General features: G+C 37.8%; 1 protein-coding gene across 3 annotated transcripts; it reads left to right on the forward strand.

The window, feature by feature from the left end:
• Positions 1-12,861: 12,861 nt before the first annotated feature.
• Positions 12,862-57,778, forward strand: NDFIP2 (Nedd4 family interacting protein 2). Of its 3 annotated transcripts, none has more exons than XM_039714599.1 (9): positions 12,862-12,974; positions 30,694-30,850; positions 32,294-32,421; positions 36,134-36,193; positions 39,252-39,339; positions 47,754-47,878; positions 50,961-51,027; positions 54,260-54,365; positions 56,238-57,778. In XM_039714599.1, the coding sequence occupies exons 1-8, from the start codon at positions 12,939-12,941 to the stop codon at positions 54,361-54,363; spliced, it is 765 nt and encodes a 254-aa protein (XP_039570533.1). In that variant the 5' UTR covers positions 12,862-12,938; the 3' UTR covers positions 54,364-54,365; positions 56,238-57,778. The 3 variants fall into 3 exon arrangements, with proteins under 3 accessions (XP_039570533.1, XP_039570532.1, XP_039570534.1); XM_039714598.1 differs by lacking the exon at positions 12,862-12,974 and adding an exon at positions 14,293-14,427; XM_039714600.1 differs by lacking the exons at positions 12,862-12,974; positions 36,134-36,193 and adding an exon at positions 14,296-14,427.
• The last annotated feature ends 14,311 nt before the right edge of the window (positions 57,779-72,089 follow it).

A 72,089-nucleotide genomic window follows, 5' to 3' on the forward strand; every position in this document is an offset into this window, starting at 1 on the left:
GGGAAAACATAGTTTCCCTTACAGCTAGCTGCTAGAATAACCTTGCTTTTATCATTTTTCTTTTATAAGTAACCAGTTTTGTTCTCATTCAGGTGAATGAATGTTTTTGCAGGAAATCTGCTTTTGTTCCAAAGAAATTTACAGGAAGGAAGTGGTCCTTCAGGAAGACTTAATTCCTGTGCATTTATGAATTTTCTATAACAAGGTTTACAGCAACAGCAATTTCACTACATTTACCTGCAATTCAGAAATAACCTTAAACTCTCATTGCTGTCAACTATATGTGTTTATTTGTCTTTAAATCATGACAGACATTTAAGATCCTCCTGTCACCTTAGTAAACTACTTCTATGTGTTTTCCTAAACTTAAATTTATGTCTTTTTGTATCCATTGACACACTCTTGAGGGGTTAACTGGTGCAGAGGGGCTGCACATTAGATGCTTCTTCTATTTTGCTCTCATAATGGCAAATGAGTTAGTTTGTACCATTGACTATATGTTACTATGAAAGAAAATTAGATCTTGAACTTCGAAGTAAAAAGAAGAGGAAATTACAGCAGATTTTAGTGTCTACAAGAGATATTGAATCATAAACTATTCAAAAGTCACAAGCAATCATTATACTTTTTTTTGCATGCTTCATTTTGTGCAAACAGGGAGTTGTTTAAGATCTGCAGCTTTTCCTGATTTTTGTGGACATAAATACGTCACAGTCTGAAGGCAGGTACTCCAAATCTTGAACTCTGCATGACATTCAATACAAAGTCAACATACTGTTATTTATTTTTCTGAAGAACCAAGTTGGAACACTTGACTATGAATAGTCACCTGTGGTGTATATAGTGCAGTATTTAAGATATATTCTAGTTAGCAATGTCCATGGGGATTGTGCTTGTGTCCTAAGTATTGATATATTTCTGTACTGAAAATACAAAGAATGAAAGAAGCCTAATCACCACACAGTGGTTTGTTTTTTTCCCTACTCATGCTGTTGGGAAGTAAGCCAGTCACTAACTCCTGGGGCCATCTATGGACTGACTCATTGCCATTTTTGCCTTAGTCATTTGTTTCTGTAGAGACAGTATTTTTTTCCCTGATAGAAGTATTTAATCTAAATTTTTCAGATTTATGAGCTCTTATAGCCAGGCTGTGAGCTGATGATCACATAAGCCAATTCTAATGGGGTTTGCAAATAGAAACACTAAATATAATTATGTGCTTTTAGTGGCAACACTACTAGTAGTGAAATGAATTAGCAACTTGATCTATATGATATATTAATTTGCCAGCCAGATTTGAACAAATGAGCCTCTTTATTTTGAAAAATAGAAGATACTGGCACTGATTTCCTGAATTTTATCACTATTATTCTCTCTGATATATGAATCGCTATACTTTTCAGTAATATATGTCAAGTATAATGTTTAGAAATAGCAGAGTAACAAGTTACAGCGAAGATCCATACTGCTTTGTCATTTGTTAAATTCGAACTTTGTACCCTGGTGATAAGCAGCCTTCTCAGAACTAGAAGAGGTTTATTATGTGACTTATCCCTAAATTCCCATGAAAAAAATCCAATTTAAGCCATACCTTTCTTTCCAGAGGGGAAAAAAAAAAAAGCCTGAAAAGCTGTATTTTTTTCCCCTCTTAGCTCTGGTCTTATGAACATCTGGTTCAGATGGAATTAAGGGTCTTCTAGTTCATTCAGACATCTGGTACTAAAAATATTCATGACTTGATATGATTCCAATTTTTTTTTGTGTCCATTGGCTTCTTTTGCTAAAAAATATATGAGGAGTTTGTATGAGGGGAAGTTTCCTCCATGTGAGCTCTTGCTCAGAGTTATGACTGTATCTCTAAAACTGCTGAAGAAGGAAGAAAAGTGAAGTTGTATAAAAGCATTATAACTAGACTGAGTCAGACAAAAAAACCCTGCCACAAACATTTAGACCAACATCGTCTCCATGACACCAATCCACAATTACACATTCGACTGTGATTTTACATCAAGTTCCTCAGTGTTTCATTAATCCATGTCTAAAGTTACCAGAGAAGCCCTTCCTATAGGCAACCAAGAGAATTAATGTTTTACAGTTGAAACAGATTCTCCATCCTGGGAGATATTCAAAACTTGACTGGGTAAGGTCTGAGCAACCTGCCCTTACTGGGCCTGCTTTGTGCAGAATTATCCTAGCTGACCTTTGCATGTCCCGTATAAGCTACATGATTCTGTGACTGATTGTTGTATTTAGCCTCCATGAATTGACTGCTCTTCAGTTGTACAATGAGAATGTCAAAACACACATTCTGTATCTTTTTGATGGTACACAGGATATGGCTAGATGCCTATACACGAGCTTGACACCGCACCTCCCATTACAGTCTCTGGAAACCAGATCAATAAAGTTGGTAGCTACATCAAGTTTTAAGAATCTAGGCCCACAAACTGGGTCCTCCACAAAATTAGTACTGATTTGTAGCATTTAAATTACAGCTTAGGTCACCAATTTGGTGCAATACAACTTATGCCGTTTATGAGTCACTAACATTTTATACAGAACTGGGAATTTACTGGTAGTCTAATTCATGTCTTGATAGTCTAATCAAAGAATTTTTATTAGTCTGAACATAATGATACTATCAATTTTAATTCCAAACATTATGGTTCATCCCTATAATCATAGGGTGAAAATCAAAATACTTTTTAGTAATTGTCCCTTTCTCTGGTATTATGCTCACCCTTCCAGTGTTACTCTGGTGACACAGAGATCCTGTCCTAAAGTTGCTGGCTTCTGTCCTGGGGGGTTCTGGGTGTGTCATGCCAAGACGTTCATAGAAGAGATGTGATGTGAAGGGTTTCTTACTTCTTTTTACTGAAAATATAATGTTGGTATTGATGGTTTTCTCCTCCTCTTGGGTCTTCTTAGTATCATAATCATGTTACTTCCTAACACGATTTGCTTGCTCCTTACTCATTGGTTCACTATTCCCTATTACAGCAAAATTTACTATGTACAGCACGTTTTAACATATATCAGATACCTGTTTTTCCTCTTTTTGTCACCCCTAAACTGTTTACCCATCTGCCAAGGTAGTATTCTTTTGGCAGCCAGTAATTGTCTGCTCCCAAGTTGTTTACAACCAGAGGCCTCTGTTATCAACCTGTGTCTCCACTGTTAAGGCTGTAGTTATCATCCGATGCTTGTACATATCTACCCTGTATTTTTATTGTATCATCATCATAGATCACTAGAGAAAGAAAAATTATGTGCTGTATTTAATATTTATAAAAACATATTATAAAAATATATATTCTAATATGCCTTATACCATTCAACTGTACAAAGCTAAGCAAAGGCTGAAACAAATCAGGTAACTGTCAGCTGGTTATCAGACAACAGCTGTTACAGCTAAACAAGCAACCTTCAGGCAGTTCAAGGCAAGTCCAGATGAATCCTGATATGTCTTAATAATTGTGTTGTCAACTTAAAACACACAGAGCCTGCAACTCATATTGGTACTGGATGTGCTGGGCTGTAAGGCTGAAAAATCTGGAGAGATAACTCAGCTCACTCGGAGTAGATGCCTCATTTGAGGCACCCAGTCCTGCCTACAACGTCCTGAAAAAGTTTTGAATCCTGGTGACACGTTTCTTGATCTTCAAGGAGAGTGAATTATTAACATTTACTTTACCTAGTTCTGATAGTGCTCAGATAAACTAATGTTTCTAAAAGTCATCCTGAAAGGCACATGCTTAGCAAAACTGTTTCGATATGCAAATACCGTGGTCTTATCTCAGATACTTTACCTCAGCAAGAGCTCATACCTCAGAACAACTGGTACCTTCCACATTTGGAACCAAGTTTTCTATGGCTCATAAGTCTTATGTCCCAATAAACCAAACAAATGCCACGCTTCTGCCTGACTGGGATGTCTGTCACAGAGTGAAAGTAGTTGTGACCAGCATATCCTGCCAAGTGGACATTTGTGCACTGAGTAAACAACATTCTGTGTTACTTGTTGACACCCGAGTTGAAGTCCTGTTCCTGTAGCACTTCCTGAGTTCTAACTATAGCTGCTACATGTAGATTCACTTTTACTGAGATTCTGGCACAATTCCAGCTGGAAATACCAGAAAAAGATGCTGTAAAACACTATGGGTCCCATTCAGCTCACAAGTCCTGGCTTTGTTTCAATTGAAACATTGTATGTTAAATATCAAAGGCTAGGGAATTTGGTATAATACATGCCTGAGTATGTCCCTCAGATGGAGTTGGGCTATGGTAAAGGGAAACTGGACCTAGGAAAGCAGTCTTAGATCTCTAAGTATGGGGAGCAAAGGACTATTTCTTAGTTCTAGTCAAACTCTCTCAATGTATCAGCCAGCCTCTTAGACAGTATGGTTTCTCCCATTTGTTGGTTTCCAAGTTTCCAAAGGTTTTTGCAAATTATTTTTCACCTTTTTCTCTTTCTCTGGTGCCTACTTTTCTTTCTGAGACTCAATATTTCCTGCAGATTTTACAGAGGTTTCCATTTTCAGTTCCCACCATCTTAATAGCAATATTGTCAGCACATGACACAGCACTTCTGGAAGATCTCACTGAAGAGCTTTCCAAATTAATTGGACATAAGATCACTTAATTGTTACTCAGTGTACTTATAGATTTATGGCTGGAACATGCCATGGTCCTGATCTCCAGTCACTCATTCTCTTTTCTGAGATATGCACCTGATTTTTGTTTTGTTTTTTTAAATTTCTGCTTTGGCCACATTACAGAACTAGCATGGTGGTTGACACCCACAAGGTTCTCACCTCCACAAGAATATGGCTGGCATGTGAACACATTCCCAGAAGCACAGGAGATTTATCTGCTATTCAAATTCTTGAATATCCTTTCCCTCTTTCATCTTTCCTCCCTTATTTTGTGGTGAGAAAAATCAGCCCCTAAATGTCCTTTTCCTTGGCTGTCCAGGTAGAAAGGTCTAATCAAATGAGAGATACAAACACAATAAAAAATAAAATAAAATAAAATAAAATAAAATAAAATAAAATAAAATAGCTCCAACATTGAAATAAAGCACCTTCTGCTATTTTTTTTAAAAACATACCCTTATTAAAGACACATTCTGCACACCCTGTGGATCACCTGTCATTTCCCTCATCTCTTTTTTATATCTGAATTAATTTAGGAGCTCCTGGCTCATCCATGCAGGATTCCTGCTGCCTTTGTTTGATCTCTTACTTGTTGTGAAGGAGCTTTCTTAAGCTTGAAGGAGGTGATATTGGAATTTAAACCAGCTCTCCTGGAACCTTCTTCTATCTAAGGTCAAGGGTCATATCCTATGGGATTATTCCAATAAGTTCTCTGAAGAAGTTGTAGTCTGAGCTCCCAAAATGCAGGCTTATGGTCCTGACATTTGCCCTTCTTCCTCCTCTCTGGATATTCTTCCCCCTTTATCCTTCTGGATCCTGTCACTGCAGTGGTGATATGCCACTGCAGGCAAGGATGCTCCAACTTTCATATCCCTGACCAATTATTCCTTGTTTATAACTGTGAAGTCCAGAAAAGCACCTTTCATTCTCGGCTCCTTGAGGAGGCTGAGAGAGTTGGGGACGGAGAAGAAAGGCTGAGGGGAATCCCACCCATGTGTATAAATACCTGCAGGGAGGGAATGAAGAAAAGGTGGCCACATATTTTTCAGTGGTGCCCAGGGACAAGACTAGGAGTATGTATCTTAGAATGAGATTAATAGCATCATGAAAGTGCCTTTTTTTATTCCACTCACTGTAAAATACCCAGATATCTGGATCCAATGCAGATATCTGTGACAGAAACATTTAGATTTAGGTAAGCTAACTGCTCTGTAATAGAATAAATTGGGGCAACACAGCTGACAAATATTTCAATATAAGTGTTCCTTCTTTCAGTTAGCATGTGCAGGATCAGCCCCTAACTGAGCTGCTTGGTTTAGAGCCCTTCTGCATATTACCAGCAGCAGAATTTAAGACTTTCAAGCATAGCACTGCTTTCTTTGTCTCCAAACTGACAGGAATGCCGAAATATCATGCCTGAAGCTACCTACACATACCACACAATGGAACAAAAGCTAGCTTCAGTGGAAATCTCCACTGAAGATTATTTCTCAACATTTATTTTTCCTTTCTACCACTGCAAGCCTGGGTCCAATCAGATGTTGATGGACACTTCCACTCAGATTCACCGAAGGAGGCATTTTTTCCAGAGACCTACATATTTCTCAAAACAATACTCTGCAAAAGACCTGAGCAACTTTTAAGTGTTTGCATATTACTACTTCCTGAGCAGTGACTGAATAAAATTTAGACAAATGTATCTGAAATAGCAGAGTCCATTCTGACAATGGGACAAAATGTTGTTTGACTCTTAGCATGCTACAGTCAAAATGGAAACAAAAAGAACATTTTTCTCCACATTGAAGAAAGTATCTGTTGAGGTAAGTGGTCATACTCACACGCTACCTAAGCTCATGTGGTTAGCTAACAGGTAAAATCTATGTATATCAGAAATCCTCTGAAAGTCATTTGAAGAGTCATTTGAACCAAGAAACAGAATGCTTACTCAATAGGAAACTTGAGGCATGGGGCCTTAGCCAGAATTTAGGCTGAGTTAGCACAAGCTGGCTAGGCCTGGTTGATGATCTGGTGGTTAACAACATTTTTGTTATATTCTGCTGTTTCTGTTTGTATTCTGCCTTATGTTCAAAGGAGACTAAGCTGGCATTACAAGAAGCCATTTTAACAGCTCAACAGCTCTGAAAGCACTGTGTGGTTTTTAATGCAGTTGCATTACAAACACAGAATACAAGGGGGGAGTTCATAATAAAAGAGGGTTATAATTTATGCGGAGCTATATTTCTATATTTTATGCAGAAGAGAATCAATTTGGGCACAAAGCCTGCTCAAGAGCTGTATCTATGGGGAACATATACAATGATGAACAGACTGAAAGTTATTTAGAAAAACCCACTTACAGTACTGTGCAGGGCAGTGTCACACCACATCTGATTTGAATGATCTGCATAATTTGGATAACTGAAGAGATCATTTTCATCATATAGCTTTTTCTAATAGATTTTATATTGTGCTATAAGCGTTAGGAGAAATGCCAACACTTCAGACTTACTGATCTAGCAGTAAATTATTGTGAATATATATCAAGCTTTCTTCTGTTCCTTTAGGACAGAGACTATGCTTTGCAGTTAACACAGCAACATTGGCACTACAAGAGCATGGAGTTACTTGTGTATCTGTTGCTTAGTCTTTCCTTTTCTAGTTGCATAAGAAAATGCTTTTTCAGATAACATCAAGGCCTTAACTGATTAGATTTTGTTTTGCATACAGCCAATTTAGTATCAAAGTAGTTTTCAGATAACTGGATTAACAAATATTTGTATAATTTTTTTCCTAAGGAATGCATGCTAAAACTGTTTTCTACTTAATCATGCCTTATTAATATTACAAAAATGACAAGTATTTCCAAAATCAGAATAGAAATATCTTGTCCAAATAAGACTTCATAACAGCATTGGATTTCTTCTTGTAGCATGCATCTTTATTGACTTCTGATGCACTAAGCCTACAGACGTCTGTATTTTCTACCATTTCCTCAATTTTTTCCCCAACAGATTTCAAGGGTTTGGGGATTGCTTTGTTGTTCATTGTTTTCCAGATGGAGGTATTTTCTCACATATTTCCCTCATTCCTTCATAGTTTGGTATATGTTTACATTCTTTATTCTGTATTTCAAATTTACTGTCATCAGTTTTATCGACTCTGACTGACTTCTGCACATTCTGTTCAACCTCGCTTGTTAAATGAAAACTTCAAAGCTATAGGGGGATTTTTTTTTTGTTAAACATTGTGTATTTACATAATAGCACAGGTTGGGAACTGTCACTGTCAGGTTTTTAACATCAGATCTGTAGCTGAAAACACACTGAAAAGTTAGGCCATACCAATTTTAGAAAATTCTAGTTACTTCTCAGCTTTTGACATTTGTGGTGTGTTTAGGTAGTGTCCACCATCAGTGTTTATCACACAAATATTTCAATTATTATATTTTATTATAGCGGATTTAAAAAAAATAGTTATAAATTAATTTTAAAGAGAGAATCTAGTTTTAAAATGAACAACTTCAAACTGGCACACACTCATGTGTCTATGCCTATGATTCTCCTGCTTTAAACTGACTTCTGTCATGTATATGTGCCTCTCCAAAAAGGTGGGACTTGGCAGGTTCTTTTTTCTCATCGCTACACCCTCCTCTGTCACCTGTGTGAAACACCAGCAGCCTTTGCATTCATTCTTCATGCTCAATGTGTCACATTATGTGGAAATATGACTTTTAAGAAGAATCTACTCTGAGACAAGCACACATTGCCTCAGCCTTTATTTATGGATTCTGTACCATTTCCCCTAGACTCACAGCTTTCACTGCACAGAACTGGCTAAGCAATCATCTTGCAGTGGCAGCTCATTATGCCTTTTTTTTCTCCTTGCAAAACCATTGAGCTGTACTGAAGAAGCTGTACTGCTGCTAATGTGAGCACTGGCTCCCTGAACTTGTCTGAAGCCTTTTTAAAAGATGGTGTTCCTTCACTTCTGTGGTGTCCTGCTTTAACTGTGCTTGTAGTCAGCAAGGCAATTAATGTAGCCTGTAAGGGAGACAACAGAGATGTAGGAATCTAACCATGCTACCAGCTTAGACAAAGTAGAGCTGTGCAATGCACAGCTGTGTGGAGCTTGTCAGAATGCAGCTGAGCTAGTTCAGATCTGTCTCTGTGACTTAGCAGGAAATAGCTGCAGCAGTAAAGAGATCCATGCAGGCTGCAAAATCTGTCCTAGACCAAGGCAAATATTTGAGATATTTCCCAGCCTGAGCTCTATGTTGCAGTAATGACTTTTAAACCTGGTTCAGACACATCTGCATGGTATTTGGAATATCCAAAGGCCTGGTTTTCAGGTCTGTACACATGTATATACACACTGAACACAACTGATGACAAGGTAACTGAAAATCTACATTTGGCTACAAAATCTTACAAGTAGCCCAGTGTTCCTGCTAATGATGGCTCTGGCACTGCCTATGTTGTCTAAAAAAAGGAGAAGAAAACACAAAGAAAACCAAGCCAAAGTCCTGCTGTTTCTTTCTAAGAAATTCAGTCCCAGTGGTTTGTTTAAGCCAACTTCCTGCTTAAAGTAACTATCTAAGCCCATAGAAAGATTGCAAATTTTGTGCAGTTTACATAACCAGGAACATAGAACTAAAACCAAATAGCTTATAAAAGGAGTTTGAAAATACAGAGGAAAATAAATACAGACAATAAATTCACAGCCTGCTTTAGGATCAGTCCATGAGTAAATTAAGTACATTAATTTCATTAGATTTACATTTGGGAAAAAACTATTTATTTCTCACTGACATTATCTGTATTAGACATTTAAAAACACATGCTAAAAGTATAAAAACAAGCTATAAAACCTGAAATTTTACTTTGATTCCCAGGTTTTGAAAAGGTATGTACAGCTTTTATTTTTAAATTTTTAAATTATTTATACAGTACAACAAGTAAACTACTATAGTAACTTCTACATTTACTTAAAATAGTACAAAATTATGTACTATAAATGTAATATAAATATTTGTATTTTAACCAATATAAGTATTTGGTTTATATATCTTTGTTAAGATAAAATTAACTTAGTTCTGAAATCTACCTCCTCTGTAAGTTCCATAAGAAAGCTTAAAAATTTGAATGAAGAAATGAAGGCAAATTCTGAAGAAGAAGAAACTGGTGAAGAAATAGAAAGATAAATAGTGTGCTATTTTATTTGCTGGCCATTGATTGAATAATGAATGAAAAACAAGATTAAAATTTCTAACAGTCCTTGCCTTTGTGCAATTAAGTTCAGACTTGTCTGAATTCAGATGCCATCCTTCAAGACAACTTTTCACAGAACTGGGCTTGCAAGAGCTGTTGTTGCCAAGCAGAATCTTTTCTTGGCTCATTTTCATGGTGGAACAAAGTTTAAACTGTTGTAAGTTTGCTGACTAACAGCAATTAAGTTTCTTTTTTCCTAAAAAAAAAATTACTGAAGCAATACTTCCTTTTAAATGTAAATTTTAAACTATTTTGATTACATGCTCTTTAGAGCACTATTTCTGTTTCTTGAAATACAGTTCTTCGACAGAAAAATATTCTTCAGGATCCAAAATAGAGTCCTAACCATTACTGTAGTTGCAGGCCTGTAAAGGTTTAAGAAGGTCAAAATAAAAATGTAAATCTTAAAACTAGCATTCAAGAGTTTTAGTCAATAGGACAGTCCACATGATTTGTTCATCTAAGTAATAAAGTCCTAGCCCTTCTGAAAGACACATTTCCTACTTTCAATATATAATCTGTACAAGACAGTACAGAAGAAATATGGACTCATGGGAGAGAGTCCAGCAAAGAGCCACCAGGGTGAAGAAGGGACTGGAGCATCTTTCCTGTGAAGCAAGTCTTCAGGACCTGGGGCCCTTCAGCCTGGAGCAGAAATGCCTCACAGGGGATCCCATCAATGTATATACACAAATATCTGAAGGGTATTTGTATACATTGATGGGATGGTGCTTAGCAGATGAAGCCAGGCTCTTCTCAGCAGTGCCCAGTGTCAAAACCAGGACAATGAGTCCACACAGAACCACTGGAGGCTCCCTCTGAACATCAGGAATTTGTGCGTATGACTGAGCACTGACTTAAGTTGCCCTGAAGACTTGTGGAGACTCAATTCTCAGAGATATTCAAAAACCCTCTGGTCCTGGGCAGCCTGCTCCAGGTATCCCAGCTTGAGCAGACGGCCTCAGAGGTCCCTTCCAACCCCAACCATTCTGTGATTTTAATGAACCTTAGTGCTTGCCAATTTCTTTGCATTATAGATTAATATTATGCCATGGTCAAAAACTCTGTAATCAGATAGTTAAATTAAAATATACTGATAACACTATTTTGAAAATAGACAAATCTGAAAGAAATGAATCGATCTTTTTTTTATTTTGATGTTCCAGAAAGAATAAGAATCAAAAGAAGGCATATTTAAAGCCTAAATTAGTCACATGGCCTGTTTTGTTATAAATCCCATAACTACATATATATTCCCAAAGTAAGAGAAGTTTGGTGTCTGTAGTATATAAGCTAGACCATCCATCCAAAATTTGTCCCTAAATATGAAACTCCCTCTCTCCATGCACAACTGTATTATCTTTACTGAATCATCTCCTGCCTCTACCAACTCTACCCAAGCACTATGGAATATTTTCCAATTTTCCTATTAAATACACTTTGTTTCTCGCCTATTGTCCTTTCTGCCCTTAAAAGACATGATTTGCATGAGTTCAAAACTGAAGGTTACATCTTAATAAATGCTTACTCAGTTGTATTCCAGCATTTGCAGCATCAAATTCCTTTTGCCAGCTCTTAACTAGTTGGAGTTTCTAGGACTGTATGGCAGAGCTGAGGCACAACACTTAAAAAGCCATGGAGATCAGGTGACAACTTCCTGAGCCGAGATGTCACATGCAGCACTTCAGAAAAAGTTTACTTTGGAGATAATTGTTGCTAACGATAAAGAAGATGTTAAACTAATTACAAAAATGGTCCAGTCTCCATGTCCCGTGAAATCTGGAAATATAATTAAGAGGTTTTGGTAACTGAAACTCACTGCAATACTCTGTACAAATTTTCTTAAACTCAAGATGACCTTTTGCTAATAACTGTTCCTTTAAGGATAGAATAATTAGACATTTATGTATAATGAAGGAATAGGAGAAAATCCTGTTAGGAAAATAATATTAATTCATTTCTATCCTATAGAAACCCATCCATTTCTAACTAGCTTTGTTTCCTAACTGCTGGTGCTTTTGATGTGTAACAGAGAAACAAAACAAATGCAACCAACAGAATAGGCCTGAACTTTCCAAACATGTTTTTCTTTTCATTTGGATTGCTTTAGTGACTGCTGCATTAGCCAGGTATGGGCTGCAAGCAAGGTCCCAGGCACGCACACAGCGTCTCACGCTTCCACCTCCTCCTCCCTTATAATCCTGCTTATCTCCGCTCCCACCCCCATCTAGAAACACAACTCCAACAATGGAGCTCGCTCCCCACTTCCCTGCCCTCCCACGCGCCCGGGCTGCCGCAGGAGCACCGACCTGCTGCTCAGGTCGGCCAGCAGCTGCGGAAAGGTGGCGACCTGAGCTGCAGGATAAAGTTCTGCGTGCCGGCCATCAGTGACAGCGAGAAGCCAGGCTTGCGAGAGCATTTGCCTTGCAGCTCAGCTACAGAGCAGCGCTCCTCTCCACTGCAGCCAAGAGGTGAATCTGCGGCTATTTGAAGTTGTTGCGTGCCACAGGTACACATCTGGCAGCTCGGGAACCTAGAAATGAGTCAGCCTCACCCCATACACCTTTATGGGTGCAGGCGTTTGTAACTGGTTTTACTCCAGGAGGTCATAAACATCTGAATATTTTGTTTTAAGAGGAACAGAAAAGAGGAAAATCACATTTCCTTGCCACAGAACGATGCTTTGCCTTCACAAGAACAACAGGCAAAGGGGCTCAGGATTCTTAATCACTTTAGGTAGATGCCTATTCAAAATCGCTGTCCGGGTCCCCCGTATGTCTGCTGTGCCATACTGTACTTTTTCTTGCAATGCTGATCAATAGCGATAAACATCCAGGCAAGGCCTGTGCTTGGGACGCAGCAGCCGCTCAGAGCACTGCTGCCGAGCGAGGAGCGGCGAAAGCCAGACCCGCTCTGTGCAGCCGCGGCAGCAGCGCCCCGGGAGGACGGACCGAGCGACGCGGCGCCAGGTCGGAGGAGCTGCGGCCGCGCCCGTGCGTGTCGGCGGGCGGCCAGGATGGATCACCACCAGCCCGTCAGCCGCTACCAAGTGGTGAGTGCGGCGTCCCCGGCGAGGCCCCGCTCGCCTCCCCCCGCCCCTCGGGCCGGCGGGGCGCGGTGCGACCGGGGCGCCCTTCCCCCGGCCCCGCTTCTCGGCTCCTACGCGGGGGTTCTGGCAGGGACCAGGACCGGGACCGGGGCCAAGCGCGGAGGGGCTCTGACAGCCGGGCCTTGCTCGGGCGGCGGGGGCTGTCTCCCTCGTGCCCTCCGGCAGCCCCGGCCTCGGAGGGGCGGCTGCCCGGCCTGCTCGAGAAGCCGCCTTTGCCCGCTGCCCTCTCCCCTCCCGCCGGCTCCCGGGCTCGGCGGGTTTCCCCGGGCGCCTCCCCCTGCCGGGAGCGGGTGGCGGCTCCCGGGAGAGCGCGGCCGAGGAGGAGCAGCCGGGGGAGGAAGGGACAGGGGTCCTTGTCTCTGCTAAGTACGTGCCGTGGAGCGAGCCGCTGAAACCTTGTGATTTCTAAAAGCCCCTAGCTGTCTGGCACAGGGATAGAGTGCAAGGCCTGTGTGAAGATTGGAGCGAGGGAGGGAAGTGTGAAATGCAGGGAGGAGACTGACCTTCAGTGTGTGTGTGTGTCTGTGTGTATGCACATGAACGAACAGACTCTTCTCAAGAATGGTGTGCAGCTCTGTGGGTCGCTGAGACCAGTTTTTCTTTTGTTCCTGAACTTAACCACGGAAGTCATCATTTACAATACAAAGATTTTCATCCTGCCCGAATTGATTGTCCTGTTTGTTTCTCGCAGTCATTAGTTTAATGTCAGTTACATAAATCTTGCAGTCATTAGCTTAAGGTCAATTATACTCAAAATGTGTAAGCTTTCCTGATTATTGGATGTAAAAATTACTTAGGTGTAGTCAGTCTCCTCAAAAGTTTAAATTTTATCCTTAAACTCCTTGTACTTTATAGCTTTGCTCTGAATGTAAAGATAAGGAAGTCTGAAATCTTTGTTACTCTCTGTGATTCAAATTTCTACCGCAGTCTTCTAGCTAAATCCTGAATTATTTATCTTAGTGTTTGTGTTTTACAGCTGGAGCAGTGAAAAGAATGTCCCCAGAAGTAATCACACTTACATCTGTGCATATGTAAATAGTGGTATTTATATTCAGATTGTTCCTAGGTTATGATTTAAGAAAAAAGAATAGGAAACACTTTTATTGTATTTGGAATATTTATTTTGATAGTCTTACAGCACCTTACATTTCTGTATGCTTTTGGGCACTTAGATGCAGGGATTGTCATAGAGGTGATGAACACACCACACACCCTGTGACGTATGCCTTTAGGGTGGTAGTTGGTCAGCAGCTGCTTTTTTTCTGGCACTGTGCTTCCATAACTCGAAATCAGTAGAAGTCCTAAAGTCATTCCTTCTTCTCTGCAACAGAGAAGAAAAATGCTGGCAGAGCATTTTCTTGAGAGCCTACAAACACTATCTTCCTCGAGGCCTGAGGTAACCTGGCATGTTTTAAAAGGCCTTTAAAGAGCAAATGTTATTAGAGGTCAGACAGGTATTTAGTTACTGTTACTCAAAGGAGTTTAAAAAAACCCCAAAAACACATGAAGAAATAATTTGTTTCTGTAATATTTTGGTCTTATGCTTGTTAGGAACTTTCTGTGATGGTACAGATGCCCAGCTTTGGGTAAGCACTATTTGGTGTGGCCTTCCAAAAGGGCTTAGCTTAATGTTTGTCTGCATGAGTTGGCCTCCTCAGTTTGCTGTGTACATTAAATTGTGTAGTCATTTGTTATAAATCAGTCTGCTTGCTCCAGAGTTTAAAACAGAGCCTTACTGATTACTTCCCCATAGGAAGGAGCATATTGTTTTAGTTTCTTTGTTATATCTGACTGCTGAAGACTGAGATTTTTTGTCATGTTGTTTACTTACTGTTTTGGGTCAGAGAAAGGAAGGAACAAGGCAATTGCAGATATACTTAATTAGCAGCTGATTATTCAAGCATGTGATCTTAAGTGTTGTGATGTATTTGCTTATATAATGTCTGTGATAGGTACTGAGCAATAGATTATTGCAGATTTTATGGTTGTGTCCTAGTTTTTGTAGACAAAATGTGGAAAAAAAAGATGACTTGATACAGCTAAAACCACATTTTATGAATGTTTTATAAATTTAGTTTTGTGAAATCTGGCCAGTTCTACTGTGTTCATTTTTTGTTTTTTTGTTTGTTTTTTTTTTCTTTTTTCTTTCTCCCACAATTAATAATAAATACTTTTTGGCCCTGCTTGTACCTATTTTGCCTTTACTTCTCGCTAGTCTGACTCTCTTCAGGGCAAGTTCTCTTCTAAATAGAAAGATTTCTAGGTGTCTTTTATTATAAAAGAATTACTGACTCGTGTTTCCTGGTAGTAGCACTTCAGTGAAGTTGAAGGAGCTATCTTTCTCTTTTTATTTGTGGGTTCTTCAAGTAAATTAAATTAGATTGGCAGGCAATTTAGTTTTGAGTTTTAGCACAAAAAGCCAGTTCTATGACTTCTTATGAAACAGAAAATTTCTCATCATAAAGCTAACCCTCTGCTTTCCTTATTTATATCTCTGTTGGAAATAGCTCTAAAGCTTCATTTTGTATCTTGTTCTTTGTGTGTCTGCCTTTTATTTACAAAGCAGGTTAAAAGTGTTCAAACCGGGCAGCTGTTAAAAGCTGGTACTTGGAATTGCAGCAAAGTAAGTGCTGTGAGCAAAGAGCAGGCAGTACGTCAGCATTACGTAACTCTCTGCCCCGGGCATGTGTGATTTGTATTGCTTTCTGGCCCTCCTGTTTTGTCTCTCTTCGTAGGGCAAAAAGACAAATAATTGATGGGTAAGAATTTGTCATGCTTCCCTGCAGGACTATGACATTAGAAGTAAATTAGCCAACCTTTGTTGTCTTGCTTTACTTCCTATTTCTTTTCCTTAGTCACTTGAATGACTGCATTCCTGTTGGTGAATGTGTCTTAAATTTTACATTTGACATTCCTTGCAGGTACAAGTCAGTTCGCTGTATCATTTGCTTATTGTTGTATTTCTTCTGTTTCTTCCCCTATTCTGCTCTTTGTTGGATAAGGCATCAAGTTTAGGAAAATGATAATAAAAATTCTTCACTAGTCATTTTCTTGATTGTTTTTACCTTCTAGTTCTTTGTCGTCTGACCTTAATAGGATTACTGTCTTGTCCGAAACATCTGCTTCTAGTCCAGCCTGTTTGCAGAAAAAGTGATTGGAATGATGCTTTGTGAATCTGTATGGGAACAAAGAGGAGGAAATGCAGCTGTTTTCTGCAGCACATGAAACTGAGAGAGAAGCTAAGCATAAAGCTCAAGGTTGCCTTTTTTACTTAGAAATGTGTCTTTCCAGATAACTGAGTCATGAGGGAATACTTCACGTGCATGTGAGAGTGGTTTAAGGACAGAAATTGTATTGAAGGCTGCAGGACTTACAAGCTGTACTGCTCATGAATTATAATAACCAGTCTTTCTTGATTAAAGTTTGGGGTCAGGTAGTCTTGAGTCTGACTTAGGGTTTGGTCAGAGCTAAACAGGTAAATGGTAAAATGGGAAAGTAACAAACAGATTTGGGTGGGGCCAAAGGCAGCTCTCCGCAGGTATGTCAGTTCAGCTGTTACTGAACTTGCCATGCCACTGTAGCACTTGGTTTTGGTGGGGTTTGTAAGTGATGGTTGAGGCAAGACTCTGATGGCAGCCTGCTGTTTATGGCACTATGTAGAGATAAAGAAATTGTGGCTTTTTAAAAGGGATTTTAGTCTTGTATAAGTTGTGTGTGCTTATAGAAATGGGGCTAAGAGATGAAAATTTGTTCTGTAAACACTGTAGCAAAAAACAAAGATAAGGCTTTATTTTCTCTATCTGATACCTCCATTGTTGCTCTTTACTCTCCCAATGTTACTTTGTTAAAAACCTTGATCAAAGTCAAGTTGTCTTTGTAACTTTCATGAAAGTCAACCTACACAGGAAATGTGAGCAAAGAAAAATCTCTTGCTTCTTTCTTTTCTGGGGACTGAGCCTAATGGTGATTAGCAAATAAACTCCCAAATGTAGGTAGTTCTATGGCTTTGATGTAAGACTGCTAGCTTATATCTGTATATCTACTGTATTTTCTACAGTATTTATTATCTTAGGAAAACTCTTATATAATTGGTGTTACTGAACAGCTCAAGCTAGCTTAGGGAAATTCTGTTACTTTCCACAGATATGGGGTGATGTCATAACTGGAAGATAAAATTCTGCATCTGGAGCACTAAGTTTATAATGCTGAAAAATACTGGGGAAAGATGCATTAACTGATAAGTGTTACAGTTGTTTGCTTGTGATAGTTGCACAGATATTTTTAGTGGTAGGAGCCTCAGTCATAAGAAGATAGAACTTTTCATTGCACTGATTTTTGCACATGAAATGCCTAGATTAGACTTTTAATGGCTTAGAAAACCAAATGAGGCTCTCCTGAAATGAGGTAAATCATGCTTCAGACAATGATCTGTCCTTGCATGTTAGTTGTTTTTTGGACTGTAATATTAGTCATTTAAAATTTTTAATTTATTTTTGTAGCACTTACCTGTTACAAATTTGTTTATTAAACAGTAGTTTCTCTCTTGAAGGAATAGCTTTAATATTTTTCATAAATATTTTTGCTATTTTTTTAATGAAGAATCCTGCTACAAACAGGAAAAGTTGTAACTGTTGAAACATTTGCAGATACAGTAGGAATGCAGTTATTACTTAAAGGACTACATTTTACTTTTTTCACTTCTTATTTAAATTTACAAGTACTTTCTCATTTTATACAAACAAGGAAATAAACTTCAAGTCTCTTTGTATGTTGTTTCTAAGTAAAGGTGCTGAGGTACTGGACAGATACAATACTTTTTGTGTAAATTCAAAGCAGGGTTGTTAAACTGTGTATTGCCATTACTGTCTTGGAAGGCCACAGACATAACACCCTGCTCTGCAGCTGATTCATAGGAGGAAACCCTTGGCTCACTGATACAACAGGAACATCAATGGTTACAGTAACTTTCTGGGTTTTTATGTGGGCAGTTGCCTTTCTTTTTGGTGTGGGCACAGAATGACCTAAGCAATTTTGAACACCGATTCACTTAGTTTCATAAGTTTCACCATACTGAGCAAAAAAAAAAAAAAAAGGAAAAAAAAAGAGTAAAACCAGCAAAATGTACCTGGGTTGCTCCACTCAGGTTTTTCATCAAATGTCTTGGTAGGCCAGAATCTAAGGTTGGATTTTTGCAAAGGTAGTACAGGAGGAGAGGTTGGGAGCGGGACTGGCCTTTCTAGTGGCAGCAAGATTTTGGTGTGGCTGAGCCTATCTTGTGCATCTGGGGGATTTTTAGATTCTTGAAAGATGCATGAAGCTTGAAAAAAGAGGTACCTGATCTGTGCAGTGACATGAAGTCACGTAATGTAAAAAGGCATCTTCAGGCCCTGGCATGCATGTCACATCTAGTAAGTCTTCTAATCATATTAGAAAAGTTCAGTAACATGAATAAAATTAACTTCAGATAGCAGGGTTCTGAGCAGGAGTCAGCTGTGTTATGGCCAAACTAGGTGTTCTTTCTGTGGCACTTTAGAAAGGAGAAGCTGTAAGCCTTCTCTCAGCTCCTTTGTATCTGAAAAATGTAATAAGGATCATATCAGGATAATCTGAGAAATCAAGCACTGCATTAATAACAAATGTTAGTAGTAGTCTTCTAGATGGGGAAATTGAGTTATTTTTGACAAATGGCTAATTACAGGCATATTTTGAAACTTTCTTCCCTGTGACAGTGTTGACAAAACAAGGAAGATGTGGTGACTGGTAATGTCATCACACCTAACTTTGTGAGACTTTAGTGTTCAACTTAGTCGTAGATTTCAGTATTTTCTAAAGTTTCATAGCCTCAAATCTCCCTCTAGATATCTAGCTGTTTTGAAAAGGGGAATGAACATATACCAGTACACTCAAATCAGGGAAGCCATTTTCAAATGAAGAAGAAAAACAATCCTAAGAGATTGAGTAAAAAAAAAAAAAAGAAAAAATTGGCAACTTATAGAGTTGGACAGGTACTGCCAACTTTTCCTACTGAAACTGAACTACTGCAGAGCCAACACTGTGGGTTTGAGCTGCCTTAGGCTTAGGTCTCCCACTTCCTGGGCAAGTACTGTCACAAGTAGCTGATTTTAGTAAATTGGGCACCCCCTTCACCAGCTGTGCTTTTAATGAGAATGACTAACTTTTTCTGGTTTGTGCTTAAGTCTTTTCAGGCACAGCCCACACTCAGAGCATGTCTGATTTAGTGAAAGTGAAAAATAAATTTCCATTTTAACATGTAACTCTTTATTCCACTTAAGTATTGTTTCCATTATCATAGGCTAAGATTAGCCTAAAACTGAGATAGTCTAACTTACTCCTCAGCCACCCCAAAAAGTTGGTCTCCCCACCATTGCGGGGTAACTTAACATATTCACAAACACGGTTTGTCCATTTTAGCTTTGAGCAATATTTACCTGTTGAAGCTAATCCTACAAATGTTCACTGATTGTTCTTGTAGGGGAGGTTAGAATCATGTCCTTGATGAAGATATATATGTAGCTTCAGCTACTGAACATGCTTTTGCTTTTCCCTGATTAATCTGAAAAGATTATGTAGGAAAGGACCTTGAGGGGAAGTTACTGAAAGGAGGATACTTATGGTAGCAGTTCTTTCCATCCTGCAGGACAGAGTTTTAGGGTTCTTTTAAAGTGGTGCAAGCTGGTGGATGAACATTGCTTTGGCAATGGTTCGTGTAATTAACACTTGTCATCGTTGAGGAATAAGTGATGCCTTTGGTAAAAAATGAAACAGTTGGGATCGGGGTCTTGGCTGATACTGAGGCCAGTTGTCCATTTTGATCATGGTACTTATGAATCAATTGTCATATCTTGAAATTTAACAGAAAAACTCCTTAAGGTATTTTTCAAGGAATGTACTGAAGCATTAAGGCTCTTAATTGAATCTCCAGAGTTGTGGTCATAAAATTGACTTGCATCAAATACGTGGAATAAATGGTTAGGAAAAAAGACTTGCACAAGCTGTTTGCTCCTTAAAATCTGTTCCAAATTCTAGAATGAGTGCATAATTCAAATAAAGGAGCTGGCCACTAAATCCCTGCAGTGCTGGGCCACAGCTGATGTTGAACAGTGTGGCTTATGTTCCTTTCTTGTGTACCTCTTGTGTGCTTTTTTTTTTAGGTGCCTTATAATCAACCTGCTGGAAAGTGCCTGCTTTCAGGTGTGTGCATTATCTCACTGGCAATTGAGAGGTCCAGAGAATTGTCCTTTGTGCCCCATATTTTGTCAGATTGCTTTGAAATGCTCAGTCAGCACTTTAACAGTAGTGTTGAAAAAATTCCCAACTGCCTATTGAGACCTAAACATGCTTTTTTTAAAGGAAGGACCCTGAATGTTTATAAGCGTTGTGTGAGTTACAAATCAAAATGGAAATCTTTTCAGTAGAGCCTGTTCTTGCAATTCACAATAAGTGTGTTCAGCTGGTGTTGTGTAGGTGTGTTTTTTTAAGCTGTTGAAATTTGTTTGTATTATCTCTGTAAGCTGAGGAGCTCAACTACTCCATTTCCATTACTAAAAAAATAGGTTATACTGAAAAAGTCAAGCATGACTGACGTGCTAATAAGAATAGAGTTTGCTCTTATTGTTTAATAGTATCCTCTAATTTATATTTTATTTAAATAACTATTTCATTTTGACCTACTGAGCCGTATTGTTTAGTAGGAAACTCTTTTGCTAGGCTTATTTTAATTAAGTACACATGCAATAAAATTTCTGGTTTGTCGATAATCTTGAGACTTTTTAAGTTTTTCATATTTTTTTGAAAAATCTTCAGTGGCACTTATGCATGGTACAGGAGACACACACTTGAGTCCTTTTTTCATACTTCTTTCAAATCAGGGGCTTGAGGTGAAACTGTGTACTGCTTCTGCAGTTCAGTTTCCATAATACATTTCCAGGAAGAAAATCTTCATCTTTGTTATTCCCTCTTAAAATAAATTTATCATGTTAGCATCCTCCTGCATTGTCCTTAAGAAGTTTTTGTTCTTGAGCTCTGTCATTGTACTTTAACTGAAATATGTGTAACATTTAGAGTAATATTCAGCATTTTCAATCAACATTGAAAAATTTGCAGCCCAAATGAATGTAAGCTAAAATAGATCTAATTGTTGAATATTGAATCTGCACTTGGTAGCATTTCCTGGTTTTACAGGCTGTTCCCTCTACTTTTACAGTTTACGTGTTGTGTATGTTCTATGTGACTTCAGAGTGACTGGGATCTACTTTCTGTATTGATTCTATAAAGCTGCTGCTGAGTAAAGACATGGCCTGTGACTGGTTTGCTGAAGCTGTTGGTTGGTGGCAGTTGCCAACAGATCCGGATGCAACACTGTCCATCATGAGGCAGTACAGGGAGAATGAACGGGAAGTATCATTGTATGAGACACATGACCTGCCCTTGTGTTGGATACTGTTTTGGTTGTTCACAAGGGGAGCTACAGAAAGGAAGGGGAAGTGGACTTATTACAAGAGCTCTGAAATAGGTGGTGGGAATTGGAAGTGACCAACACCTGCAGAGTCACCAAGGCAATGGGTAAAAGCAGTTGTGGAGCTGTTATGTTGTGAAGCTGTTATTCACCAAATTGTGCAATATTAAAATTGTAGAGTGTTCACTGAGGTTTGATTTAGAAAAGAAAGTACACAGGAGAAGCAAACATATGCAGTTTTTTGATACACAAGATTATACAGGCAGATTGTACCAGCAGATTCAAGAAAACAAACTCACATGCGTCAAATTTGTAACAGATGTAAGTAGAATAGGCAGAGATGTGCACTTCACCAGCTGTAATGGAACTGTGTGCATGTTGGGGAATGTGAGGAAAATGGATGTTAAAGAAGTGATTAAGGCTCCTATGCTGATGGTTGTGTTGGAGACAGAACATGCCCTTAGGCTGACCTCTGGTCTTAGTAGCATGTGTGTGCTTTGTTACTGAGTTTCTTCTATCTAGAAAGTGTTCAACGAGGAAAACCTCAGTTTATACTTTGTTTCTAGAATTAAACCAGTTCCTCAAGCTGTTCTCAAGTTACTATTTGATAAACAGAAGGCTACATGATAGGTGGTAATGTTATTAGTAGCCTCTGCATTCTGGAGTAGGTCAGAGTTGAAATACCTCATTGTATACAAGTTTTAGAGTAAGCTTTTAACAACTTCTTTTTCCTAGAATTTTCTTTGCATGTGTGAAGATTTCAAAATGTTGGTCCTAGCCATTGATGTTATTAGTATTTAGACATAACAGTTTTTTGTTGGCAAATTTCTCTGTTAATTCCTATAACTATGCAATAGGAACACCATAGGAAACAATGCCCAGTTTATAATTTTACAATGTATACAAAATGTGTATTTGTTTGGATCATACCAAAATTCCAGTATTCAAAATTACTGTGGCATTATTCTTTAATAGACAAGAAACCTTCAAGAAAAGGGGAGAGAAATGGATATACTTTGAAGAATAAGACCATACTTCTAGCATCATTAGTCTTGGAACATTTACTTTTCCAGAAGAGTTCATGCATTCACACCAGATATGTTCTAATATTCACTAATACCTCTACTTTTGCTGTTAATGGGAGGGATTAGGAGGAATACATCTCAATAGAAGCCACAGGGAATGAATGCAGCTGTGTATGTTGTGCTACTAAATGTGTAATTAATTGGTTAAATCTGAATTATAAGTCCTGATTACCATTGTTTTATTTGGTTTGTGGTTTTTTAAAAATCAGATTTATAAGACTATTTTAAAAAACCTTGAAAAATTCAGTAGCCTGAAGATCCTTAGTTAAAAGAGTACTAAGATAATTTAAGGGCTGCTTAAATACATGTGAAGCATTTTTACTTGCTACAGATTACTTAATTTTTGTACAAGGAAATTCACTGTGGTAGAAAAGCCATTCTTTTGGCAACTTATTTTTCAAGAATATTCAGTATAAATCTCTGGATTCTTTTCAGCCTAAGTTTGCCTCCAGAGGTTCTGGGTTTCCATGGTATCTAATCCCTGTTTAACAGACACACTTGGTATTTCTACACAGCTGTGGAATGGCAGCAGTGGGCTTCTGTCAGCTTTCTGCTTCTAGTGCAGATTTTATACCTTTGACCTTCTGACATATTAACTACTGTTGAAAACTTTCTGCAGAGATGCCTCATAAAAAAACAAAACAAAAACAAGCAACAATGCAACCCACTTGGTTATCATGAAGGGGTACTGCTGGATCTGGGTGTTGGAGAGCTGATGCTTGCCTTGGAGAGCTGATGCTTGCCAAGTGATGGGATGGTGAGGAAAATAAAATTATGTGCATCTGTTCTGTGCAGTCAAGAATTCTAATCAGATTTGTTCACTTGGTTTTGAATACATAAAAGCAAAAAGTAGCAGAGAATTTCTACACTTCTGCATTTTAATGAAATGCCTTATAAGCTTAATTGCTTAGTAGTTCAGTGTTTATTAATCTGAAGGTTCACCAGTCTTTAGAGGATGGTGTTTCTCTGGAGTGCTTGTGGCTGTGGCCAGGACTATAAAGCAGCAGAGCATGCATTTGGTAGAGAACTGGAAATAGTTGCCTTTCTGCTTGCTGGTCTGCATGGCTTCATGGGAGATTGGTGTTAAAACACACATTTGAAGAAAAAAGCATGTTGTCAACTACCTTATTTGTGGAAGAAAAAAATCTGATCCTGTGGAGAAAGCTAGTAAGTTAAAGTACAATGTAGATTGTTTGAACTATTTTCTCAATAAACCTTGTATTCTAGAAAACTGTGAAATATTTCTTTCAAAAAGCTGTTGTGGATATAGGTTTTTTCCAAATAAACAAGAAAATGAAAACATTTATTTTGCAGAAAGATTTATTTAGCTCTTCTGCTCTTAAAATTATTCTCTAAGTGTAATTACAGATTATTGGTTTTAGTTTTGATTTTTTCAGTGGCTACTAGTGACCTAAATCAGAGCGGATTGATCTTAGCACTTGCCTTCAGCAAGTTTGCTGATGACACCAAGCTGTGTGGTGTGGTTGACATGCTGGAGGGAAGGGATGCCACCCAGAAGGACCTTGACAGGCTTGAGAGGTGGATGGGTGCAAGTATCATGAATTTCAACAAGGACCACTGTATAAGGTCCTGTGCCTGGGTTGGGGCAATCCCAAGCACAAACACAGGCTGGGAATGAACAGCTGGAGAGCAGCCCTGCTGAGAAAGGCTTGGGAGTGCTGGTGGCTGAGAGGCTGGACATGAGCCAGCCTTGGGCACTTCCAGAAAGCCAAACGTGTCCTGGGCTGCATCCAAAGCAGCGTGGGCAGCAGGGACAGGGAGGGCACTCTGCCCCTCTGCTCTGCTCTGGTGAGAGCCCACTTGCAGGGTTGCATCCAGCTCTGGGGTCCCAGCACAGGGAGGACATGGACCTGTTGGAGAGCGTCCAGAGGAGAGACAACAAAATGATCACAGGGATGGAGCTACTCTTGTATGAGGACAAGCTGTGAGAGTTTGAATCGTTCAGCCTGGAGAAGAGAAGGCTCCAGGGAGGCCTTATGGCAGCATTCCAGTGCCTGAAGGGGCTGTGCAAGAAAGCCAGAGAGGGTCTTCTTACAAGGAGATGCAGTGATAGGACGAGGGAGAATGGAGGAGGGTAGGTTTATGTTAGATATAGGAAGAAATTGTTTCCTGTGAAGGGTGTGAGGCACTGGAACATGTTGTGTGGAGAAGCTGCAAGCACCCCATCTCAGGAAGTATTTAAGGCCAGACTGGAGGGAGCTCTGAGCAACCTGGACTAGTGGAAGGTGTACTTGTCCCTGGTGTGGGATTTTGAACTGTTATCTTTAAGCTCCCTTTCAACACAGACCATTCTGTGATTCTATTTTTGGTGATTATGGTTTAACGATATGGTTTTATGTGTTTTTCTAAAACCCCAATAGCTGATAGTATGAGCTGTTGATACAATTAGGTGACATTCAGAAAGCAGAAACATCATGAAGTCTTTTTCTAGCAGGTTCAGAATCAAATTTTATTTCAAGATTTTTTTTTTGCCTTGAAAATCCCAAGATTAAGATTTTGCTGTTTACAGATAAATCTTATTTTTAGACTAGTAAAGCTGAAAAATGCAGTATGTGGTTACAAAACAAGCATTAAAATTGCAGCCTATATTTGTTGAAGTTATTTTTATGTAGCAAGTGATCTCTGCTTTCATGCCTCATTTGTAGAGAAAGTTTATTGCAGACTTAGAAATCACTATATGTAGGCAAGTGTAAAAGGGCTTGAATTTTTCAGCAAATGAAAGCATCGGGTGAAACACAGATGTGAAAAGCTCCCTGTTAGCTTTTTGAAGAGGACAGCTTTTATTTTAACCCACTGTTTGTTGCGCCTATCATATTTACAGTGTTATGATTTCTGTGGAATAAATATGTGTGTACCACTATGGAAGATGTCATGAAGCTAATGCAGAAATGTCAGTTCTTTTTGTGCACTGCACTGGCAATCTTGAGTCTGTCACGCCTTTCCCTCCAATGCTGGGAGCTGCAATAAATGGATATTTTTGGTTGACCTCTTGTTATAATCTCAATAATTGATAATAGAAGACCAAAGTAACTTCTACCAAGGGAAGAAGATAAATCTTGGTTGCTAAGAATGTTTCTTTTTGTGAAGAAAGTGCATCAATGGACTGTTTTGCATACAAAGGCTGAACTTGCATGATCTACTTGGCTGTCTCTGCAGTTTTACATGAAGGAAAGTTTTAGGTCCAACATCATGGAATTTCTGTGTATTGTATTAGTTTTAATACAGTTTGGAAGAACCCATGAACTCATCAGTGTAAGGTCAAAACTGGACGAGTCAAAGCTTCTTCAAAAATGTAATTTCATTTGAAAAGTAGAAAGAAGGATATGTTAAAAGTGCTTTGTAGTTTATGATTGCTAGTGAGAATTTTGTGTAACTGTGGTGCCCCAGACAGAACCATCACTGTGAAAATTTACCTAAAAGTCACATTTTGACAAGATGATCCGGTAATAAAGGTATTAAATGAAATAGGACAAGAAAGCTGGCTAGTTGCTTGAGGTTTTGTTTTGTTTTTAACTTGTATGACAGTGTCCCCTGCATAATATTTTGCTACACTAAAGAAATTATGTAAGCAGAGTGAAAAAAACTATGTTTTGTTAAAAAAGGATTTTAAAAATATGTGCAATATGCTGTTGAAATTAATTGTTTTGCAATAATTTTATAATATACTAATTTCCATAATCATATTTTATGAAAGGAGTAAAGAGCAGCTTTTGAAATGCAAAACCAGGTGACAAATTGAGTGGTGTTTGTACACTATGACTAGAATTAGCATGTGCTACTTCAATGCACTTTATCAGAGACCATTATTCTAATCTTGTGCATTTTTGGTATTGGTGATAACAGACATCTTATTATATCCTTTTCCTCTGATTTTTCTTTTTAAAATGGCATAATTGAATAACTTGCTTATACTGCCACTCTTGTACAATCAGTTCATTAGAAATGAAGTAAACTGTTTAGCCAGAAAAGCAAACATCTGTAGGTCAGATAAAGTTGCTATCTGTAGATAGATAAAATGTGTAAAGCAGATAATGAGATCTTCCACTTTTAGTTTTTATTTTGATAAGCCTAAACATTTAAAGTATCTGAATCCGTCCCCTCAGTAAAAGCTTCTGTTCTAAGCACTTTCTTGTGGTTCATGTTTCTTTGTAAGCTGTCAGCTGACTTCAGATATTGCATCTGATTACTTTGGAAATAATTATACAAAATAACAGACTTAAGGAAATCAATTGTAGAAGAATAATTGTGTGCATTGTATAAGAATAATTTCTTTTTTAAAGAAATTATTAATGTAAAAGTAGAGAATAAATATAATTGTATTTTATACAATATTTTGGTGCTGAAAGGTCTGGCATTGATTTTAACTTCTTCTGAAATGAGATAGTGAATCACTGTTTTGTAGATGTTTTCTGGGAAGGAAACTGAAGATAGTGTAAGGTAAAAATCATATAAAGGAAACTATTATGTTTTCCTGTGTTGTTCACCCTTTTGTAGCTACCATGAGACTGAGTCATTGTTGGCAGAACAGCCTTTGCTCTGATTCAATTGATCTTTGAATTTTACATGTCCTATCATAGGTACTTTTTGAGAATTATGAGCCTGTATTGTAGTTTGAGGGCTGCAAAAGCAGGGATTGAAATACTGGCATTAACAGTTTAAGAGTAATGTGTCTAATAGTAAAGTTCTCACTTTTTCTTTTTATAGTGAAGCTTCATGTAGTCAGCCAGATACCCCAGCTACAGACTAAGCCATGAAGGAAAAAAATTTCAGTGTCACCCGCTTTTAAAATGTGAGGGAGGCAATAGGGGAAGGTACTAATTTACAGTTCTCTGTTTTAATAGGTCTTGGTAATTGTTTTGATCATAATGTTCACAAAAGCAACTATATTGCCTACTACCAAATTATGGTTCATTGGAGGCTTGGGAGGGGCTGAGATAATGAAGTGCTAGTTCTCCTCAGTCTTTAATTAAATGTTTGGTGAAACATTCTTACTATTGGAAAAATAAAATCTTGGATACTATTTATATACTTTCAATGTTAAATGCTGCTTCAGGTGACATTTAAGTACATAGCATAAGTAATGCCTTGAAACAGACATTTTCTGTTCCTTTCTGGGTGTTTTTAGCTTGGTTTCTATGGCAATGAAGCCTATGAAGAGTGTCAGGCCTCTTCTTCCCCTGTCTCCAAAAATAACTTCTAAATTTACCGCCAGTAGAAGCCAAAATTAAATGTGAGGAGGGAGGCTCAAAGGTAGTCAGATTCCTACTGGTTTCAAGCAAGCTGGTGACTCTAGAGAGGCGAGGCAGTGCTCTGTGGAGACAAGGAAGAGTTGCTACAGGACAAAATGATATAATCACTGCTGTCTACCCTGCTGGTGTGGGCAACATTTCCAGTTTACTGGAGCAAGTTCTGCTGCAACTGGGGGGTTTTGTTTTGGGTTTTTTTTTTTTGGACCCATTGGAGTGGTCCTCTGAAAGAAGCTGAAGTTAATGCCCTGAAGAGAGAGTAGGATACACGGGACTTGGACAAGAGCTAACAAAAGCTAGTTTGTGTTCATGGAACAACTTGTGTTTATTATTCTAGCTGTAAACGATCAAGCTACTTAATCCAGTTCTTGTGGGGTTGTTGTTGTTGTTTGATGTCGCTTTTTTAAAAAAAAAAAGGGGTGAAGATTTTTCTTTAAGTTGCTGCTTTAAGATAACCTTGGTGCTTTTCAGAATTTCTGAGAAGCCTCTATAATAGAAGGGAGGATAAATACAAATGTGATTCCTAAATACAAGTCTCACAAAATAAAGGCACTTTGGGTGGCACTAAAGGGTATAACACGTCTCTATTATGTGTAACCCTTAGGATGGAATTTTTCCATTTCCTAATTGCAGTTGCTATAACCATTGAATGACTCATTAACTTTGTCTTTGAAGGCAAGAAGTCTCATGTACATTTTTTGTGTCTGATCTTCATGTTAACCCCATCATCTACTAAATTACTCCACTGTTAGTATACTACAGATAATTTGGAGCGAAACGGCTTTCAAGAAAGCATGTAGAAGTTGTAAAATTAAATTTGTGGGGAATGGCAAAGTTTCTTGGTTTTGTTTGTTTGTTTTGGGTTTTTTTTAGGAGTAACATGCTCTTTGACTAATGATGTGCTTGTGGGTCTCTGTGTCTTCAGAATAGCGACAGCATTTACTGTGGTGTGGTAGGGAAAAAAAAGTTGCCGTGATTGAAGAGGAGGAGGGCAGAAGAGAAAGAATGGAAGTAACAGAGATTCATTTAAGTTTGCTTTACTTTTTCCTCTGGTCAAAGACCAGGTTGTTTTACTGGGGTAGTCAGAACTACACACACATCCCAAATGAAGGTGAGCGTGCCAGCCATTAGTGTAAAAACTATACCAGTAGTGTTTTGTTCTTTATACCTTAGCTCATTCTTAAATAAAACTAATTTGATTAACTTATTTTGGCTATATCCATTACAATACTAGATTTTTCTTGTGAATTATTGTACTTAATTTAGAACCATAATGTGTATAGCTCTCAACTTGCTTATCTGATTGACCTTTTTAGAGTTGATTTGTTTGTGTTCTCATTTGCTTTCTGTATCCTGGAATATATTAGGTTATTTTGAAGTGCTTTTGTTTTCTTTGGCTTTAACTACTCAAAATGGCTAAAAATATTTCTCATATTGCTGCTACCTCTGGATCACTGATTAGGCATTAAATGACCTGATTGCTCAGGACCCAGAAACCCTCAAAAACACCTATCATTTCTATTGAAGGTGACCTCTGAGCATCAGGAAACTTTTTTTTTCCCTTATTTTTAGTAATGTGAAGGTGACTGAGCCTGGAAACATATTTTCCGTATAGCCCGTGTAGTCTCTATCCTTGAAGGTACTCAAAAGATATTTGGATGTGGTCTCATACATCCAGCTGTAGATGCTTCTCCTTGAGCACAGAGGTTGAACTAGATGGGCTCAGAGGTCCCTTTCAACATCAGCCATTCTGTGAACTTTGATATAATCTGCATATTAAAACAATTTTGGTGTCAGTGATACACCGCTTAATAAGAAATTTAGCGTTCTTCTTAGAAGGCACTTTTTCCAGTAACCTGATTGTACCTTGCCTAATAGAAAATAGTTGTAGTTATATTCTTAATATTTGTTACTGAAACAATATTTTGCTGTAGGGCGTTTGTAAAAAGTACCAACTTGAGTTATAGAATTCTTCTTTTAGATATGGTTAACAATCTTATTTTTTGGTCTGGGTTTTACATGTGGTGCTTCAGTTGTTGCCTTCTAGGAATCTTATCGTGTAGTTCACACTACTGGGAACTAGCACTTCTCTAATTCTAGTACTCTTTCTTTTTAAAAGCTGGATCTTTCTTGTTAGCAGCTGGATCTGAATTCCACAGTTTTGACCAGAATTCTCCCTTAGCTAAATTCTTATTTCTGTATATGCTTTGCTGGACATGTTTTTTTAAAACTGCATCTTAATCAATGAAAAAAAGCCAACAAACCAACAGCTTGAAGTTTTGTAGGGAAAGGATTGTTTTCAGAGTGTAAAGAAAAGCAGAATATTTTGAAGTCTTAGAATTTGCATGGAGAAGCTCTTTGACAAGATGCAAGAGAATGAAGGCCCCAGTTACAGAAGTAAACGTGTCTTAATTCTTCTTCTCCAAGTTAAATACAATAAATAATAGTATTTCTCACCTCATGTGTTTTAAAGTAGTTAATACATTTTATGACTGTACCTAAGAATAAAAATATAATGGTGTTAAAATATTAATATAGTAGTATTTTTCCATATAGTAAACATGGAAAACTCCAAATCTTTAAGACTCTCTGAAAACCACTGAGAAGAAAAACATTCCTGGGGAAAAAATTGCAAGGCAGTTAACATAATCTTTTGCTGATTGCTTAAAAGAATTTAGCTGGACTACTTGAAGTGGTCACATTCTGTTTTGTAAATAATTTGTTTTGTTGATGAGAGTAATCTTGTCTCTCTTTGAACATGTCTCTGCAAGTATTAGGTTGTCATAGGAAGTATTCCCTGAATGCCTCTGAAATGTGTGTGTTTTTCTCCTAAGCTTCACAATGAGGATGACCCCCAAGAGTCTTCAGCAGCTGAGCAGCCTTCGACGTCTGCAGAGACTCCGCAGCCTCCGCAGCCAGCAGCCTTACCTGAGGCAGACACTTCCCCTCCTCCTTACTGTAGCATAGCTGTGGAAGCAGCTGCAACCTCAGGTATTTTTCTCAAATAGCAGCTTGTCAGGGATGAGCATGTATGAATCAGCTCTTGGTTCAAAGTGGCCTGATGCTGCCGTGTATTTTTTTTTTCCATGCACGCAATTGCAGTAAAAAGCTGTCCTTTGATGTTCAACCCTTTGGTTTGTTCAGAAGAAGCACACTTGTAAATTATGCTGATTGTTCCAAATTGCTAGACGAAATGGATGTTCATTAATTAATTTAGTAGGTTTTATTTAAGTCTATTATAGTTAATTTCCACATTTAATCTATGTCTTTTAGTAGTGCTCCATTATTAGACCTCATTAGCAAGTTTCATTGCCTCTTTATAAAAAAACTCTTGAGGCTTCTTTAGTGTGTGACATGCTTGGGTGAAAATATTGTCATGAAAAGGTTAATTTTGCTTTAAAGGCTCTTGATAAAACTTCTCATGAAAAATGAGTAATGGGTCTCTTTATCCATTTATTCACTGCTCCCTTTCTTAGGAGATTGTGGCTTTCCTTGGGGATATGGGAGACAGCAGCAGGCTACATTGAAGTTCCTGCTGCTGTTTAAGTAAAGTTACACTGATTTGTGTCTCCCATGTGCCAAATAAATATTTTGGGAGTAGCTGCCAACATAATTTTTTAAAGTGTTTGTTAAAAGAACAGTTTCCTGTCCCTGTTCTTTGAGACAGTATTTGCAAGTATAATACATAGCTGTGTGGAATTATCCCTATATATAACATCCTTGTGTTGGTGTGCTGACAAATCTGTTCACCATGTGACCTGTGCTGACAAGTCTTTATCACATAAACAGCCTTTTAAGAAGCTACTGCTGGCTGTAGGAGGAAGCTCGTGGCGTATTTCAAGAACTTTAAATTAAATTGTTAATAATTCTATTGTATATGGAGATGTCTTACTATTGCAACACAGAAGAATGAAGTCTGTGGTCCATTTTGATGGAAGGAATAATTTTTAAAAGAATGTGTTGAAATTGAAATCTTGGAAAAGTTGATTTTCAGAGAGCAACCAGAGTTGGCAACAAGACCACACTAATAAGAATACAGCATGGCTGTTACTGGACTGAAGTAACGGATTGATGCTGATACTTAAAAACTTTTTTTAAGAAGATTTTTATGTGTATATTTTTTGTATACTTTGATAAAAGCATTTGGTTGGAATGCCTGTGAATATAACTAACCAAATATGATTTTTTTCTTCATGAATTTGCTGACTTCTTGCCAGCATCTATGGAAAGGTTTCTGCCTTGGGTAGCAGCTCAAAGTACCATCAAACTGTTAAAAGTTTTTATTTTAAAACTATTTTTAAGAACTTAAAATACAAATATCCTCAGTTTTAGCCTCTGTAAAAATATGCTTTAAAGGTAAATATGTGCATGTGAAAGTTAATATTCTTGACATCTTTCTGGTTTAAAAATAAATAACTTCTTTATTTTGAACAGACACACACAATGAGTTTTATCCTGTACCACCTCCATACAGTGTAGCTACCTCCCTTCCTACGTACGATGAAGCAGAGAAGGCCAAGGCTGCAGCCATGGCAGCTGCTGCAGCTGAAGTTGCCCAGCGAGTAAGTGATACAGTTCTGCTGTATTTCAGTTTTGTGAAATGTGTTACTTATTTGTAACAATTGGGCCTGTGTTGTGACCCATGACTATAATAATGGTGGGCTGACGATTTAAATATTTTGGATGTTTAGGTTTATATAGATAGTGTAAGTTAGTTGTGAATACTATAAAAAGCACATTATATTCAGTCTTTTGAAAGACATATCTGTCTAAACAGCTTTAAAAGCCGATTTTTGCCCTGTTTTACTAGTTTATCCAGTATTTTGTCAACTTTTAATTAGGTATCCCCTACTAATATTACTCTGTAGAGTTGTCACTAATGTGTGCTGTTTTGGGTGGTAAAAACGAAAGAATTACCAAAGACCTTTAGAGAGGAAGGGAGAATGTCAACAGTCTGGAAGAGTTATGACCCCAGATTGTGTAGATAGCTTTTAAAAGGAAGGGTTCCTGTTGTTTGATCTATGGAAACTTAAACACTGAAGTTCAAAGAAATGTTCCAAGTACTTAAAAAAGCCCCTATGTGAGTTGTGGTAAACAATTAATAGGCATATATTCAGTGTCTCTAGTATTGTAAGAATTAATCTCATGAAGAATACAGTCTTCAAAATAGAAGATTGGTATCTGCAGTTAATGATAAACATTAGTTTTGTAAAGCAAGTTTCTTCTTTTCTCTGAAGTTCTGGAATGTGGAAATTCTGCTGCCTGGTAGTATTGACCTTAATATACTATATGCAAAAAAGGCTTCCAGTGCTTTCATTAAGAATTTCCTCCTTGAGATCAAATGTGATTACATTTGATATACATTTAAAATATTACTGGCTGCAGTGTGCTTGTGACTGGGAAAAAAAAAACTTTTACTCACCCAGCAGGAGGCAGGTCCTTCCTTGACTACTGCACAGTGCTTGCAGTGCACAACACTCACTTTAAGGTATGCACAGCTGATGTTAAAGTAGATTTGTGTAACATCACTAGTGATGGTGTCACACAAAGCTGTTTGACTGAATTCTGTAGGAAACCATGGAGATTTGACTTGCCAAGTTTTAGCAGTGAGGGGATGATCTCCATTGTCACATTTTATCTGCTCTAATAGGAGCATGGATTCTTTGTAGTCTGTCCTTACTGCTTGTCACATAAGTAAAACCTTTGCTGAAATACTGGTCTGAATGAAACCCTTATTTTGAAATTACAAATTTGGAACATTAAAAACCCAAACCCTAACTTGTAGAGTGCCTGTGATACTGCAGACAGGATGTGCATCTCTTGCACGATTCTTGTTCTCATGTCTAGAACACTATGAAGCACAAATTTCACACATACAAGTAATCTCCCTTGACAACTCAGCCTGAGGTTCAGCCAATTTCCAGAATAAAGCTAAGCAAAATAAACAAAACCCCAAAACCCCAAAACAGAGCAAGTTTTTTTTTTTTTCTTGTCATTTTAAACTTTTATTTACTCTTTCTTAAAAGTTCAGGTCACCTGTAATAGAAACATATTTTGCCCTTCCTTAAGCAGTCTGCCTAGTTTTGGTCAAACCACAAAAATGAATTTCTTCAGTTGATAAATAGAGCTTCAAATTTTGTAAATGCATGGAGATGGTCTTGCATGAAAAATTTAGGCTACTCATAGCGGGATGGGACTTCAGATGTGCTGTTCCCATATGTTGTCAAATGTTCTGTATCAGAGTAGAATTACAGAGCTAAAAGTAGATACGCCTTATGGCTGCTCTTTACTGCTTTTGGTGAAAACATTGGACCTGAGAAAGCAATTTCTGGTGTGCCCTGAAGTGGATTTATTGTTCTTAGCCTTGGGTTAGAAGGGAAGGGGAAAGCCACTGTATTCAGCTCTCTTCAGTGGGGCGTGGGGGGAAGAAGGACAAGGCTGAGCCTCTGAACCTTACGTGCTTTGGGAAGAGAAGTCTGGTTTTGATTGAATAGGGAGGTAACTCTAGCAGGGATCAGAGTGTGAGCCAAAATAAGAAAAGGCAAGGATGAATGGAAGGCAATGGTATGGACAGAGTAGAAAGACTTTAAATGAGAGACAAAAGAGAAAAGGGTTAACTGAGATTGGTGGAGAAAGGAACCCAAGTGGGGACAAAATATCATACTGGGAAAGGAAGTGAAGTTGGTGTGTGAGAAAAGAAGACCAGGAAGGGAAAAGGAATCTGGAGATAAGAGTCAAGAGAGTTGGATACAGTGATGAAGTGAGAAATAAACTTTTTCACAGTCTGCTTTGCTAGAACATAGAGGAGAGCTTGAAATTCAAGAACTATATGCTGACACCACAAGAATTTCACTTATGAAGAATCAATAGGAATACACCATCATTCCTCCAAAGCGGAGATGGAGTAAAAGATTCTACACTTAATGGCAGTACTAAGTTAGTATCAGAAGTGTATCTGAAAGTCACATTCTTGCTGACTGCTGAAGAGCTCAAGTTTATCAGTAATTCTGCCCAGTTTGCTTCTGTTTTGTTTTTTTCTTTTCTTTTTTAAGCAAATGCATGCACACACACAAGCTGTATTAGAGAAACAGCATTAAGGTTGCAAAGTTGGCATTTGGGGAAAAAGTAAGAAATGCTGAAGCTGAGTTTCAGCTTTGTAGATAATATTAACTTATGTTCCAGTGCAGTTTTAATTACTGCTGTTTTAATTATCTTACCACGTGATGCTTCCACAAAATCCCTACCTTATTTAATACCTCTGGACTTACACTGAGATAGACTAAGACTGTGTAATAAGGCTGTCTTAATATGGCAGATGGCTGGAATAAGAAAGAAAGCTCTTGTTACAGTTTGAGTGAAGCTTTGCCTTCTTTAGGGGAAGGATTTAGCTCTGAATACCCATGGAAGAACAGATAAGTAACAGTAGTGCAAAGTTCAATTGTTTTGTCACTTTCACAAGTGACAGCTGCAGACATTATCTGACCTGTGTGTAACACACTTTGCAAAACAGACAAATGATGTAACATGTAAATTTTTCAGTTTTTGTTTTCAGTTTTTATTTTCAGCCTTATGAAATTAGTGCTTTTACAAATGTGAACTCTGCCATGTTTTAAGCTTCTGGTTTCTTCGTTGTATATGGGGATATGTTGCCTCTTTACTGCAATAATATGAACAGTTGGAAAAAGTTAAATGTCCTTATGTTACCTAGAGCAATGTGTGAGGCTGATCATTTTCATGGTGTACTCCAAAGTCTGCAGTGATGGTTCATGTCTACTCATTAAGCAAAAGAGGAAAATGTCACAGAAGGGCAGCACACTTATTACACAGCTTTCATATTTTTTCCCCCATATCATGTAGGCCACTTCAAAAGATCCTTAATGTGATCATATAAAAAAGTTCATCTTAGGCCCTGTATTGACAGATAGTATGAAAAATCCAAACTTAACATATACTGAAACTTTCAATAATTTTACAATTCTTTGTGTAGCTTGTCTTGCAGGAATAGATTGTATAAACACGTGTTCCTTTCAAATGCTTGTGGAGATCTCATTTTGACAAAGAAATTGTACTATCCCTGTGTCATCAGTAGTGATAGCATTAATTATCCTGGCTTTTTCTTTTCAAATTCTCAAGGTTTATTTTGAAAGGGCAATTTAAATGGACAAAAATGCTGCTAATAGTTTAATGACTTTGTTTGTATGTTGCAATGAATGGCTTTTACTTAATGCTTTTCAGTTGCATTTGTCTTATGTTTTTCTGTTTTTACATGCTTAGCACGCCCAGTTTAGGGAATCTAGGAGTCTGTTTGATGAAATATTCCTCAGTCGTCCAGAGGTATGGTATAGTTCTCTCTAGTTTAGACTTTGCTGTGAATTTTCCTGCTGGCAAACAAATGCTTCTGGGGTTAATTGTGCCTTTTTTCCCCATTATTAATTTCTCCCTATTGGTTTGTATGCTGAAGGTATAATTTATGGGGTTTATTAAGTAATTTGACCCTTTCCTCAGAAGTTTTTCTCTGTAAACACTGCATTGTGAAGAGTTATATCAGTTTAGTGGTTCTTTACTTGATTAGGGTGGTTGTCTCCCTATATGCCATGCTAGATTTCAGTTTAGAGAAAAGCTAAAAAGCATTGGGGAGAAAAAGCAGTCCTCCTCTTGCAGAATACTACAGAGAGCACTGTAGTTTATGGGGATTTAATAGATTCAACTTCAATAGATGCTGTGTCCCATTTGATGTTCTTTTGTTTAGAGGAATTACTCTGTGACATGCCATTTACGTTGGTAATATAATTTGCTGTTCAGATGTTTCTCTGGTCATAGGAGCAGTAAGCTTTCTGTTCCTACAGATGTCAACTTATTTAGAAAGCAAGAAATGCTGTCCATCTTCCTGAACTTGGCTAAATTTGTCAAAAATCAATGATATACTGAAACAGTGTTACATATCTTACAGATTTGTGTGCATTGTGTTACATTCTTCTCATTAAAAAGAAAAATATAAATAAAATATATAACCTCATTGATGAAAATGTCACTAACAGAAGCATTTTGTACAAATCTGTTTAAGCATCAGCATAGAGGACAGTTGTTCTCATCAGCATAGAGGACAGTTGTTCTTCATTGCCTGTTTTCATTCCTCAGTGCATGGTGGCAAGCAATTATATTTTGAAGAAAGACTAGGGTAATTGACACTAACCAGATCAAATGAGAGCACTGAAAGACAGCCAGTATTAGTGGGGCTTGAGCAGCGCTCAATTAGTGTTTTCTGTCTGCAGGACTGCTCATAAAATCTCAAAATCCTAAATGATGTGGATACAGGCTGATTTAATTTCATAGTATTCTAAGTATTTAATTTCTTAAACACTCATAATTTTTATACACTGGCTTTTGTAGACAGTAAAGAGAACTCAGTTTCATCTTTTTGACATGGAGTGTATCAAATTAATACTTGTTCACACTTAATACAACAGTGCTTTTTGCAAATATCTGCTGCCATGTTCCTGAGCTGTATTTATTGAGCTGTGTTTCTCACATGTGTAAGCATCAGAGAAGCCTCAACTAAATTTGTTACTGTCATTGAGCAAAATTTTCTTTTTTCTGAGGCAACTTTTACACAGAGCATAATTCACTAATTGTTTTGGAAATGCCAGTATGAAGTACAGTAGTTAGCAGACAGTTTTTAAAAAGTCTGAAATTATTATGTGTGAGGTTTTGTAGACTTTGTGAAATTAAAATTGAAAATGCTTTTTTTTTGTCCTACTTGAAAAGGAAGTTTTATGGCATGCATTTCAGAGATAAACACATTCAAATGCAGGCCTTTTTTTAATGCCTTTTCAGCCTTTCTTTCATTCCCATTCCCTTCCTCTCCATCAGTCTTGTATGTGCTGCGAAGTTGAGCTGAACAAACTGATGCTTTCTTAGGCACTTAAGATGACCATTTAGGAGCGCCTGAAATTATGTGGCGTTGAATTATAGCCCCTTAGAATTCTTGTTTAACTGGCTTTTTGTGCTTCCATTGGAATTGTCTGTGTGAATAGCAGTGTTTTTTAAGTAAGTTATCTGGTACAGTGTCTTGGTTAATTAATCTGAAATACAGAGCACAGCTGGAATTTCATGGCCGTATTACTAAGTGTGAAGCTGATTGCTCTGTGTTGGTACAGCAGTCATTCAAGGATGTTTTTAATCTAATTGCTATACCCTGGTAAATTATTTTGCTCTATTGACAAAGGGGAACATGTGACAGAGCTTTAGATCACTGTTCTTGTTTAATGCCCTTTTATTCATAAACATTATTTCTGTAGTAAGTGCTTGTGGGTGAAACAGCCAAGTAAATTTCCCTTGATCTCTATTGATTTAATTTGTTTTTATAGGAAATTTCTTATGTCAGTTCCAATACATTATGGTAATAGGAGGAAAAATTAGGAAAAGGATGTTGTTACCCGTGCTTCTGTTTAGACCATTTTACTGCTGCTACTGACAACATTATTTAACTTGTATCATCCTGCATTGCTTTGATGTTACTCATTTAAGTATAAAAATGGTGTTTAATTGGTGTTAGTTTTCATCAGGCTCTTTAGGAGGTGCTGTCATTGTGAAAACTTTTGTGTTTGCCAGTCTACAGCTGGAGCAATGTTCCACCTGTGCCTAGAACTGCATGTATAATATCTGCCAAGTTCTGTTGAAAATTGAGTGCTGAGAAATAAAGCAGCTCTCACTTTCAGTATTTTAAGGTCCAACATTTTCACTCAATGGGAGAAATCTTTGGATCGTTTTGACTGACATTTGCTTTTGTTTGACTTCAAGTGCTGTGCCTTTTGAGTTTAGAAGCCTTTTAGACACTTTTAATGTGCTCGCGCCCTCTAGTGACCCTGGAGGTGTTCTTTGCCTTGCTTATGTTTTCTTGTGGGTTATAAAATTGATTAGTACTGTGCTGTTGCATCAGCACTTGATTTTAAGATCTTAACCTTGTTCTATAACTTTTGTTTTGTGTTAAGAAATTGCTAGAAGACCTTTCCAGCAGGAAAAGTATAGAGCATACTGTGTAATGTCTTTTCGAAAAAATATTTAATAGTGTGGCTACATATCAAGGTAGTTACATTTAAAACAAATGTATGTTGGTTTTGATTGTCAGAGTACAAATCTGAAATAATTATAGCTTCATTTAAAATGAATAGACAGTATGTACATATCTTCTACAGAAAACTTGGGCTCTGTCAATATAAGCAACAAATAAGACTTGTTTTATAGTTATAGATTATTTTTTAAAAACTTCTTTTATGTGGACATATTACAGAAATGTCAATTTTCTTCTAGATTTAGAAACATGATTAATACTTTATCCTATAGATAGTTATTCTAAAGTTTTCACTAAATTATCACTAACCTGTAAATCCAGGAAGAAGAGTATCCACCACGGGATGATTTCAGTGATGCAGATCAGCTTAGAGTGGGCAATGATGGCATCTTCATGTTGGCATTTTTCAGTAAGTTATCTTGTATCCCAGACCTACTGAGGTATATCTTAATTGTACCTTTTTCCTATGGAATATAAGAGAGCTGTGATAAGTTGCATTAATGTACTGTAATGAACAGATTTTTCTGCCTGTGCTCAGATATAAACACTTCCTGTTCCAGATACAGCAAATATGTTGCCTTTTTTTGGTGGCATCTGTCACATATATGGGAACAAAGCAAAATTATAGTAAATGCTTGAAGGTCTCTCTCACACTGGAAATTTGATCATCTTCTAGATGGACCACCAACTTGAATTAAAGGCCAGATCACAAAAATCCAGTAATTGATTTTTAACTAGAAAAAATTTGAGAGTGGTGGTGTGCTGTATAAAAGTTGCTGCTGTTAGTGTAGTGAATTAAACAGCCGTAGTTGATTTTTTGGAACAAATCCAACCATACTTGTTTTCAGGTTGAACTAACCACTGTTTATATAAAAATGCATTGTCTTCAGGTAACCTTTGATTTCAACCAGCCCTCCTGTAGCTCTTTGTCATGTACTGTGTGTACACTGTGCATGTCTTGCTTGTAACTTGTGTACTGCACTAAGCAAAGTTAGATTTAGCAACTAGAAGCTGTTTCTACAAGGAAGCTGTGTTAGTTTTACCAATTGCTTATTTCTTCTAAGTTTTTGTGAGTTTTTCCCTTCCTGAAATAAATTTTGGCAATCTGGATGGAAGTATGGTGTTGAGGAAATTTCTGTTCTGCTGAGAATTCATCATGATTAAAGCTGATTGATTACCCACTGAAGCCTCAAGTATGTCTTTTACCCTAGGTTTTGTAGTAGTTCTTCTGCAATCTTTTTTGCAATCTCTTTAACTGTTGCAGATGCAGTTTACAATGTTTTCACAGAAGATTTTTTCATGTTGGTGTATGATGTGGTGTTTGCATCTTGGGTTCAAAATATATGCGTCTGCCTCACAAAGCAAATCTATGCAGATGTTCATAGAGTAGCAAAGTGAGTTTTGTAGTCTGACCTCTTTCTGTAGTTGGAGCATAGAAAGAGTATATTCTTGGGGAAAAGGGAGATGTGACTTAATTTTTCTTTTTCGCTTTATTTTCCTCTCCCTTTTCTGTGTTCTATAACTTTTTTTGCATTTAATGTATTTAGATCCTTTATTGTGTGAACTTGTTCTTCCTTTTAAGTTCTGGTTCAGGCCTTCATTAGCAGTGCACTAGGGGCCAAGGGGATTGTTGGCTTTAATATGTCTGAAGTCCTTTAAGTCACAGATGTCCAAAATTGCATTCCCAGAACCTGGTGTCCACCTTCAAGCATGCAAGTATGTACTTGGATAAATTGGCAACCTTCTCTTCAAATAGGTATTTAGCTGAATCTGACTGCACAGAGCAGTTCTCTTACATATTGGACAAAAATACCTTGTAGATCATAATTTTTTATGGTTGGACTATTTTATTGCAAACTTTGCTTACCTATGAAGGAAATGCATAAAATGAGTATGTACACATTGTAAGGTATTTATGCAAGTGTGTGTTTAGTTTGAATGTGTTGGGTATTATGGATACTGGTTACATAGGGAAATTGATAAACTTTACTTGATGTTTGTGCTCATAGTATGAGGAGTTAACAAAACCAGTTGTAGATAGTAATAGACCTGAAATGTTAGTTTTCAGTAGTTTTTCTTGGGAAATTGGTGAATTAAATTAAAAATGAGCTTAAAATAATGAGGGTATACTTTATATGTGGGTCATGTATTCACGTTTGTCCAATAAGGAAATAAGTCTCCAGGAAGTTGATGTATGTAGATTTAGGAGAGCAGCAGTTAAAGTGAAATTTACAATAAGGCTATCTTCTAGGTTTTTTTCCAGAGTAGGATATCTTTAAATGCTGCAAGTAGAGGTGGCAGATCACAGCCTCAAATAAACTCCCTGAGATAGTTAAAATATAAGAGAACTGTATCAGGAAGTGCTCTCTAATGAAAGGAGAGTGAACAAATGTCTTTTCCAGATATGCTCTCCCCCTTCCTCCCCGACTGTCAGGTACAGCATTAGAAGATCTTGGGGATGGAAGCAGGGACAGATAGCTTTGTTTTAAGTGTAAGTTAGAATTCATTAATTTCATTTTATGGAAGCGAAGTGTAGCAAAATAAACTTTATACTGAGTTTACCTGCATATTGCAGTCACTTAGCGATGTGTAGCCACCATCTAGTGGTAGATGCCCATGTTGCATAAAATTGCTGTCTCCAGGCCATCTAGTGGCCAGATCTGTTTGTTGGAGGATTTTGGTTGTTTTAGGAGCCTGCTGCTTGCAGGTCACAGACCTGTTTCCCATCTAAGCTGTAACGTGTTGTTCTGTTTAGCAGGATGAAACAGAATAAGACAATACACACTAAAGAAGTGAAGTTCTTTGCATGAAAAGGTGGATTTTTTTTGCTTGATCCAGAAACTTGGTGAAAAAACTTTGAAAAACAATCCATTTTATTTCTAATATATGGTAAAATCATGTTTCAGGAAGTTGGTCTTGCTCTTAATCTGTGATTATGTTGGTGAGCTAAGAATCTGCTCTCCTATGGTTGGGACTGGTGTCTGTCAGCTTGTTATTTTGAGAGAAATTAATATATAAGTGAATATTCATTTTGATATGAATGCAAAATGGAAAACAAAATTGCTATCAGACCACTTCATGTGTTTTTTTTCCTATTTTGTATTTCTAACTGTCTTGTACAGCATAGTAGAAATTTTCTAGAATGCCAGAGGAAGTTAGTAGGTGAGTTTCTCAAAGTATTTTTTTTTGTATGCGTAACCAAAGGGAGGAATTTATAAGCTGTATCTTTCCAATTTGAACACAGCTGTTATTGTGATAGAGCAACTAACTGTCATGAGCAAAGGGTTTTGTTTTCATGCTTAATCTGCCTGAAGTGGAAGTCTTTTGAATTATGTCTGATAAACTCATACTGGTACATTATCAGAAGGAGAGCCTTTTGGACGTTATTAAAAGGCTTATATGGTTTTCCTTTATATTTAAGGAATGCTTTAGAACCAACCTTTTTTTCCTCTGGACCCCAAGAGGAATTGTGGAGCTTATCTGAATTCTTTGAAACCATGTTAAGGGAGTTTTGGGTTGTCCCTACAGCATAGGAAAAATTAATTTGAACTACACAGGTTAATAGGAGATAAAAAATGGAGAAAAGTGTTCAGTAATACAACTTAAACTCTCATACAGAAATCTGATCTTTTTGAACATCTAGACTATTTAAGCACTGTACACAGCTCATAGCAATAAAATCTGGTTTTATAGGGAAATGCAAATGTGCAAAGTGTCATAGACACTATACTGGAATAGAAAATACCCAAAGTTTTGTAAATTAATGTTCATACAGTTTTCAAACCTGTTAATGGTCTCAAACAGTCAATAAACTGCCCACAAGCTGGGATACCTACTTTGAGGGTTTCAGGGGGGCCTAGGTTGGGAGGCAAAGTTGTAGGACAAGCTCAGGGTGAGCACATCTCCTTGTGTATGCTTCCTGAGGAATGGTAAGCATGGTTGAAGTTCCCATGGGAGGCTTCCTCTGTGTAACTTTGGGAGACCTGACTTCTGCATGTATGTATCGCAAATGTTATACAGGTTTCCCTTAGTCATGCAAGAGAAGCTGAGGAGACATTACTTCATTAAAATTTTAAATGTTGAGAGATAGAGAATCTGAGTTCTTATTTCTCTTTGGTTATTAGGGGAGGCTGAGTGACCTTCATGCACAATCACCTAACTTCTTTCTTACTGTAGAAACAATTTGACTCATGTAGTTTTTCTGTATACATTAGATATAATACAAAACAGTTGGAATGAGGAAGCTTCTGATGGGTAGTAAGAAAAGCATAGCAGCAAGAGTAATGAAGAAGTAGGAATAAATTGCCAAGGAATGTTTCTGAACATTAATCACTGGGAAAAAAAGTTATCTGTCTTCTGTAGAAGCTGACAGCCAGTACTTCCAGTGATGATCATCAGTCTGTAAGTGAACCCTCAGGATGAAGCAAAGATATATATCCCAGTTAAAGAATGGAACAAATTGTATGCAGGAGTGGAAAGAACAATTCCTAGTGCCATGAAATCCTGGAGAGGATTGTTTATTATTGCAGTATGTTTAGGGAGTCTAGGCCAGGTATAAAGCATTAAGCTCTTTGGTGTTTGCTAAATATTAAAGTAGCAAGTAAATGAACAAACAAATAGAGGAGTAAAGGCTATAACTGAACATTAGTTGCTTTTTGTATATGTAGTTACTATTCTAATCTTTTTACAGGCTTGAATTGTGGCTAAAATTTGGAACATAAAGCTTCAGATAAGTTTTACTGCCTTCTTTTCATGATACTTAAAAACTTAAGTGATTAATGTGTAGTTGTGGAAAGCTAAGTAAAAAACATCAGCAGATGAAGTGCTGGAGCAGCTAAGGAAAAATCACAATGTAATGTGCTTGCCATTATTGTTTCATCTGATGTATTTCAATATGTACCACTTAAAAGTCTTGTACTCTGTATTTTGGCTGGGGTTATTTTACTGAAAACCTTAAGGAGAAATACAGCATAAATGTAGGGACTACATTGGATCACAAACACTCTAAAAAAAGGCCTTTAGTCCAACGTATTTTGGCTGGGGTTATTTAACTGAAAACCTTAAATGTAGGGACTACACTGGATCACAAACACTCTAAAAAAAGGCCTTTAGTCCAACCCTCCTTCTCCCAAAAACTCATTTCTTATGTGGGTCATTATGACCCACTTAATAGCTGTCATGAGGAGATAATGCTAAAGCTTATATTCTCCTTATGTGAATTACATTTATATGGACTTTTTCCTCTTGTCATCACCTCAGGAATTATAAAATTCAAAAACCATACTTTTATTGGTACCACTTCTCTGAATGGTGCTAGACTATTAAAAGTAGAAACTGAAATCATGATGCCTGTGCAGTCAGCATGAGTTTGGTCTAAATCTCTGAAATGTGTTAACAGAAAGTTGACAGTAATTGAAATTTGAGCTCAAGTAGGCATGTAATCACTTTTGGGATAGAAAACAATTTTTGCACAGTGGTTTGATTTGCAGTGGAGATCTACGGGATGCACACAGAATCTGGCTGCATGAAGAAAATGGACAAGCAGAAGTTAAGAATTCTTTTTTAGGGTCATGATGTGGTTGTAGCAGCTCATCAGATTTTTCCCTCTCAGTTTTAGGAACGGCTTTCCTTATGATAGCACGTTATTAGTGTCATGGTAGATACGTTGTCTGTGCAGCAATGTCATGGAAGCTGATGTTGTATGACGGATGAGGTCATCTCTTGAACAGCTGAGCAGTATAATTTACATTTCACAAAGTAAGCGGATGCAGAAAAACAGTGGAGGATAGCCTTTGTTACAGCAAAGAACTTGTACAATGACTTAGTTGTCTCTAGTAGAGAAGGAAGTTGGTAATTCTAGAGAAATTCTTGCATAATTCCTTTTACTGGTCACTCCCCTCACTGGTCTATTTTCTCACTCAGCTTGATGGGGGAGCTTATGCTGTAGCTTCTCTGTGACAACATAGGGATGAAAAATCTTTCATTGCAGTAATAAGTTGAGACAGAAATTATACAGGAATTAACTACAGTAACTCTTACCACATGCAGTGTAAGCTATAAAGCTCAGAGCTTGCATGGGTGACAGAAGATACACATGGATGCACGTGATGGAAAAAGATATACAGATGGGCAAATGATGCTGGTCTTGATGTAGAGAAAAGCACTTGGAAGGAATTGCAGTCTGCTCAGAAGATGCATTTCTGAGAGCAAATACTGTACTTTGTAACCAGAATGAAACAAGGAGAATGATTTTCAAAGTAGTGGTGGGACATGGAATGTAAGAGAGAAGTAATGGGAAATATGGAAAACATGTAGACATTTATAGTTACCTTTCTTAAGTTTGTTAAAGTGATGCAACACCACAGCAGTGTTGGGAGAATCTCCCTGATTGCCTGTAGTTTAGAGCAGTGGAAGTAACATGTTCCGTGTGCTGCTGAAGGCACAGATTTTTGATTAGGTCCTGACTGTACAAGTTTTCTAGCAAATGGTTGCAGATAAAAACTTAAATAATGAGATTTATCTTCTGTACGTACTTCAGTTTTATTGGAATGTGTGAACTTGCATAGTTTACAACTTTTATAAGATTTGTCTTTTCTGCTTGTTATGTAACTTGATGGAACAGCAGACTGATTAGAGAGAAAAAAACCCCTACTGTGAACAAGACTAGAACATAACATGCTGATGCCTTTACTTTCAAGAGCTGGGCAAATACCTTGATGTTAAACATCCATCAAATACTTATTTAGTCACTTATGCATTCTATTTTGTTGAATATTCCTTTAGTTCAAGTTGAAAGTACGGTAAAATTGTCAGGGCTTCTCTTTAATTATAAAAACTGATCTTTCCCCTCCTGTATTTATGATTGGGGAATCTCTAATTTTTATAATGCATTTACAAATGAGTTGAGGTAATTAAAAAAAAAATATATATCTGTTAAAATTGTGCATATTCTGAGAATTTCTCTAGTGCTCATAGATCATTAGAAACATGTGACTCTTGTGTCCTTTTTAAGATACCTGTCTTTAGGTATACCTAACTATATTCAAAGTCACCCTTAGTGACTTGAGTAGTGGGGAGAAAGAGCAGTGAGCTCCTACTCTGAGGCAGGATCAGAGCATGCATTGCATAAGGAGCTTTTGAAATCTGTTACTGTTAAAAGATGGTGGGTTTGGAGAGCTTGCTTAAAATAGGGAAATCAAAACAATTTATCTAGGCTCACTCAAATGTAAATGTGACTTGGAAAAATAGGTAAATAGTGGGGTCACAATGTTGATCTGTAGGGTTTATTTTAACAGAGGTTGGTTTTGTTTGTTTCCTCTGCATATGCCAGTTTGGATCAACACCTGTTCAAAGTTGTGGAAGTTTTTTTTATTTTGTTTTTTGGGTCCTTTTAGATTAGTAATTTGTATAAAAGTAAGAATTCTTGTTGCACCATCTGTTACCCATGTCTCTGACCAATGCAAGATGTTTTCCCACTTGTGCTCAATGACTATTTTGATGTGGAGCTCTCCAAAACATTTGGAACTTCAGTGTGTTTAAAGTTCATGGAATCTTGCTGCAGTTTGTGAGCATATCATTGCATCTTCATATGGATTATTGGAAGAATTTTAAGAAGGTTTTAAAGTATAAAAATAGTGGGTTTTAATAGTATTTCAAAATGCTTTAATTAAAGAAAAATGTTGAGCAATTTTCTGTTCCTAGTTGTGTGTTCAAACTTTAACTGAAAAGACAGACTCATTTTTTTCTCTGACGATTTAATGTCTGAATTTTATGTAGCTAAGTTTGGGATTTTAAACACTTAGGATTTGTAGGCAGGGGTTTTGCTCCATGCTGCCTCTCTTCCATTCCTCTTTTCGCTCTTCTGTGATTCTTGTGTTTACTGTGGAGTTCCCTAATGTTTTCAGTTTTCCACTGTCATGTTCTCTGCAGAATTCCTGAGTTACCTTCCTCTACAAGTTCCTCCAGCTCTTCTGTTTGGTGGTTTTCTTTTTGGATGACCTCACTGATTTCCAAGCTGGGCCATTTCCCTAATTGTGAATTCTCACACTCTGATGTAATGCATGCAGACTGAAGTCAATACAGATGATGCTGATTGCCAAGTACATTTGCAGAGATGAAACTTGAAATTGTTAAACTGGAGGTTGTGTAAAAGTGTTAATTGAAGCAACAGTGGTAGTTATGCTTAATGTCCTTTTTGTTAATTGATTTTTTTAACTTCCGTATAAAGCTTCCAAGGCTTCTTATGTCGTATGAATATAGATCTGAAAGAGAAGGCATGAATATAGATCTAAAAGAGACCCATGAAACATCAGCTTCTCAATTTACCTTCATTTCTACACTAAGTTTTTGGAGCAAGGGTTTTATTCTGTTTGATCCAAACTGGATGAAGCTGAGTATTGCAGCCTTGATACATGCACATATGTGTGCATGTAACTATATCTTTGGTTATAAAAGTGTAGAAAGGGTTTTTCTTCCATGTTTTATTCCAAATCTTCTATGTTATAGTCCTTTTCATGAATTTACTTTTCATGTCCAGTGTTATCTGGTTAGGTGTCTATTGCAGTATAATACTTTCTTTTATGTTGGAATTTTCTCTTGTGTAAAGTAGTAGGTTCCAGCCTGTTTACCATTTGCTTTGTCATTAAGTGACTATACCGTGGGGAATGTCTGGGTTCAAAGTCAATCTCTGAAAGCCTGAATTACCGGAAGAGAATTAACTGACTGTGTAAGCATGTCCTTAGTAGTTTAAAAATGAAATTACTGTTAAGTCTGTTTGCTTAGCTATACAGATTAACAGAAGCTACTGTTTCTTTTATTTTATAGTGGCGTTTATTTTCAACTGGATTGGATTTTGTTTATCCTTCTGTATAACAAATACCATAGCTGGAAGGTATGGTGCAATCTGTGGATTTGGTCTCTCCCTGATCAAATGGATTCTCATTGTACGGGTATGTTTCTTGATTCACATGGTACAGACTCTGTAGAACAAACCCATAACAATTTATGCAAGGATATAATAAGGGAATTGAAAACTAATATTTTTTCTTTTTATACCTGATATAGCATTTGATGTTCGCATTTCCACTGAAATAAATGCTGAATGACTCATTGCTTGTACAAGTATTTAAAAGTCTACAGAAGAAGTGGAGCAAGTACCTAAAATATCACTTGTATTATAGTGTCATGTATAAAAGATTTACAAGTGTCTTAGCCTCTTGGGAAGGGAATGTAAGAAAGCATTTCTTCCTTGTATTTGATCCTTTTATTCCTTGTAAGAATTAAATTTAAGTCCAACTTAAATATTAAGTAAGTCACATTTTTACAATCTTAAATGCTTGATTCTTGACGTTTTCAGTGCAAAATTAGATACTTTTCTAAAAGGCACGGTAGCCGAATGCAAGTTACTTAGCAAGGTGGATGCTAGATAAAATATATTGGTGCTTTCTGAACTTGAAGGCTTATCTGAGAGACACAACATTTAAAATCCCATCCTTTTTAATGAAGAAAGAGATCTTGGATAACTTACATATCTTTCATATTCTGCCATCAATAACCCTGTTTTAATTTTTTTTTCCTCTGTGTGTGTTAGTTGATTTAAACTTAGCATGATAGTAAAAAAATTGTTGAAAGATTCCATGGACCTTTCTGGACATGTACAGCATCCTTCTTAGAGCTTTTTTTTTCATTTCTTTTTTGCTTGCTTAGAGCAGGGAAATGCTGCTGGACCAGATGCAATTCTGGTGTATTTGTTGGAATTCAGGGACTGAGATGGAATTTATTTTAATGGAGAGAGAAGACATAAGTTTTTCAGCTATGCATTCATTTAGGTATTTTCAGCTTCCCTTAAGGCATACCGAACAGTGGGCAGAAATTGCTCATTATGTCAGTTTTATTATTCTTCTCTGCTGGAAAATGTGCTCAAAACAAATACACAAATTAATGTATGGTAAACTTCCTTGTAGAATTACTGTGTTCTAGACTATGATTAAATTATTGTATGTAATCCATTACTAATTCAAAAATACTGGAGCTGGCCAATTCCAAGACCTCAGGGGTGGAGGTTTTCATAATGAAGATCATCATGTTCCTCTATTATCTCCTTTCCTAGAGACATTCCTCTATTATCTCCTTTCCTAGACACAAGAGCAGAAAGCTTGTGAGGTGTGTTGACAGTCATTTTAATGGTGACACACAGGCAGGCCTGTGTGCACCAAAATGTTTTGTCCTTTTCTGTCAAGTTCTTCCAAAGGCTTGTGTCACTCTTTTTCACTCCGAGCCAGTAGTACAAAACTTTTTAGTGTCTAAGCATCCTGAATTCATGTATGTGTAATCTGTATCAGTTTTTACTGGGGAGAAGGAAGGGTAGGGGGAACAAAAACACAGTTTTACTACTGGGGAGATTCTGCAGCCATGGCTGATTCTGCCCAAGGAGAGTAGGAGAGGAGAGCAGTGCACATGGACAAGTATTTGCTTGTTGATTTTAGTGAATCTTCTTTCCAATTACATGAAATTGTAACTATTGGAAAAGTATATTGATATGTTTGTGTGTGTGTGTGTGTATGTAGATATATATTTATAAGCAGACACATATAATGTTTAGAGAATTGAAAATACAGGTGAGATGGGATCAATATCAATGTGTTGTCAAAATCGTAGGAATTGAGTATTTATATATGGATAATGTAAATACCAATTCTTTAGTTCAACTTAGCAATTCTGTTTCTTGCTATTTTTTTCTTTGATGATAGAAATGAATACTCATGCTGTTATATAAGTATACTCTTATATACTCATATAAGATTAAACCTTCAAAGAGTTCACATAATCTGGCTTTATTCTGGAGCAAACATGTGGATTAATTGAAGAAAAAAAGCCAGCTTTATCTACAGTTCTTTATATGTCTTAGATTTTCATCTGGTTGCATATGTGGCCCAGTATCTTTTGTTTGGTTGGTTTGGTTTTTTTTGGGGGTTTCTTTGTTTTGTTGTTTTTGTAGGGGTTCTTTTTTTTGTCCAGGGTTTTTTTATCCCCCCCCCCATTACTTCTTGGTTGATATACTGAAACGTCCTAGAAAGGGCAAATGGGAATCACTAAGCACAAAAGTCAGGATGCAGTAAATGTAATGAGTGATAACAGGGTAGAAGTGTACGGAAAGTGTGCAGAGCTGCTAAGTAGGTTATTTTAGTCCTTCTGGCAACTCTTCACTCATCTCCCCATTTCTACTTTTTGTGGGGGTTTTGGAGACATTTGATTAGCCTTTTTATCAGTGAAGCATGAAGTCTGGAGTCTGGTAAAGGCACAGATACCTGTCTCCAGTACGATCACACCCTGCCCTCCAGCTGCCTCCCACATCACAGGGAGGACAAAACTGTCTGCCACGGTCACTCGCAGGAACAGTTGAAATGGCACTTCAAGGTTCATTTAGTTGCGTTCAGCTCACTGCTGGGAATTGAATGCTGGTTTGAAAATGAAAAGACTTTAATGAGTTGGGGGTCTTTATGGGGCTGGTATTCATGGCAGCGATTAACAGTAGGGGGTATACAGAAGGTCAAAAGCTCCCCTTTTGTAGGGTCAGCAGAACATCCCTGTCTGATAAGATTAAACTAATGTGGCTTTTCGTGTTAATATCTAAAGCAGCAGGCTGCTGTAATGTGTTTGGGATGGCAGGCACTGAGGGGAAAAGGGGAAAATTAACAAGTGGTGATTCATTGTAATAAAAAATGTCAGATTACTGGCAAGTAATACAAGGATAGATACATATATATTTTACATGGGTACACATACATATTTTTAGGGATTTTTAATTACTTTGCTGCAAACCAACTGACAATAGAAGTGCTTTATTTGTGTATTAGACTGCTGTACATATACTAGGTTTTGCATTTCAGTAGGATACATTACTTTTATTTCAACTTGCTCTTTCTCTACTTGCATAGAGCACTAAATATATGCTTTCTCTATTTGCATAGTGCATTAAATATGTCTTAGTCATCGATCTTACTGCAGCTAAGCCTCCTGTATGAATTTCAGTTTTCAGATTATTTTACTGGATATTTCAATGGACAGTACTGGCTTTGGTGGATATTTCTTGTACTTGGTAAGTGGCAGTTGAATTAATTTCTGTTTTGATGTGCAAGTACTCAAAGATGAATCATGTAATTATAAATAAGTGTTTTGTAACATGGTTAGCTATGTGCTTTTCCTTAGCTGCTGATATTTTGTGTTGTTTTTATTTCCATACTATTCATGAGGTTATTGGTTACCATAGTAGTGTTATTGTGTGAACTGTAGACTATTCAAATACCCTTCAGCTCAAAAAATTTTGTTCTGCATAAGGGCTTATGGGTAAAACTGAGACTGGTAACTTGTGCTTTTTAAACTACTTCTACTGTTCTAGGGGTGCAGAACTGTGTAATGAAACTTTGGCCTTATGTGATAAGTAGTATTTACATGTGTAAACCTCTGTGTCAAGTATTAAATTTTAAGAAATGTGACTGAACCCAGGAAGTCTGCTGTCTTGTGCACAGGTCACAAAATGTCCTTTTTGAGTCCTTTGAAATGCAAACTGCATCAGCAGTTGCTCAGTAGGATGAGAGAATGGCTTCATGCTTGCTGATCACAGTGGTCCCATGATGTCAGCTTTCTCTTAAGAGCTCTGTCTACCCATGTTTCAAGTCTGATGCATATAAAATTCTGCTCTTGTGTTTGTTTTTAATGAAGGTATACCATAGCCCAACTACTATAACTTTTCTCCAACTGTGAATTTTGTAATTTGGATATGGAATCTGGAATGACTTTGTTTTACAGAAGTGAATGCTGCTATGCATTTTAATTTCTGTTTCCAGCTCTGGAAGCATGGTAAACTCTTGCCGGTTCAGTAGGTGGCAGTCTTTCCTTTGAGTCAATTGATTCAAGTGGCTGACAGCAAATGTTAGCATGAAGTGTTGAGTAAGTTAAGAAAACTCTGAGATCTTCACTGTGACTCACTATTTACCTTGCAAGAAATGCCAAAAGTCTTAAACAACATTACCTAAAATTTCTCTATCTGCCTTTTAGTAGCATTCAAGGGCATTCATCGGCCTTTCTAATGCCCACCTTGCTCTGCTATTGTGCACTTGGTTGCTGATATACATAAAACCTGCAAATGTTTAACAGCTCACAGCATCGGTCCTTTGAATGCTTTCATATTGTTTGAGGTTATTATATTGAAGTAGATGAAATGACTCTTTGGAGGCACAAACATCTCCAGATAAGTCTTTAATTAAAACCAAGTCCTGTGGTGCCTGAAATGGAGGTTTGACACCTTTTTTCATTAAGATGAAAATAGTGTTCTTCCCCTAGCACTCCCCCTGCCCCCACATGTCTGTGGAAAAAGCTGTCATTTTTCTTTTTACTAGTCTTTTGCACATATTCAGGAAGTAGTTCACTTTTGGGAAACTTTGGGAAAGCCTTATTTTTGATCTGAAGTGTTGGAGAATTTTTTTTTTTCTTTAAATCACAAGTTGGAATAAAAAGCACTCTGAGGCATACAGTGTGCATCTGTCAGTCAGCATTCCCTTGTCTTATGTACGTTTTGCATGAAGTATTCCAACAATATTTTTAAGCTGATGAAGTGGCTTTATGATATTGCTAGAACACCACAGAAGGAGTCTACCTAAAAAAGCTACTTAGCAGGACATGGAGGAGTATTATCATGACATGGGAACACTGCCAGCCAGACCTGTGTTTTGTTGTTTTGGATAACCTTTTGTTAGAGCATCTCTCCAGAAGTGAATAAGTTGGAGTCTTTCTTTTGCATAGCCCTTTGACATCCTTCAGCCCACCTACTGCCATCTCTTTTTTCTGGTGTTCATCGATCTGTTTCTGCTTGCTTTCCTTCTTTTTCAACATCTGGAAAAATCTGCTTGTGCGTCACGGAAGAGCAAAGTGATCTACTTCCAAAGAGCTGTCATGTATCAGTGAAAAAATTGGAGAGAGACAATTCTAAATTTCAAATTGAAATGTTAGCCAGTGTTTCTTATTGAGGAACACAATGGAAAGTGGGGTGGATTTTCTTTCTTCCCTTAACAGAGAAATGTAAAATATGGGTTGAGCTTGAACTGATTTTTCCAACATGCAGAAAATATTCCGTCAAGCACCTAAAGAGCTGCCTGCCCTCCTTTTACTGTTTCAGCTTCTTTTTATTTGAAAGGGAGACTACCTCTGGTAGCTTTTGGGTAGCAAGTTTTGTAGCAGGCTTGCAGTCAAGATCTTACTGCTTTCTTTTCTATGCAGAATTCACCTTAGTCACAGAAATGTGTCCGGCTTAGGTGAAGGTTCACTGGTTAGCAGAGTATTCTCTGTTGTCTTGTTTTGGTTTTTTTGGTTTTTTTTGCTTGCATGTGTGCTTTAAGGAAGTTTCTGTTTAAAAAAATGAAAGTTAAAAAAAATCATAAACAAAAATCTATAAAAAAAAAAATTAGAGTGGAATTGATCATTGGAAAAAATCAAGGGTTCATCCAGTACAGCAGGAAGGAAAAGTACATAATGTAGGAAAGAAAATAATTAAATCCTTTATTGAACTTGTAAAACCTCAGTTTAGGTTTTCATTTTAACCTTTGGAGTTTTAATGCACTCTGCATATTCACATAAGCATATATCTTCAAGGTGCCATTATTGCAAATGTAACTTTTCTGTGACTATTGTGTACATCTTCTTCCTCTTAGCTGAAATATTCTTTCAAATGCCATGAAATGTAAATAATTTTAAAGATTTTGAAATTTAGAGTTGACAAAAACTGTAATACTGACATATGTTGAGTAATTTTCTTTGGCAATTGTTCTTCCTGGTCTTGGACTGGTGGTTTTTTATAGTCCTAATCTACTATAATTCATTACTGGCTTTTTACTAGAGTAATCCTTGCTTACTGTTTTTCCCCTCTTTTGACTCACAGTACATTTATTGTGCATATTGCTAAAGGTACATTTTGTGAACCAGGTACTCTTCTAATACACTAGTAATTTATTTTGAGAGTTCTACTTGAAAAGAATTTGAAAAACAGATTCTTTTATGTTTCAGGATTTTTTTCATCTTTGTAAGTATTTTCAAGTGGTCTTTTTATCAGATGACACTTGAACTGAAAATCACTGAAATTTGTGAAAAACCTTCCATAAAATGGAATCCTTGCATCACAAGATGAAAGCTGACTTAGATGTTGAATTTGTGAATGATAAATAAAGACTTCAATTTACTTTGTAAGCTAGATTTTAAAATTATGTTAATAAGGATAATGTGGGATACTGTGTATTTATGTTAATATACTTAATTTTGTGCATTTTCTACACTTCCAGGACTCCTTCTGTTCTTTCGAGGCTTTGTTAACTATCTTAAAGTCAGAAATATGTCTGAAAGCATGGCAGCTGCTCACAGAACAAGATTTTTTTTCTTGTACTGAAGGTAAGCCATTTTTAGTGATGAGGTTATCTTTCCCAGGAAAATGAAGAAGAAAGAAATATTAGAGATACTCAAACTTCTGTCACAAAGTAGAAGTTGCATGGTTTTGGAACATCTGTCATGAATACTGTATATATATATTCTTCATGAGCTTGGAGATGTGTGAAATTTCTTACTTGAAAGCAAATAATGGATCCTCATTGCCTCTAGTCGTCCCTGGAACTAATGTTCAGCAACCAAAATTAGGAGCAGCATGTTTTTCCTAAGAAACAGTATCTGCTGCTGTCAGGATACTGTTCTTTGTGCTGGAAAAACTGGCTTTTGTAGTCAACCTGTTGTCAGCAAGTTAGGAAGCACTAATCTGCCTGCATACTAAATCTGATTGACATGGGTCTGAACATGCAAACAATAGTTGAGTACTGTCTCTCTTTACATGACTGGATTAAGACAGTCATGTACAAGTATGATTATTGTGCATGCAACAATGTGCTTTATGTATCCTTCAGGTAGCTGACTAATCAGTCTGGCACATATCCACTCTATTTTTTTTAATACTATTTATCTGTTAAGCGTATTTATTGGACTTCTTTATATAACTTAAACCAGGGGTCATTATTTTTTAATAAAGACTTTTTAAAATTTAAATTGCAAGACAAGATAAATCTAAGTCTAGAAATAAACATTGCAGCATTTTAATTGCTCTGCACTTTAATAAAAATGCTTAAAGACTGTATTTTGACATACCTGAGAAGCTATGTTTGCTGTAAGAAAAAAAGTGTTTTATAGAGTTTCTCAGGATTGATCACAGGATCAATTTGAATTAACCTGCAACACATTTTCAAAGCCTGAAAACAGAGACACTATTTGACTGGGGGGGGGGAAAAAACCTGGTTCTTTTTATATAAGAACAATCATTTAAAAACAGCTAAGGATGAATGTGTGCTATATAATATGCACTCGATCATGGAAAAAAAAATCTGTTCACATAACTGTGACATAATATTTCTTTTAAATGTGTTTCCCCCCCTGCCCCAAATTATGCAGTAAGTTAATTAATTGAGGTGTGTATTGCCTTTTGGCAACCAATATAAATTAGCAACTACATGGTAGCATTGCCTTTTTTCAACAATTAGATATGGCTTATTTTCTTAGTGTCGTGGTAACCTCTTCAGAATACTGAAATTTGTAGATGTGACTGAAAATACCTCTTAGCTTTCAGTACAGTAAAGTTTAAAAATACTATTTTTAAAAAGAATTGTTAGGACTAGATGGTATTTGAGAACTGTAGTTTGAAGAGAATAGTGAAAGTGTAGGATAATGCGGTTTGGGATTCCTTGCTCTTCTGCAGTTAAAATTCTGCATTGAGACAAAACACTGTTTAACCCAGGACTTATTGAAGTTAATGAGTCCTATCAGAGTTCAGTGGCTTTGAATTTTTAATTTACCTGTAAGCACCGCTGAGATGTGTGGGTTGTGGGCTTATAAGGTCTGTGGGTTGTTTAGAGAGGTGAACACATAAATATTATGTTTTTGAAGCATCTTAAGTACTGAAACAAGAAGTTCAAATTAATTGCTATCACATTTAAATGTCCTTGTTCTTGCATAGACAAGTAAGCTCCTCTAAAGTGACTCCTCTACACTAATTATTAGTTTTAATAAATAACAAATAATACCCCTACAGTTGGAAATACTATCAGGTGTTGTTTTGAAATCATAACAAAATAACAGAAAATTTTTGTGGTTTTTCTCCCATTCTGACTTGGAGGGTAGGGAGGCTGCTGTTTTGCTTGCAGTTCAGGTTTGCTGGTCACTTAGCAACACTGCTTCTGGTGAGTCACGGCGATGAACTGAAGTACAATTTTTCTTTATCTCCAGACTGCATCGAACAGACATTCCTTTCCTACGCTGGTGTGAAACTTCCAGATGATCTCTAATCCTCCAAGTTAATAAGATAGAAGACTACTAAAACCAGAAGACAAATTAATGAAAATATGGCTTCAAAAATGAATGACAGGATGGTTTATGATCAAGTACCAGTTCTGGTCATTCTATTAAATATTTATAACTGCTGCCTTTTGTTTTAGCACATTTGTATATGTGCTTGTTAAAAAGATAGTATTGAAGTAAGAACAAACTATCTGTAAGTATAGATTAGGTACAGTCAGACTCAGTTAATCTGTTCTTCTTGTATCTGAAAGATTTGAGTGGTAACTTGTTTCACAGCCTGTGTGTACCACTGACTTGGTTATCTGAACTTCTGAGTACAATGAAATGCATTAAATGATTCAGATTAGCCAGTTTAGACTGGTTTTTTATATAATTTAGATTCATCTAATGATTGTATAGAACATTTTTAAGTTTACTAAACCCCAGAATTCCTTGTCACAAACTTATATTCGCCAATATTTTGTTGAATTCAACCCAATATACTGGTTTGTGCTAAAACTGATACACTTTGAGTCCCCTGTAAATAACTCTGCATAAATGACTGTTTTAATTGCTTCTTAGGAAATATGTCAAAATATATTTTGTAACAGCATATTCTCTAAATTTTGTTTAATCTTAGAGCTATATACATATTTTTTGTTAATTGGCTATTAAAGATTTAGTTAGTAGTAGATGTAATTTTGGAGGTTTGCATTCTTGAGGTCACTATAAATAAAACATCCACATTGAGTGCTTCTCAAAAAAAATCATACAACTACTTTATAACTTGTTTAGAATAAATACATTGCCATTTCATAAGAACAAACAAGTTTAAATGCAAGGTAATTTGGGAAGTAATCTATGAAGGGAAAAAAATCTTTTGAAGCTCTGAAAGCAGAAAATGTTTTACCTCTCTCTTTATTCATTTAAGGTATGCCATTACTTTCTTATAAATATCATCTCTTTAAGGGGTACTGTCTACAGTTCATGCACATGTAATTTCTTTTAAAGTTTATGAAATTTATGCTTCTTTAAATAGAAGACGACATCTCTCAGTCCTTTGCACAACTGGAATCTCAGTTGCAAAGATACATTGGCTGTTGGTTGCACCTTTGAGGAAAAATGTACAAATAGTTTCCTCCATTTTTTGTTTTAATTAGAATTCTGCCTTTTTATTACTAACATTAAAAATAGTGAGGTTTATGTTGTGTTAAGCTAGTGCTGTAATGAGTTTTGTATCTATAATTAATGTTTAAAATATACATATGTAAACATTTTCATTTTCCTAATCTTTCAGAGATAACTTTTAGTGACTAAAACTTTAGGGGCACCTCTATGTCTCAGCTTTTTATGGAACAAGAAAGTTAAGTATTATGTTCAATATCCTATTGGGATTTCCTTCTAAACTTCTGTTTGTTTCTGTGTTCTTTTGCATTCATTGTCCAGATGAAAAAGAATAATAAAGCATTGCTTTGTTTTGCTAATTAAGACTTAATGCTTTTTTGAAATTTTTTTTGTACTCCATGTTGAAAAATGCACACTGCAGTATTTGCATCAGCATGGAATTACAGACAAATTACTTGGCAAAATAGGTACTAACCAATCCTCCCTGCTCCTTTTCATCTCATGTTTTATGGCAACAAACTATGAGGACATTTCTCATAAGGATATAATGCAACCATGCAAAGCAGGCAATATTTCTTCATTTTCTATTCTTACCAAAATCAACTAGCACTATTTTTCAACTATATAAATTTTCCCATATTAAGTAGCAGCTTCTGGTAGAATTACTTCTGTTTGGTCCAAGCATTTTATAGGAAGCTTCATACACATTGTGTACTACCTTGGAAAAATTCTCATTTGGTCAGAAAGAGTATGTAGGATTAAAAATTATACGTTATCTAAGCCTCTGTAGTTGATGCATCAGTTTGGAAGCCTGAAATCTCATCAGCAGAAGGAAGGGAACTGGGACAGTATTTTCAAAGACTCTACAATCTATTCCAGATGTGTCAAATGCTGCATATTTTCCTTGCTATTTCCTGTGAGCTTGGTTTGGAGCAGCTGGCTCTGTGGTTTGGAGACACCTGGCCAGCTTTGCTTTGTGTCTTAGGGGTATGGGGGAGAAGCTCCAGTATCGCAGTGAAGTTGCCTGTAAACAGATTTTGCATGAATGCAGATAAGATTTTGAAGCTTGGGACTAAAACAGCTGAAGAGGGGAGGTGAGGAGAGAAAGTTCTGATTTATTTGAGCAGATGGCACTCAAATTTTTCTAGTTTTGTTGTTTACTTCTGTTGCTGTAGACACCACAGGAAGATTGATATCTTGAGTGTTATTCAGGTAGCCTGTGGGACTCTATTAACACATTTCAGAAATGATCAGTCACTCACACTTTCAGTCCCCTTACAGAGCAGAGATGGCCTCCAAGCTTCCTTGGCTGTCTCACCTAAGGTATGGACACAGTCCTCATCCTGCAACACCTTTCAACATGATTTCAACACCCTGTTCTTTCTGTATCTGCTTCCCTCCCTTTGAATGATGACAACAGGTGAGGAAAAGTGTCTTTATTTGTGTGTTATCATAACATCAGAAAGATTTTAATCTCTCTCCCACTTTTTGAAAATGTTTTCCCATAATACTCTACATTAGTCCCTCCTGTGTGGTTGCTTACATTGTTCACTTGAGCAAAAAACATTCATCTCATGAAATTACAATAGATAGCTTCCTGAACTTTTGAAGAGAAGATGAATAACCTCTGATGTGGAAGTAACTATCTCTTACTAGGGCAAAAAAATATTTCTAATAGTGCTAAAACATGATTAACATTTGCACAGCTACCCAAAACCACTAGAGTCCAGGCTACTGATTCTCCAATGTGTGTTATTCTTTTCCACCATCTAGAGATCCTTATCTTTCTTATTTATAATATGTCATGGACTCAACTCTTTCAATGCTGAAATTTATATTAATGAAGACATCAGTATTTTCAACTTTGTCACAAATCTCATGATGCTGCCACCTTCCCTACTCTTCTGCTTAATGTGGTACCTACTCAAGTTTAGGGTTGAAAAAGGTATGTTTCCTCCCTGAATGCTCTTTAAAATCTCAGAAGTGGATGTAATGAATTCATTGACACTTGTTCCTGATCTTGTCAGGACCTCTCTACAACTACCTGGTGCAAAGAGTCAGCAAGTTTTGTGACAGGCTGCTTAGGAATTAGCATTTTAGTCATAAAACTTGTACTTTTTAAAAGGGAAACTGCTGCATACTAGAATTGCTATCTTTTCAGTAACAGCAACAGCTGTAGGGGTAACATAGACCAGAACAATAACACTTCTTACTAATCATGTATACATTTTGCAGTGAGTGAAAATTTGTGAATACCATGTTATATTATTTATATTGCAGTTTTATTTTACTTCTGACTTTGATTTTCACATTTAATTTGAATGGAGGATTAATTTGAATTTGAATGGAGGATGAACACATCTAAATGGTGAACATTACAGTTGTCAGAGACTGACTTACTTTGATCTTAGAGGGTTATGCATTTTTGAGGTGTGAACCTGAAAGTTTCAAGAATTTAAGAATCAAATTGATCAAGGAGGTATACCCAAGAAATAAAGCAAAAGCCATTGTATGTTGTTCTCTCCACTCCCCCAAATAAATCTGTCAGCTTTTTTACTTTTCGCCATTGCTGGTTGTGAAAACGTATCTTCAGTTCTGCAATGTCTTGCCTTGCACATCATTGACCTTAATAAGAGTTCAGCAGAAGAAAGTGTTCTTCCAATTATGCCCTTATAGTTGAATTGGTATTTGGAGTCTTCCCACAGTGAACACACACATAATTCATGATATAAAAATTCCCTACAAAGAAAACTAATGATTTTGTAAGTTGAGAAGGTATCTGTCCTATGATAATTATTAACTTGAAATTTTGTGCACTGGCTGTTAGTTTTAAGGAATGTCTGGGGTAAAGGATTTATGGGGTTTTCTTTTTACTTCCATGATCAGACTCTTCAAGGGGGTATCGTGAAGCAAGTACAATTCTTAAGGCAGGCTGTAGATGTTAAATCTGACAATGTGTGATGCAAGGCATGCCCCTCTGCTCTGTTCTGACCCCACCTGCAGTGCTGCATCATCTCTGGGGCGCCAGCACAGGGAGGATATGGGCCTGGTGGAGTGATTCCAGCAGAAGGACTCCAAAATGATCAGAGAGATAGAGCAGCTTTCCTATAAGGAAAGGGTGAGAGAATTGGGATAGTTCAGCCTGGAGAAAAGAAGGCTCCGGGGACCACTTATGGCAGCCTTACAGTGCCTACAGGAAAGATGGGATAAAACTGTTTTATCAGTGTCTGTTGTGATAGGACAAGGAGTAATGGTTTTAATTTGAAAGATATTAGATTTAGATTAGATCTAAGAAAGAAATGTTTTATTATGTGGATAGTGAACTGCTGGAAAGTTTGCCTGGGGAGGTGGTAAATGCGCCGTATATGGAAACATTCAAGGCCAGGTTGGAGGATGTTCCTTCTTATTGCAGAGTGGTTGGACTAGGTAACCTTTAAAGGTTTCCTACAACTAACTTCATTAATGCTGTCACAGCATTTTTGGTGTTTCTTGTTATTTCCCTGTGGCTTTTCTAAAGATTTACTCATGGTATTTGTGCTATATAAGTATTATATATAGAATTTGATCTCTGTCTGTAGTCCCTGCTTATAAAGTGACCTACTATATTTGATGTCTGGGCAGTTTACATTTAAGATATCAAGAAAAAAGATGGTGTGTGGGTTTTTAAAAAATAAAAAATCTAGTGAAGTTTGCTTTTGTTTTGCTTTAGAAGTTTCAGCAGAATGTTTAGTACTTCTGCATCTGAGCCCTAAACTGTTAATTGTAATGGTGATTTTTGCATACTTATTTTCTTGGATTTTTTCTTGTTCCTTTTTTGATGCCTGTGTTCATGCTTGTGCAAGTGTTTAGCTCAGTCCCACTCTCCATCTTTTTCAGAGCTTCTAATTATAGACCATCTGTGTTACAAGAGTAATTAAACAGCTCACATTACAAATCACATGTGTAATTTAATCCGGATTTGGGGCTTGTGAAATGCATAGAATTCAGTCTGGTATTATTTGTACTCCTGATTAGTACAGAGTTTTTTTGCACTTCAAATGATTGATACCATACTATTAACTCTCAGCTGTCCAGAGGCAGCTTATCTTCATGGTGAATCCCATGGACTGACTCCTGTCCTGGTCTTGTTTAGCACTCAAGTCTGTGCTTGGATCTGTTTAGTCACAGCAAACATGCTAAGAGCTTAGCTTTAGGTTTGAGTTTGGAAAAGTTACCACGGTGACCCAATCTCTCTGATCCTGAGCTAATGAGACCATTGCAACTGATCTAGCTGCATCCAGAGCTGTCTTTAATTTCCTGGACTCTGACTAGTATCATCAGGACTACTGGGAATTATGGTGCAGAAATTTAGATGTGAAGCCATCTTGAGTTTGACATGGCTGGTTGTAAAGCAAGTAAAATACATTTGGTGAGGCTGAAACATCTGCTTTTGAGGTCAAGTTGGGCATGAGCATCACTCTCTTCAGCACATCTTGACTATCCATATTTACCAGTTCTTTTTTTAATGATAATGAGAAATGAGTATCAGATTGAAGTATTTAAGTTTCTTTATGAAGCCAGGTTTAGATGTATTGCTTGGTTGTCCAATGGGTTATCCTGAATTTCTTCTTTCAGGATTATTTCTACATTTATAATAAATAAATGTCACCTTTCCCAAGAATCCCAGCTCCTGTCTGAGTGCTATAGCTAATTTACAGTGTTTGGCATCTTCTTACCTGCTTTCCTTTGGACAAGTAGTTTCCACACTCACTGCACAATCAGTCATTCAGGTGGCAGGGGACCACAGGAAGTGATCTGGTGTGCGTTTCTGTTCAAAGCGGGACTGGTGCTGAATTCAGACTACATTGCTTAAGACTTTGTCAGATGGATCTTAAAAACCCCAGAGTACAACAATTTCCCACACACCGTGGTGACTTTTCCTAGTGCTTGATTATTCCCGTGTGTTGTCATCACTGATCCAGTATTGATGAGGGATGTGCTCAGTGCCTCCTTCCACAGCACCCCAGAGCTCTGAGCTCTCTCTTGACAGGGGAACCCTGCCATAAGGAGAAATGTAACCCAGGTCTGGGTTTCTGAGCAGCCCTGAAAACTGCTCTGCTGTCAAGTGAAAAAGGGCAGAAGGCATTTGGAGGGGAAAAAACGTTCAAACTCTAATGAATTGCTCCCATTTCCAACACTGAAAAAAGGATTGTGGCTCTCCGACTATTTCCTGCCAGCTTGTTTAAGCATTGTAGCACTCGGGGCACTGCATGCTGTGAATAATCTTAATTGCTCCTGAAATTACCTCCCTCATGAGGCCTCTTCCTCAATACATGGCATCTGGGTATTATCTCATGATTCCTGTTTCCGACTAACTGTAGGTTTAAGTGCCTGGGTCACTTGCCACAGCACTCATGTAATCTAATTTCATTTGCCTAAAAGTTTGCATTCATTTGCCATCTAGTCTAAGCTACTTACCAGGGATTACTCTGTCACCAGATCAAGAACTGCAATTTCAAATGATGCCTTTTTCCACTCAAAGCCATATGTCCAAACTGTAGTCAATGGAATCAGCATTTAAAATATTGGGATTGTAAACTGCACCTTTCAGTACCTTTCAAAAAATGTACCTTTCAAAAACTGTGCCTAAGAAAACAATAGCTTTTGATGTCACTGGGACTTGTTGAAGAGTTCCTCAGTTATAGGAAAATTGCTTTTCTTTCTGTGAAATTCAGTTGTGCAATTTTCCATGGTTTCCAGTGTTCCTGCCCTTCGGGAACATCTGTCCTGTGGCTGATGATACCACAACTTCCAGAGCTGCCAGTCCCCTGGGTTTCTCCCGGATCCAGCCTTGTATTTGGCAATAGACTTTACTCTGTGGTGTTTCAAATGGAATGGTTTGGGCTTTGTGAAATCCTGTTTTCCTACAGACTTTGTTTCATAAGCAAATAAGGATCAGCTGTTTGCTCCCTTCTGATCCAAGAATTGTCAGGACATGATGAAGAAAGTATACAGACTTCAAAATTTTTTCACAAAACATACCATTGAGCTCTGGGACTCCTTCCCCCACATTTTGGTAATTTTTGTGATTAAAGTGGCTGAGTTCTTTATAAAGACCAAAGAAACCAGTTCCCATGGCCAGGCTACTTTTTGGTATGGCTTGTGGCGTCTGTGTTTCCATGATAGAGGTGGCAAGGTAACATTAAGAGTGCCACAGAGCAAGCTGCTGGTCAAAAATTTTCACATTCCCAGCTCCTTTACTTAGTTTATGAACAATCTTTCTGGATGTTGTTTTGGGATTATTTGCTACTTGAGTAATTTTGAGATTTTGAGGGGTCACCCAAGCACTTCGAGGCCTACAGCTCCATTTGATTCTTGAATCCTTCCTCTGTAACAGCAAGAGCTCCCCCAGTTTTGAGTTTTACTTAGACACTTGGCACAAAGAAGAACAATCCTGCTGCAGGAGTGCTCCTCAGCCCTAGACAACACTTTCCAGATGGGAAAAGTTAGGGACTGGCACTGACACGGATTAAACTGATTTTCAGAGGCAGCCTGGGATACTCAGTGCTGAAAGGGATCCTTGACACCCAGGCCACTGGTGGCCTGCATTTGTTCAGATACAGCAGACTGAATGCATCCATGCTGCATGCATATATATATATGTGTGTGTGTATGTATATGTGTGTATACATATATGTGTGTATACATATATATATAATGCTTAATTGTCCTAGGACTTCTGAGATAGAGTATGGAGGACAGAGACAGTAGAAGAGGAAAGAAAGTCCATCGTGATGCGATCTTAGTCATACTGACTCCTGTTGGGAGCCTCCTCTAGAATAATTTCATGCCTGAACTGCATCCAAGTCCAGTCAATGGCGAGAGAACTTACTCAGACCAGTCCAAAATAGCACCAGAGAATGACCTAACATCTGTGTGCAGAAGACTGGGGCTCTGGTGCTTGCTTTCAATGCATGACTCCTTCATTGAGCAATGTGGGCATAACCTTAAAACCTGTTTTACGGCACCAAAATTTACTTTGCTACGAGCTCAATCAGGTAAGGCCTGAGAAAAACCTCCATACTGTTTAACGAGTAGTGGAGACTCCCTCTGTCAGCTGTGGAAAACTGAGTCAGTTGCTCCTAAACAAGCAAGATTTTCTTGTGGTTTGGAAGGTTAAGCCTGGATGTTTTAATCTGTTACATGACATGAGAAGTGAGCCAAAATGGAGAATGGGAGAGTTTAGCACCACTTGTAAGCTCAAAGTTACCCTCACCACCACTGTACAAGTTAAAATGTTGTGACTGTGTGACTTCCAGGCACGTAGTAGAAGGAGCACGTTAATACTAAATTTTCATTCTGTGTGACATAGGAGTGCCTGCCCGCTGCCACCTCCACTCCAAGTCCCATCTTCTGGTAGGGCAGTTTCCACACAAAGGAAGAAAGTTTCAGAGAGCTCTGAAAATATCCTCGGGTCCAAACAATCATGAAAGGAAGGTATGTTACTGAATACACAGGCAGGGAGACCACCCTTTGGGTAGCTTCACAAGATGTAAGGCCTCAAATCCTGCCAATGTTAGCACATAATCTTCACTTTGCATTTGTAAGTGGTCCCCTTGCTCTTGAAGAGTGGGGGAGTTTAGAAGAGACACTTTTCTTTGTGGTACTGAGATTTTCTCTGATTTTTTTTTTAAATCTCTATCAATTTTTTGGTTAAGGAACAAACACAGAAAATATGACTTGTTTAATATTTTAGTTGTGTTTTTCCTTGTTTGGTTTTCTATAATGAGGTACAGAAAGAATGGCAGAGCTGTTGGATAATCAGTTGCTCTCTGAGAGGCTGGATGGGTATCTGGGAGGTAATGCTTCACCTGGGCTTTGTCTTCATCGCTGGTGGTTGTGCCCACCCAGAAGGCTCTATAAAAACCTGTTTTGTTGGGTTTTTTCCTTTTGCTATTGTTCTAGTGAGAAGAGGCTTCCTGAATTCAGCTACATAAAGTTTTAATGAGTGACCTATTTGTGAGACTGCTTTCCACATTGGCAAACAGTGTGGATGGGAGGCAGCTTTTTGTGCTCCCTGCCCTGCATCCACCTCCTCCTCCCCATCCCCTCTCCATGGGGCCTGAGGCAGTGAGAGCTTGACCTGAGCTCGCCACCTGAGAAATACAGCAGCTGGACAAGGCATTTCTGCACCTTGCTGTATCGACACCAAAACAAACAGGGGCCTTGTGGTGAAACTGGTGGTGTGCTGTCTGCTCCGGCTGATGAGAAACTTCTCAGGTCCAATGCAAACATCTCTTGCTGAATGCTGGGGCCCACACTGGTGTTGACATAGCGATAAAATCGCGTTTGCACCGTACAGCCGCCTTTCTTTCACTGCTTGTGAAAGGTGAGGTGCGTCCGAGCACCAAAAAAGCTGTGGGTTGGGATCCGGTGTGTCATGCTTTGCAAGGAGAGATCCCAGCCTCTGTCTGGATGGGGCATAACGTGCCCTGCTTCCTCCTCCTTGTCTACCTGCTGCTCTTCCAAACACAAACTCTGGATTAATTTCTCCAATAAAAAGAAAAGACAGTTCCTTGAAATAAATTTTGCATACTTTTTGCATGCTGATGTTATTAAGGCATAATGTATTCCTGGAAATGGGATTAAGAACTAGAACTGGGGGAGAAGCCCAAATTCTAAAGCAAAATAATTAATAAGAGTGATTGAAAAAGTAAAGATGTAACTTTGCACATTTTTTGAAATCCAGATGGGTTCATAGTATGCAAGACAATATGGCAGAAGTTTATAATGAGTAATCCAGTTCATCATATGCTATTCCAGCAAATACTGAAAAAAAAAGAATTATTGCTCAAGGTTAATAGGCCAGGCATTTTTGATGAAAATAGTGCTGAGTTAACTTCCACAAGCAGCTCTGGACAGATTTGTTCCACAGACTGTTAGCAAAGAATTTTTCAAGAAAATGCCACCAGTTGACTTAAAAAACTTAACTTTTGCTTTAACAGAAAGGAGTTCATAGTCTGTACTGATGACAGCTTAGTCCTCCATCTCTGACAGGCTTGAAAGGTATTCATACTGCAACAGTAAAGATGAAATATGTACATTACGTATGTTGTAAAGAGGCAGGATACATAAAGAAGAGAATAAGCAGGCATCAATTAACATCTGGTTTCACCTGAGGCAGATGTGGGTTTCACATCTTGTATTTGGTTCCATTTTACTGTTCACATCCAGGCTTTGTGAGAGACCATATGCTTAGGCGCATAGGTTGATTGCAAGCAGAGTCCATCTTGTATGTCTGTGTACCTAAGAATGCAACATTTAATGCTGTATGCAACAAGAAGGACAAAACTATCCATGTTTGTCTTGAAGTTGTACTTGGAAAGTGAAAGAAAAAAGCCCATTTCAAGTCTGCAGCGTTACTCCCTTTTCCGTGGTTTTCCAGCCATCTGCTCTCTAAGCCCATTTACAGCTTTGTCATTACAGTTTGCATCCCCAGTATTTCATCTGCTATTTCTCTACAGTAAGTAATAAAAGCTACAAGAGTGATATCCAATGTCCTTGAAATGCCCAAATTTAGTTGCAACAGAGTTCAAGGTTTGTGTAAATAGCTTCATCCTGGAACTAGAATTCAAACATTGGTTTATTCAACATGTTGGATAGTTTATTTGTATGCATCTCAAAACCACTGCATAGTTTGGCATGGGAAGGGAGCAGCAGCCAACTGGCATGTCAGGAGTGAGGTCAGCTGGCAAAATGGTGAGGAAGCTGGCACAATACCTGCCTGCCACTGGTTTTGCTCCAGCTGATACTAATGTTCCATGCCATCAGGAGCTCTGAAGTCACCCACAAGTCAAACAACATTAAAGAAACACTCTAGACGTTTATATAACACAGTAGACATGAATCAGTTTTGTTAATGAAATGTGCTTTATCAGTGGAAGTGGGAATCTGAATTTGGGGGAAAGGAGACTGGTGGGAGGTGGGCTGCTTCTGGGGGTGGGATGAGGAGGAGTCTTCTTTGAGAAAAGTGAAATTCTTTCCTCTGGAAGGTCCCCACCAGGTGTTTTGGTGAAGTCCTGTTGAGGAATGTGCAGTAATAAAAAACTGAGATTCAGTGAACAAACCAGGAGGCAAGGATAGATTTATGTCCTTGGCAGCTCAGGCTGGTCTCCATATGTTGTTAAAATTAGATGGCGAGAGAAATTAACTGTATCATACACTATTGCACAGCCTGCATATTAAGCCTCTCCTGTTTAAAAAACTATTTAATACAAATGGAAAAGATAAAATGAGAATTTTTCTCAAGTGAGAACAGCTGGCAAAGTTTTCAGACTCTGGAATTCAGAGGGAGACTTCTTCATGGTCAGGAAAGAGGTGGGACAAGGAGTTCTCCTCAGGGCACCATGTCACCACTTTCTACAGCAGGAGCGTCTAAATCCTCCAACAACGTGCATTGTGTCACATTAGCTTACCTTTGGAGCTAGCTATCCTCCTTTTCTTTGCTGTGGCTTGAAGCTGAAAATACTGTGGGCATAAAGTTCTGTGACAGACATGGTCATTACTTCTGATGACACTTGATTCATTAAGCTGCATTTGCCAGTTCCTGCCTCAGCAAGACTTGGGTAGTATGATGTGGCACTTTGAGCATCTTGGTCATCTTCCTTTGTTATATTCCAGGAAATGTAGGAGCTTACTATTAATTTTTGTGGTGTCTAAGTTGCTCTCAGACCATCTGTCTGTCTTCACCTCTTCCTGGGCTGCAGTGCCAGCTAAGGAGCTGTAACAGACATTGGTGGGACACAGAGGTACCCTGCCCAGAGTCCAGAGCCTGCAAATAAAGCAGGGAGGATGTGTTTAAAACAATTAGTTCAGGAACTCTGTAGTTTATTTAATTTATTAAAGATGTGGTCTGACTTGAGCTCCTTAAAAACCTTAGTTGCAATTCTCTTCTTTTAAGATGGGATCCTTTTCAAGGCTCTGAAACAAAATCCACTTCCCATTTTGTCCAAAAATTTTGTAACTAAAACACCTGCCAGGGAAAGCTGCAATTCTCATTTTACCTGCAGGGGATTTTTTAAATCCCTGTCCATTCAAAACATGACAGTTATGCCATGCCAAAACAGCACCCTCAAGTGACAAAGTGTCTGGGGGCTATTTTCCCAGTCCCTGATGATGACTTTATTCTTACCCAATAAAAATTTATTAGGTCTCTGAAATAGCAACATCATTAATGAATTATTTACTGGTTTGCTTTACCTCCCAGCAGAGTGCCCTAACTGATAGGCCTTAAAGTAATTTCCCTCTCTCTTTGTTCAATGTATATTTAAGTAATTACTTTATACAAAGGAGTGGAACAGCTCCAGGAGCAGAGCTTGGCAGAACAGAGCTGCTTTGTCAGGGCAGGCAGAATCCTCTCCCATGAGATGACTGCTAAGGATTCCACATCCTGAACCAGTATCTCCGAAATCCAGCATACAAGCTGTTGAATAAAAGCACCACTTCCTTAATTTTGCAGATAGTGCTGAAGCACAGCCACTTGAGCATTTCATCTGCCCCAAAACAATTTGGTTTTTTTCAATGTCATTAAGGGCACTGCTCTTCAAGTCCCATTTTGCTTTGGGAAAAAATCCTTTTAATTTCTTTCAGTGGTTTATCTTCAAGACTTAAGTAAAAGGAAAAAAACAAAAAAAACCTCCAAGGAATTTATTGGCACATCTATAGCTTGCTGGGCCTTGCAGAGAAAAGGCAGTGAGGGAAGTGCAGCTGCAGGTTGATCCCTGCAGGGCAAGGAGATAACTTTTCATTTTCTGTCTGCCACAAGATGATGAATTTCAGTTCATCTGGAAAATAGTCATGGCTGCAGGATCTCAGTTCAGCTCTGACCTCCTGGGCGGTTCCTATCATTGCAGAGCCCGGGGCTTTGGTTAGGTTTGGAATCACTTTTGCACTGCCTTATGCTCAGTGAACATTTTGAAAGCTGACTGCAGCTCTAACTACTAGAGACTTTATTTTCCAGTGCAATTTAAGATCTGAGGCATGTTTTGCAGAAGGGTTGAGCTATGGGCACTCATGAAATATACAGCAGAGGCTGTCATTGCTCATGCCTGTGTTCCTAATTGCTGTCAAACCTGGTAGCAACTAAATCACTTTATAGCCTCTGCAAATAAGAACAACTGAAATACCAGGCCTGCCAAAAGTTGTGGTATGACTGCAAATAAACTGCAGTGTCTGGGTGATTTTGGGGTGGATTATCTGACTGATCAAAATTTGTAATGTGTAGTCTCTACAGCACAGAACCTGAATTTCTCAGCATCAAGTCATCAAAAAAATTGAATGGTTGGCCAGGAAGTTAATTGTTTACACTAAAACAGCTTTCTTTCAAGACTTTGGGTGTGGATGAAGCATAATATTTATTTAAAGATGGAGATAAAACTTTACCATTCTCACATAATCTCGTATGTACATCTCTGATGTAAATATATTCTTATCCCTAATGCCTCTGACTGCTGTAATTGTGTATTGCAGTATTTATACAACCAGGAAGAGACAAGTGAAAAATAAAATCCTGTATGTCTTTTAGGGGTACAAAAAAGCATCCAAATCAGGGAATCAGAACCTTTATTTTCATACAGATTTTGGGGTTTTAGCAAAGAAAAAGGCTTCTAAGCACATGTACTTTCTTCTTGCCACATAGTTCCTAGCAGTTACAGTGTAGTTTATGCCTAGAGAAAATCAGTCTAGACTTTTGTCCCATCTTTGCCATCGCAGTACAGCAGAGTCCTGTGGGTTTGGTGTTCCATCCTTCACCTCTTGGGCTGCAGGCAGGGGCTCTGAGCTGCAGCAGCCCTGTGAGCAGTGAATGGCACGGGGATTGCTGCGGTGAGGAGCTGCTTAGTGGGCCAGTCCCAACACGGCCTGTTTCTCCCTTACCAAGGATTCCAAACTTGTTGACTGGGAAAACCCTACTTGCCAGAACAAGATCTTTTTACACACAGCGAGAACAATCTCCTATTGTCTCCGGGGATAAAATGGTGCCAATAAAAGATAAAAACCCCATGCCAACACGGTGATGCATGAAACTATGTTAACTGCTTCACCGCTATGTTTAACTAGGAGGTAGAAGCCTCTGAGAGAGGTGTTTTTTTGGTCTAACAAATCCAAATAAATGGAATGTAGTAATTACACTGAAAACCCCCAAATGTTACATTCACAACTCTGTAACTGTGCAACTATGAATATTACCATTTTTTTGTTTGTTTGTTCTTGTGCCCTGGCCGAGTGTCTGTGTGGTGGGGCAGGAGTGAATGTTCAGCTGTCCCCTGCTGCCTTCCCAGCTTTGTGGGGCTGCTGTCAGAAGTGAAGCATTCATATTTTTGTTTTCCATATCTGGGAAGAAGATGCTGTGACAGACTACGACTTTTCATGGGAATGTGCCATTTCTTGTGCCTCCATTCATGGCGTTTCTTCCCTCTACAGAAATAGAGGCTGCCTTAGTTTCCCCTTACTAGCCCAGCTCTGTAGGAGCAACAGCTCCCTGAGGTTACCTGTTTGGTATAGCTAGGAATTTTTAGGAAATGGAAGGAGACTGGGGATGGGTCTTATCTAAGACATGCAGTGACTCGAAAACTGTGGAAGCTGGTCTGATATTTCTGATTCCCTTTTCTCAGCTTTATGCCCTGACAATTAACTTGAAGAACAGAGCTTTGTTTTTTGCCCCCAACTCCTCCTCCTCCTCCAACTCACTCTTGACAGCCTGTCCTGCCAGGTAAGTTGCCCAGGGAGAACAGTAAGGCACTTCCAGTGGCAAGGTACTTCTTTCCACCATGGGCTCTTTATGTAAGCTTTGTAGGTAAAGTCTGAATCACTTTCTTCAGAGACATTCACAGAATCACAGAGTATTCTATATTGGAAGTCACCCACAAGGATTATCAACTCTTCAGTGAATGGCCCAGGGGTTCAGGGATTGAACCCACAATCGTGGCATTGTGCTCTGACCAACTGAATTAAAATTGTGCACAAAGGGCACCAGAGGTATGCTCAGAGGGGACCCTGGATGCAGCCAGGGGACCCAGGATACACCTCTTTTGAGATGCAGAGCATTTTAGTATCCCAGGTCTGTTATATTCAGTAGTAGAGGTGGGGTCTACAGGATGTGAACCAGCAGCAGCTTGCAGAGCCTATGTGGAAGATGGGTGCCTCTTCACAGAAAGGACTGTGCTCAAGGCAAGGGATTCTGGAAACTCCCAGGCTCACCAGAGAGGCTCTGGGGAGGATCTTCAGGCTTTAGTGCTGCTCTCTAGTAAAGGCTTTCAGGATCCTTTGGCTACTTGGATATAGGCAGCCACAAGGAGAGTTTGGTGGTCTAAATCTTGACTGAATCTTGCCTTCACCTACACAAAATGATAATTCTGCTGACAGTTTTGAAACCCATCTGCTTCTTATCCTTTGATCTTCCATTATTCTTCTTGTCCTGCTTAAGCCCATTTTGTAAATTAGCTGGATCATAGTACTGGCATTGCCTTTGAGCAGTCTTCAGATGTTTCCTGAGGGGTGCTTTACTTGAACCATTCCAGCCCTTTCTTTTCTTTTTCTTCCCCCCCTTCCCTGCTCCAGCTTCCCTTCACTAAGCTCAAACAATGTATCTCCTAGAGATCAGGTAGAGAAGCAGTTTGTATTGTATATGAATAAATGTGT

The sequence above is a fragment of the Passer montanus genome, unplaced genomic scaffold (genome assembly GCF_014805655.1).
Source record: "Passer montanus isolate IOZ18808 unplaced genomic scaffold, ASM1480565v1 scaffold30, whole genome shotgun sequence".
Taxonomy (NCBI): Eukaryota; Metazoa; Chordata; class Aves; order Passeriformes; family Passeridae; genus Passer; species Passer montanus.

Excerpts from the sequence above, each read along its gene's own strand:
- NDFIP2 (XM_039714598.1), top strand. The coding sequence starts at position 14,371 with ATGCTGGCAGAGCATTTTCTTGAGAGCCTACAAACACTATCTTCCTCG. Across the intron at positions 30,851-32,293 it reads GGAAGCAGCTGCAACCTCAG|ACACACACAATGAGTTTTAT; the intron begins GTATTTTTCTCA and ends TATTTTGAACAG. Across the intron at positions 39,340-47,753 it reads CTTCATGTTGGCATTTTTCA|TGGCGTTTATTTTCAACTGG; the intron begins GTAAGTTATCTT and ends TTTATTTTATAG.